Here is a 72,089-nt window from a genome sequence, read left to right as displayed (position 1 = left end):
GGAATCCGTGCACTTCTTCGTGAAGGCGTAGCAGGAACTGGCAATCTGTCGTGCTTGGCTTCCGGAGAAATTCGTCGGTGAAGGCTGCCCGGAAGCCTTTGCAGAATTGGAGCAAGCACATTCTCCCAGTGCTGTCTCCAATGTGGAGGTATTCGTCGAACACATCCGCCGTTTGTCCAGTCGCAAGCTGACGGACTGCTGCAGTACATTTCTGCAGCGTCGTGTGGCTGGGACAGCCAACGGCGTCGAACCTTTCTTGGAAGAACTCTTCCCGGGCCGCCAATGTATTTGCGATGTGGAGAAATAGCGGTCGCCGCATGCGGAAACGGCGACGGAAGTAGGTATCTCGCCACACCGGGTTATCAAAGAAGTAGTCGCGGACTAACCTTGCGGCGGCTTCCTCCCGGTTACGATGGATGTAAGTCCGGGAGCATCTTTGGGGCGGCGCGGCTTCCTCCGCCTCCCGGCGTCGATCTTCTTCAAGTGATTCTTCCATTATTCGACGCATTTGCTCATACGGATCTATGAGATCGATTAAATTTGGGAGAAGAATAAAAGAGAGATGATTTGAGATGAAAGTTGGAGAGGAAATGTAGATGATTTGGGAAGAATAGATGTGTAGTTGTGTGTGAAATGAGGATGAATTATGAGTATTTATAGAGTAAAAAAATATAAAAAAAAATAAAAAATTGAAACGGCTATAAAAACGGTAACATAACCGTTTGCCAATTTTTTATTTTTTATTTATTTTTAATTTTAATTCAAATTTAAAAAAAGATTTATTGCGTCAGCTTGACGAATCCCACTCGCGGGCCGGCGAGTGGGTGTCACGCATGTCCTGGGAGTGCGCCACGTCGCCTCGGTGCGTGGCGAGCCGTCCCGTGTTTCGTCACGGCGGAAAGGGACTGGTGACGGGCTGAGGGCGGGCTGGTGACGGGCTGGGGCGCTGCCGCGTCCCGCCCCGGTTCCGTCACGCAGGAACGAAATACGGGCCACTCGCGTAACGCGTTGCGAGTGGCCTTACCAGGTTTGTTATTGTATGTGTTTCTTAGGCTTTGTAGTTGGCTGAGGCCTCTTCTTCTTTTCCGTTTTGTTGGAATGTTGTTGGGTTGTTATTGTTTTTTTGTTTTGGTTGTTTGCGGTATAGCTTTTGACCGCTTGTCTCGAATCTTTGCTCGCCTCCTATCGGCTCGAGCCTTTTCGATTAATAAAAAAACAAAACTTTGTAAAAATGAATTTCGCTAGAGATTTTTGGACAAAGATTTTCATTTGATGTGTTTTTCACTTTTTGTGACTATTTCTTTTTTGTTTTACGATAAGAACACATTTTTATCTCTTTTCTTAATTCTCATTTCTCTTTCTTAATTACTTACTACCTTATTCTATGCCAAAAAGTAAACTTATGTTTTTCATTGAATTAATATTTTATGTTTAATTTCACGCTTAAACTGATTTTAAAATACTAAATGTATTTCTTTATTTTATTAATCTTTAAAGAACATATAAACTTAATCATTTAATTAATTATTTTGTTATTTTTCATTTTGTAATTTTACACACATATATTTTAGTTTTAATTATATATATATATATTGATTCTATAATCTAACATTGTACAGTATTCCCTCCGTCCCAATGTAGTTGAGTCGTTTCTTTTTTGCATTCGTTTTTAAAAAATGAGGAGTAATAAATAGTTAAGGTGAAGAGAGAATAATGTAATGGGCTGAATAATGTAGAGAAGAGTTATATAATTAAAGTTATATAAAATATGTATATAGAAATATTTTTGAGACTATATCTCTAAAGAAGTTCTAAGATTTTTTTAATACACATTAACCGAGAGAGATAAAAAGATAAGAGAGCAAAGAAGAGATAGAGAAAGAGAAAATTCTTTTTTTGTTCTACGGAACTTTAATCATTCCATAAAATGGGTAGTTTTTTTTTAATTCACACAAAGGGAGTGACGCATGTCCATGATCAGTCTCTATAATACGCATGTGACTTATGCGTCGCTTAAAATAACATGTTTTTTTTAAAAGACGCATGAGTCTCATGCGTTTTTATGAGAGACGCATGTAGCTCATGCGTCTCTTGACGAAATAAATCACCCCCAACACAGAACTGAATAGATAGCACAAGAGAGAGATACATAAAAACGCATGAGCTACAAGCTTTTTTCAAGAAAAACGTATTTTTTAAGCGATGCATAAGTCACATCCGTCTTATAGCGACGCATCACGGACATGCTTCACTCCCTTTGTGGGAATTATAAAAAAATATTCCTTTTATAGAATGATTAAAGTTTCCTAGAAAAAAAAAAGAATTTTCTCGATAGAGAAATGATAATAAATAGAAATAGTCAAATTTACCTTTAGGCTCTAAGGCTTAAACGAGTAAAATGTGAAAGACATAGTCCGAAAAATGAAAAAAATATCATAAATAAGTTAAAATCTTAGTCAAGAGATATCTGGTGTTATTTACTTTCATGAAGTACTACAAATATGAATATTGCATTCACCAAATTGTTCTCTCTCTCCTAAAAATAAAACCTTTTTCTTTTAATGTTCGTCCCTAAAAATGAAAATTTTCTATTTTAAAAAATATATTTTTTTATAGTGAAGTGGGGTCCATTTTCCACTAACACATTTTTTTCTTTCCATCTCTCTTATTTTACAAAATTTTGTATTAAAACCTAAAAGTTTCTATTTTTAGGGACGGATGGAGTACCGAGTAATAAATTTGTAGTTCATGATAAAAATGTCTAATCAAAGAATGTAGCTATAAAACATTTCACATGAGTATATTATTTTTATAAAAATAATACTACAAAAAATAATTGACCAAATATTGTAATTTCTATCACCCAACATTAAAAATTTGAACTATATAAAATATGTTTAAATTAATATTTTGAGATTATATCTCGGAAGTAGGTCCAAGATTATTTTTATTTCAAAACATATGTTAAGAAAGAGAAATAGTATGAAAATAAGAGAGCTTATTTCAAAACATATGCTAAGAAAGAGAGAGTATGAGAATAAGAGGGAAACGAGAGAAGAGAGAAATAAAATAGTCAAATTTACCCTTAAAACTTACAGTGATAGGATAAGAAAGTCAAAAAAGTGAAAACAATATCTTAATAAATAAAATCATAGCCTAGAGAACATAAAAAAATGAAATATCTATTTTCATGAATATTCATAAAGTATTCATAAATACCAAATTTGCAGTTCTTTATAAAACGTGAGTCAAAGAATGCAGCTCAAAGACATGATAGTAATATTTTTGTAAAAATATAAAAATTATTTTAACAAATATTATAATCTCTGCAGTAATATCAAACGATCCAAACCCTTTAAACTTCAATTATCAATCGGGTGCGGGTTCTAGTATGACAACATCTTCACTTTCAGGTATTGGGTATTACCCGATTAGCAATCGGCTATATCCAATTAAAGCTAATTGTCCTATCAACACCTGATTAGTAATTATCCTTTTAAGAGCATCCACGACTATGCTCTTGTCAATAAGCACGGTTGTGGGCCCGACCCCACTTTTTCTACCTGCTCAGGCAAGAGTACAACACCCACATCCGTGCTCTTCCGCAAGGACGAGCACAATGGTCCCACCATTCCATTATTCAATTTAAATAAAAACATTTCCACAAAATTAAAATACATTAAAAATACCAGGAATAATACTATAAAATACATTAAAAATTAAAAATTATATAATTAAAATCCTAAAAATTAAAAATTACATAATTAAACTCCTACAAATAAAAAATTACATAATTAAACTCCTAAAAATTAAAAATTACATAATTAAAGGCTAAAAATACTCCCGTGGAAGAATATTCATCCGGCAGCACTACCCCCAATTATTTTTGGAGGCCCAATATCATGGTCTCATGCGATCGAAGTTGCGCGGGGATCATAGTTGACCTATCGGCCATATTGAGTTGGGCCAAAATCCCCACAACGAGTTGGTGGGGGGTGGAGGTGGCGCATAAGGAACGGATGCGGGAGCGGGTTCGGGAGCATCGCCGGATGGAGTCGCGGCGCGACGGCGGTTGGCCGCCGCCTTCTTGCTTCCTTGCGGTCGGCGTTGGGAACCGCTCGGGCCGGCGTCGGGGCTACCCAAGTTAGCTCCGGCAAGTTGGCTAGCCACGTCTTCGGAGCCGGCGTCGGATAGGGATACTGACCTTGACCGTTTGGAGGAGCCGCTAGAGGAGGATGTTACGCCTCCCCTATACTTCGGATGCGACCGCGTCTCCTGCCAAATGTTGAGGTACTTGAACGGCTTGTAGTTCATGGATTGGTAGGTCGACAAGGCAGAACTGATGATGTAGACCTCGCTCCGGCCGCTCCCCGCCGACCACTCTTCCAGGATGTAATACCCCTGGAACTTTTGGATTTCTTCATTGGCTCTGTATATGGCGTTGCGCACCATACTCTCGTTGCGCTCGATTGTTCCCGTCGGCCGGTTTTCATTGTACCGGCGACAGATGCGCCACCAATAATGATCGTCGGATTGGTTCGTGCCAACCTCCGGATCTTCGGAGATTGACAAGAACGCCTTGAACAATTGCTCCATCTCCGTCGGAGTGTACGGTGTGCGGACACCGCGAGTAGGAGGTGTCGGAGTTTAGGAGGGGCCGCTCGACCTCGCTCTAGGCTCCACATTTCTTCTTACTTAATTTACTTTTTCTTACTTCATTATATTTTCATTTCTCTACTTTTTTCATTTTATATGAACACATTTAACACATTTTTTGTTAATCTCCGTGCCAAAAAAAAGGCTCCACTACTATGGAACGGAGGGAGTATTAGAATTCGTAATGTACACAAATGATATTATTTTCTGTGAAGGGAGGGAGTATATAATCACAATTTGGAAATTGTGAATTTGTGTAATGATACACAAAATACCATGAAATATTCTTCCCCTAATATTAAATTGCTCAAATATCAAAATCTACTTACATCTGGCCTGATATGCTTAAATATCGAAAAAAAACCAATCCACTTTAATATAAAAAATTAATAAGGGCAATCATCTTGTCAGGCTATTAACAATAAAAAAATTCGTAATCAACTAATGACAATAAAACCCGTAAATCACAAAATTAAAGATTATTCCTTCCGACACTCCTAGAACTTGTTTAGTTGATTTTGGTATAGATTCCAATATTTGTCAGACGTATATACCGTGCCCGTAACAAATTATTAGTTTGTTTATGCTAATTTGCATAATTCATTTTACTTAATTTAGTAAAAAATTAAAAAAAAAACTATTTCCGCTCCCATAAAATTATGAGCATTTGAAATAGTACGAGAATTAATGCACAATTGGTAAAATAAAAAGAAGAAGAGAAGAGTAGATAAAAAAATGTTAGTGGATATTGAAACCTACAGTAGTGTTTAATGAATTGTAATAATGAATCATAGTGATATATGTTGTAAATAAATTAATGCATATAAGTAATGAGTTGGAGACAAATAAAATACCCATATTTTTATGGATGGAACGAAAATAAAAGTACACACGAAGACAGTAGGAGTAAGAGTGTGGGTATTCACAAGTTTACGGTGTGGGTACCCGCATCCGGTAACCACCACAAGCTGTCACTGATCGGGTTCGGCCCGATTAGCAAGGATGCAATATCATTGGCCGTTAAAAATAAAATAAATTAATAATGTGGGAAATATTTTAGACTTTAGTCCGTGAAGGTGAGAAGTTTAGGTAGGTGAAAAATTGTGTCATGTGCTGATGAAATTCATCTGACGGTTAGGATATCGACCAAATCGATGCACGATCCTCATTTCTAAATACTACCGTTGGATTTAACTCTTCCAACAAGAAAATCACCAATAAAAAAAAAAATAGAAAATAAGAAGCCAGAGCAGAGCAATCATCTTCTACTACAATGGACATTTTAGATCTCACCACTCCTTGCTATAAATACCCCTCCCAATCCACTCTTCTTCTCCATCCTACATCTCCCTTCCTCATCATCACCATCTCATTCATTTTTATTTACCGTTTTATTGTTAATTTCAAGGTACGCATGTTCTGTTACGTAGTTGGAATGAGTTGAATCTGAGCTTGTGCTGATTAATTTCTGATTTGATTTTGCAGTAAACGATGACGATCACGCCGGCGGTTCGGATCGCCGAGAGGAAGCTGGTGGTGAAGGATCGCACGATCCTGACCGACGTTCCGGAGAATGTGGTGGCGACATCGAGCGCCGCGGCGGAGGGAGTTTTTTTGGGGGCGGTTTTCGACCAGGCGAGCAGCCGCCACGTCATCTCGCTGGGGACGATCCGCGAGGTTCGGTTCCTAGCCTGCTTCCGTTTCAAGCTCTGGTGGATGGCGCAGCGGATGGGCAGCCGCGGCCGCGACATCCCCCTCGAGACTCAATTCCTCCTCGTCGAGTCCAACGACGGTTCCCACCTCGAGTCCGACCTCGACGGCGACGACGCGAACAAGCTCGTCTACACCGTCTTCCTCCCCCTCATCGAAGGCTCCTTCAAGGCCTGCCTCCAGGGCGGCCCCCCCGACGACCTCGAGCTCTGCATCGAGAGCGGCGATGCCGCCGCCACCGCCTCCTCCTTCACCCACTCCGTCTACATCGGCTCCGGCACCGACCCCTTCGCCACCATCCACGAGGCCATCAACGCGGTGAAGCTTCAGCTCGGGACGTTTAAGCTCCGTACCGAGAAGAAGCTCCCCGGCATCGTGGACTACTTCGGCTGGTGCACCTGGGACGCCTTCTACCAAGAGGTCACCCAGGAGGGCGTGGAGGGCGGCCTCGAGAGCCTCAAGGCCGGCGGGGCGCCCCCCAAATTCGTCATCATCGACGACGGCTGGCAGTCGACCGAATCAGACCAGCCAGGTAACGATAAGGAGAAGGAGAAGGAGAATGAGCTGGGAGCGCCAAGGCTGCAGAGGCTCACCGGGATCAAGGAAAACGCGAAGTTCCAAAAGCAGGATCCGGTGGCGGGGATCAAGAGCATCGTGAAGATCGCTAAGGAGAAGCACGATCTGAAATACGTGTACGTGTGGCACGCGATCACGGGGTACTGGGGCGGGGTGAGGCCCGGGGTGAAGGAGATGGAGCACTACGATCCCGCGATGCAGTACCCTGAGCTTTGCAAGGGTGTGATGGAGAACGAGCCAGGGTGGAAAACCGATGCCATCAAAATTGAAGGCTTAGGGCTGGTTAATCCCAAAAATGTGTACAGGTTCTACAACGAGCTCCATAGCTACTTGAGCGCTGCGGGGATTGATGGAGTCAAGGTCGATGCGCAGTGCATTCTTGAGACCCTCGGGGCCGGCCTCGGGGGCAGGGTCGAGATCACCAAGCAGTATCATCAGGCTCTTGATGCATCCGTTGCCCGGAACTTCCCTGATAACGGATGCATTGCCTGCATGAGCCACAACCTCGAATCGCTCTACTGGTATTCCTCGTGACTTATTTCTAGTACTCCATATGTATTTTTATTAATATATGATCTGAATCGCTCATGTTATGTTATTGCAGTTCGAAACAGACTGCTATAGTTAGAGCCTCCGATGATTTCTACCCGCGAGATCCGATTTCGCACACGATCCACATCGCGGCGGTGGCCTACAACAGTGTTTTCCTTGGGGAAGTGATGCTCACTGACTGGGATATGTTCCATTCTCTCCACCCAGCGGCGGAGTACCACGGCTCCGCCAGAGCTATAAGCGGCGGACCTGTCTATGTCAGGTAATATCTTTTTATTTTATTAAAAATAGTAAAAGTGAAATATGACTATCCAATATGTGACATTTAATTTGACGGAACTTATGTTTTAACCAATCACTTAATATGTGACATTTAATTTGACGGAACGTATGTTTTAACCAATCACTTCTTGCACAACCATTTCTTCAACCAATAGTTATAACATGCTGAATTGTAACAGTGATGCGCCTGGGAAGCACAACTTTGATCTACTGAGGAAGCTCGTTTTGCCCGACGGCTCCATCCTCCGTGCCCGCCTCCCCGGACGCCCCACCAAAGACTGCCTCTTCTCCGACCCCGCCCGCGATGGCGTCAGGTTCATATTTCAACCAACTCTGTTTTGGATTGTAGAAATTGTGAAAAAAAAACAGTGGATAATGTGTTGAGGGTGTTTGATTTGGATGACAGTTTGTTGAAGATATGGAACATGAACAAATACAGCGGAGTGGTGGGAGTGTACAACTGCCAAGGCGCGGCGTGGAACAGCGAGGAGAGGAAGAACACCTTCCACCAAACCAACTCGGAGGCGATCACAGGGTACGTGAGAGGCCGCGACGTCCACCTCATAGCTGAGGCCGCGGTCGACCCCCACTGGGACGGCAACGTGGCCGTCTACGCTCAGCGCAGCGCCACTCTCCTCACGCTGCAGTACAACGTGGCCCTGCCCGTCTCACTCAAGGTGCTCGACCACGAGGTCTTCACGGTCACCCCGGTCAAGACGCTCTCCTCTGCCTCCTCCTTCGCCCCGTTAGGCCTCATCGATATGTTCAACGGAGGTGGGGCGCTGGAGGGGTTGAAATACGAGGCGTCCGCCGTCTCCATGGAGGTCAAGGGCTGTGGCCGATTCGGCGCCTATTCTTCGGTGAAGCCTAGCAAGTGCACGGTGGGATCGGCTGCGGTGGAGTTTGAGTACGAGGCTGCGTCGGGGTTGCTCACGTTCGACTTGGCGGACATGCCTTTTGACAAATTTCACTGTGTTGAGATTCAGTTATGAACTTGTAAGTCTAGGCTTTGAATTGAGACGGGGGAATGGTGCATTTTTATTAGTAGCTTTTTTCTTCAATGTTTGCTTCAATTGGTTGTACCTTTGGTTGCAATTCATTCATGCTAGTAACGTTGTAGAATTGGATAATGATCGATGTACTAATAGGAAATGGTTACTGCCTAATAAAATAAATTGTCTCGCCCACCAACAAAACCTCATCATTTTTTTCCCTGTTGGAATCTTGAAATAATGCTTTGAAATAGACCTATATTTCTTGTCATGTTGATGGACATAAGTGGATGTTATGGTCACCAGTGAAGCCTCATGTAAACTGTGTATAAACACTATAGAGGTTTATCCTGAAGTTATAGTTACACTGATTATAGTAAAGAAGTGAGTTGTGTATGTGACTAATAATGGGGTCTATTAGGAGAGGGGTGGCCTAGTAAAGAAGTCGGTCTTGACTAATGATTACATTGGCTTTAAAGAAGGTTGATTGTTAAGGACTCTAGTGTCATTTAACATTAATTATGTAAAGCAATGGATAATGATGTTTATAAACTAAATAAGCACTCTTTTTATATTAATTCTCTACAATGATAGACTATTCTTTTGATATGAATTCTCATCTTTAGTCAACCATGACCATCTTCATTGACCCATCCACGTAAATAGATACTATAGCTAATTTGAGGCAATAATTTGTTGATTGTAGATGCTATTTATGTACTACAAAAACTTCAGTTCAGTTCATTGAGCTTTGTGTATACTTTTAATAATCGACTATAAATCATGTTTTTTTTATGTAATGGTCAAATATCTTGGGCGATTTTAACGTTATGACAAGAAGCTATGGATGAATCTCTCACTCACTCTTGCACATGTACATACATCTACACCTTAATGACATAATTTGCTAAAGAAAAAACAAGGAATATTGAGAGGTCTTTCCATAATGCCTGAAGGCTCATCCCAGTTAATACTTCCATAGTATTTCCTATGTTCCATTAAAAATTATAGATTTTATTTTTAAATTGTTTTAATAAAAATAAAACATTCTTCAAATGAAAATAAACATTATTTCTACTTTTTTTCACTCTTTTACCATAAAAGTAATGATTCACATTTATTGGGATATAAGAAGTATTTTTTTTCCATTAAAGACAAAGATATACCAGAAACCTGGGATGCACTGAGATTGGAAGCACTTAATAATACTCCCTCCGGTTCTACAAGAGTATGCACTCTTTATTTTTTTAGTCTGTTTTACAAAAGTATGCTATTTCTAATTTTGAAAACTCTTTTCTCTCTATTATGATGAGACCCATTCCTCCACTAATATTTTAATTACTTTTTTTTCTCTCTTACTTTTACCAATTGTGCATTAAAACCTGTGGCCAACCAAAAATGCATATTCTTGTGGGACGGAATAAAAATAGAGGCATTTAGAACGACACGTGAATTAATGTATAATTAATAAAGCAAAAGAGAGAATGCGGGGAGAAAATTGTTAATGAAAAAGTAGAGAGAAAATTAGAGAGAGAATGCAAATGTTGAGAGTTTGGTGTGAATTTTTTGTATGAATGAGATATCTATAGATGATTTATGGATAAATTGGAGGATAAAAAAAATGAAATATGGGAGAAAACAGTTATAAACGCTAAAGAGTCTTTTGGTTATGCATATGGATTTGGGGCAGTTAAAACAAATGTTGTCATTGCAGATGGGTAATTGGGCCTAGATGGGTTAACAAATCTTGTGTTTGGTTATTACACTATCGTGGCAAAACATAAGCCCATCTCATGTTTGGTTATCACACAACTTTGGCACCGTCGGAAGAGAAAAAACTACTACAATTCACCGTCGTTTGCTCTAGGTATTGAATATTTTTTTGTGTATCATCAATTTATGTTTCTATCGTTCCAAAGTTTTGTACACATTTCATTTTTGGTGTGGATGTGTTACTGTCAAATTGTGTGGGATATACTCCCTCTGTCCCATAGATATATGCCATATTACATTTTTCGTTCGTCCCATAGAAATAGTCCATATCCATTTATGGTAACTTTTTTTCTTCTTCTCTTTTACATTATCATTTATGGTCTCACTACACAATTTCAACTATTTTTTCTCTCTCTTACTTTACCAATATTACATATTAAAACATATGCCAACCCTAAAAGGCCTATTTCTATGGGATGGAGGGATAATGTAATTTTGGTGTCGCAGAAATAAGCCCGACACAAGATTTGAATATGCGATGGATTACATATTCGTTTTTTCCGTATGTTACTGTCAAAATGTTACCTAATTGTTTCGTAATTTACATCTTCTTTACCTTCATAGACACCATGTCTGAACATACTCAATTTGTACCGGGAATGAATTTGAGCCAAGGCACACAAAGTCCGTGAGTTGTATTAATTCAATTCTTCCTATGTTCACCCTCATTCCCAACAACGTTGGTATCAGTCTCAGTAGAAATAAAACGTATTGCATTATATATATATATTGCTTCTGTTATGTAGGGACCAACCAACTTCCATGAACCAATTACCAGAAGTGCGACCGGGCAAGACTAAGTTGGTCTGATCGCGAAGATGTTGCTCTCATTATTGCACTAAAGGATATGTGGAAATCGGATAATGGATTCTGGTCAGGTTATTATGAGAAGCACGAGGCCTGTCTGAAGAGAGAATTTCCCAACACCGATGTGAAAGTTAGAGCACCTACATCGGTGCTTGATGCATCGAGTAGGTGCCGTGCCGACGGAATGGCCCTTGCTTGATGCATCTAGCACCGCCGTGCCGATGAGCAGGGTGACGTGGCGGCTTCTGATTGGCCAACGGCAATTCCGTTGGATATTTTATTTTATTTTTTTAAATAAAAAATAATACCAAAAATAAAAAAAATTATATTTTCGGATTTCCAAAAATATAGCCGTTTTATTACCATTTCTTTGAAATTTTTTTGAATTTTTTTAATCCCAAAATCATCTACAAATACACTCATTCATCATCCGTCTTCACATCAAATTATCTCTCACTCATATTTTTTCATACAAGCCACCTACGTCTTCCTCTCTCACTCAAACACTCTCTAAATTCAAAAATGGCTATGAACGATATCATTGCGGAAGCGGAGTGCGAAGAATAAGAATACTATCAACAATATCGTGCCGCCTATGAAGCCTATGTCGCCGCTGCTGCCTCCGCCCCTCCTCCTCGACCAACGAGATCAAATCCCCGCTACATCCCTTGTGACCGGGAGAGAGCCCACGAAAGGCTCATTGCCGACTATTTTTTCGATGAGCCACGGTTTCTTGCAGATTACTTCCGGCACCGTTTCCGCATGTCAAAACGGTTGTTTATGCGTATTGTCAACATATTGTTCACCCGTGTTGAATAATTCCAATCACGTAGAGACACGCAACTGGTCGGCAAAGTCTCTCGGCGTTGCAGAAGAGTACTTGTGCCATCCGACAACTTGCTACCGGGTAAAAGACTGACCTCTTCATTGAGTATTTGCATGTGGGTGAGTCAACTAGAATCCTTATGCCTCAAAATTTTTTGCGTCGGCGTTCGTTCTGCTTTCGGAAGGAATTCCTTCGGGCACCCACCACCGAAACAGTCCACGGATTTCCCGGTATACTTGGCAGCATTGACTGCATGCATTGGAGGTGGAAGAATTTTCCGAATGTTTGGAGGGGGCAACACTTAAGCAGCCACAAAGGCGGCGGCCCAATGCTTATTCTTTTAGCGGTTGCCTACTACCGCTTATGGATTTAGCATGCATATTTTGGTGTTGCCGGATCCAACAACGACTTGAACGTGCTCTATTCTCCCCCCTCTTCAATGATGTTTTGAATGGTGTAGCACCGGTGATCGACTTCACCGTCAACGGAAATCCATACCACATGAGGTACTATCTCGCTGATGGTATCTACCTTAGGTGGCCGACTTTCATGAAGACGCTCAACAATCCGCAAGACCCGAAACGGGTTCTTTATGCGCAGCGTTAAGAGGCTGCTCCGAAAGACGTCGAAAGAGCTTTTGGGGTCCTTCAAGCCCGATTCAACATTGTGAAGACTCCGGCTCGGCTGTGGTACACAAAGAATATTGTCGACATCATGTACACGTGTATTTTCTTGCACAACATGATTATAGCTGAAGAAGGACCGAGGGCGGCTAACTTTTACGATGAGGATGAAGTCGGAAGCTCAACTGCAAGGTCTCCCTCATGCCGATGTGTGCATACGACAGTGCGCGAGAGGATCGAAACAAGACACACAATGCGCGATACCAAAACCCACATTGAGCTACAAAAAGACCTAATCCAACACATTTGGGCGAAATTTGGCCAAGAGCAGTGGGGTTTTTTTTTAATTTTATGAATTTAATTTTGTAATTTTTAGGATTTTAAATATGTAATTTTTAATTTTTTAGTAATTTGTAATAGTATTTCAGGTATTTTTAATGCATTTTAATATTGTGGAAATATTTTTATTTAAATTGAATAATAGAATGGTGGGACTCTTGAGCATGCTCTTGCGGAAGAGCATGGATATGAGTGTTGTGCTCTTGCGGAAGAGCATGGAGTAAAAGTGGATCTGGGCGCACTTCCATGCTTTTGCCAAAGAGCACGGATGTGGATGCTCCCTCACATTGTTTCAGAGATAATGACATGGAAGAAAAACTACTACTCACTTGCTGGAGTACTCGAAAGGAGCGGTGTTGGCTTCAACAATCACGGAGAATAATTGATTGTGATGATCAGTGGGATTTGATTGTTAAGGTAACATTCTCTTCCCTTAATCATTGGCAAATGAATTATCTCTAAATTATTAACTGTCATGTACTTGTTTGCACAATCTACACTATATTGTACTCATATTACCTCACAAATTACCTCATATAGCATGACAACAATGCTCGGGGTATGTGTGGAATATCCTGGCCATATTGGAATGATTGGAAATTTATATTCGGAAAGGACAGAGCCTCGGGTGTAGGTTCTGAATCAGTGACTACAGTGCAGTAGAGAAGAATGTCCAAGAGGAAGGCATTACTGCTGATGTTGACAATTCCAGTGATTACCATGTCTTCATGGACGACATATTTGCTGAAGGACCTTTCCAATTTGGCAGAGGTGCTGAGCCTGACGAACAATACCTCTACTAACCAAAAGGAGCCCTCTACTGAAAATAAAGTAGCCGTAAGAGTATACGGTGTTAGGGTTTATATACTAGAAATCACCTTTCGAGTGATTGGATACTTTAAAACTCTACTTGTTATTTTTCAATGAATAAAACAGATTATTTTTGTCATAATGTTGTTATGTTTTACATTTAATGGTTGTTTATCGCATATTTAAATGTATAAGAACGTAACAAAGTCTAAGTCTTTGTTCTAGTAGACGAGTTGTGGGCGTCGTCCACTTTAAGGTAATTTCACAACCCAGATAGGCCTAGACTACCTATCGTGAAAGGTTGCAATGTCAGTCCGATTATTTCTAAGCCTTATTGAAATAAGATGACGTTGGTGTGGTATAGCACTGAATGGATCTAACAGCAAGACGAGTCTTTATGCTATCTACTGAAAGACGAGGTCTTGATAATAATTTCTTAATCAATGTACATTAGCATTAAGCATACGATATTGAGTATCTACTACTTTGACTTACCAAAGGTGCGGGTTTTTCGTAACCCAACGATCCAGGTATATTGGGTAGTGGTGATCATTATCTAGCGGTGCTAGGATTGCTATTACGTTGAATCGTGCGCGAGGAGAGTCTGGTTTGATAACATCCACAAGAGGAGCTCGAAACAAGGTTTTATTGTACAGAACCTAGCTAGTTGGAGTTTGATTACTCTATGAATAATAAATAAGAGTTTCTTGCTAAGTCCACTCTTGGAGATTAAATATGTTGATTAATTAAGTCCATAGCAGACATTAATTAATTAATGGATGTTTCAATCTTAAGCGTGGAAAATGAATTGAACACAAATAAAGGAAACCCGTAATACTTGTAATTTCGGATTTGGAAAGGCAGTGCAATATTACTCCTGTAGTGGCTGCTTGTAATATTCCAATATAAGCTTATATTAAATTGTGGGTTCAATTTAATTAGTAAAAAGCTAATTGGGTGAGACCTGATCCAATTCTTCCTTAGATCCCAGACTGGGCCCAATTTGTGACTTAATGAAAATAGGAGAATAAAGGAGACAGAAAATACTTTTTTCTACATAAAAATTTCTTCCCCCTCTAGAGAGAGAGAGAGTTCGAAATTTATGCCTCCTCCGTGAGCAGTTTCTGTCTTCCATTATTCGAGTCCTAGTACGTTGGTGAGATTTGCCCACACAAATATCAGCGTATAGTCCGGGACACCAGTCAGAAGATCCGAGGTCTTGTATTGAAGATCTTCACGTGGAGACGGAGCAAGCCATCATCGATTCTTGATTGAATCAACGAGGTAAATTGGCTAATTCCGTAGTAAGCATGTTTTAGGGATTTTATATGCTAAAGCATGTTTTAATTCAAGTTATGAGCATGATACTTGTGATAATTGCACGAATAGAATTTGTCTGAATAATCTGCTAAATAGATCAAATTCATGTGATCGGATATTTATGCACGCTTCCGCTGCCAAGCCCTTTAATTGGTATCAGAGCCAGTCTTTGGCTCTGATTATTTGGATTTAAATTTAGTGAAATTCATGTATGCATGTCCAATTTGATTGCGAAGAATGTTCTTTTGTTTTTGTTTAAATTTTTATGCATGTTGAACTCGAGAACTGTCGAATCAATGAACTTGAATTGCTCGAATGTACGAGACGTACGATCCGTCGGCACTCGCACCGAGACGGATCGTACCACGCGCGATCGAGGTATGGTTGTCAATTGAGTGGGAGCCGAGGGATCGCGGTCATAAGGCGACGCGCAGACGAGCGTGGGCTCGTGCACGTCGCCGGCTGAGACCGCAAACCCAGGCGGAACCCTAGGCACGATGGAGTGGCACGACAGTTCGACCGAGAACGTGCTGAGGTGCCGGGACGCCAGGCCGAACCCTAGGCGGAAGGTCCGGCGCCACCCGACGAACACCTGGCTGAGAGCGTCGCACCTGTTGGCGTGTCGCTGGTTGGGGCAGTGGGAAGAGCTAGAGTGAGATGGCCGAGAACAGCCGCGCCACCGTGCGCACTGCTGGCCGAGAGCTAGAGCCACCCGACGGAACACGGAGCCAAGACGGGCGCTCGCCGCTGGCCGAGAGGAGTCGCGCCTCCGAGCGCGGTCCTGGCCGAGACGGAGGCTATACCCGACGAGCCGCTGGCCGAGATGCTGGCGCGCCACCTGCGTGCCGGTGGCCGAGACGCTGCATGCGTCGTGGTCCGATGAAGAACTCGTCGGATTTTCGTCGTTCATCGTTCGTGCGAACCTCGTACGATGAGATAACGATGAAGGATTATTTTAATGAGTATTTAATTATTTTATTAAAAGATATCATTAAAATATTATTATTTAATAGAAATAAAATCTTCATGGAAGATTTGCCTAGATTTTAGGAATATTTTTATTATTATCTATATCTATGGAAATAAATAATATTATTTTGATTCCTAGATGATATGGATGAGAAAAATTTAATAGTTTCCTAATATTAATTTAGATTTAAGGAATATTTTTATTATTTTCCATATCTATGGAAATAAATAATATTATTTTGATTCCTAGATGATATGGATAAGAATAATTTAATAGTTTCGTAATATTTATATATCTAAGATCCTAATAAGGATAGATATGTATGAATACATTAAATAATGAAATATCTCTTCCTAATCTTGAACAATGAAATAATTTGAATTTATTTTTCATGTCTTATTATGGATTAAATAATTTGTTTATTTTAGATATACCTTATAGTAGACATGAATAAGAATTAAATTCTATAACAACAATTTCCTAAAGGAAGATAATAACATTAATCTAAAGATTTAATTATCCAGCAAATTAAATACCAACACAATTTAATCAAGCCTTTCTCTGCCCTAAGGCTAAGGATAATTAAAGAAAAACCATAACCCAAATATCTAAGCTATAATTACGAACTCAACGTTTGTATATGGTCTCCATCAATTGGTCTGCAATTTATGAAGCTTTTTTCTAATATTATCGCCACCTGCTCTGTGGGGACAATAATCCTAAGAAAATAGCAAGTTCATGAGGGCGGACTTCTCAAATATAAATAGTATGAACTAGAATGTAGTTTCCAATATTATCGCCACCTGCTCTGTGGGGACAATAATCCTAAGGAACTACGAGATTAAGAAGTTCACACAGGATTTATGAGATAGCTTGATCTTGTTAGCAGCACATGAACATTGTTATGGGAGTGTGTTGTAGAAATGAGACTCTGTAATGCTAAAGAGATGGTCTTGCTTAGGCAACATTAGGAGGCCATGCCACTCTGTGGTCTCTGGACTATTCGTCGGTATTTTGACCAGTAAAATTGTAAGATTTTAATGCGTATTGACTTCCTCTGGAGGGTACAAAATTTTAATTTTACAGTTGTAAGATTTTGAAAAGTTTTATGGTTAATCTAATCAAACTTCTTACATAATTTTATGACAATAGTAGAATACTCTGTTTTGCAGTGCAAATCAAATCGTTAATATGTCGTTCAATCCTCTTTCTGCAATACTCAAGAAAACAAACTCGAGGGCCAAAATTACATTGAATGGAAACAAAATTTGGACATCGTTCTTACGGCTGAAGAGTACAACTTTGTACTCACAACCCCGCGACCTCCAGTGGCAGCAGCTACCGCTGCGGCAGGAGTCAGAGATGCACACAGACGGTGGCATAAGGCGAATGAGATGGCTAAGTGCTACATGTTGGAATCTATGTCATCAGTACTCAAGCATCAGCATTCTGCTATGGAAACTGCCACCGAGATTATGCAGAATCTCAAGAATCTTTTTGGTACTCAGAATCGAACGGCTAAGTCTCAAGCCTTTCGGAGGGACGATCGATCAAAGACAATGAAGGAAGGCTCGTCTGTGAGGGACCATGTCCACGAGATGATGGGCCACCTCAACCAGATTGAGGTGTTGGGAGGGACGATCGATCCCGAGTCCCAGGTAACAATCATCCTTCAAAGTCTTCCCCCTAGCTTCCAGCAGTTCAAGCTCAACTTCGAGATGAACAAAAGGAATTACACATTGGCAGAACTGTTGACTGAACTTCAGTCAGCAGAGGACCTTATGGTTCAGGCTAAGGCTGCCATGATGACTTCGGCACCTTGTCCCTCTGGCTTCAAGCCTAGCAAAGGAAAAAGGCAGGCACCGAACTCAGAATCGGGCAAAGTAGCTAAGGGAAAGAAGAAGAAGAGGGCAAACAAGAAGCCTACGGGGAAGTGTTTCAAGTGCGAAGAAAAGGGGCATTGGAAGCCAGACCGTCTTAAAAGGGGCAAGGCTACTGGTATGCACCAAGCTTTAGTAGTTGAGTCATGTTTGACTTTGACATCTACTTGCACTTGGGTTATTGACACAGGAGCCACTGATCATATTTGTTTTGATCCTGACTTAATGCAGGTGACAAGACTGTTACATGATAGTGAGATCGAAGTCCAGCTGGGCAACACTACCAAAGTGGCGGCCGTTGCAGTGGGAGACATTTATTTGAGTTTTAGTAGTGATAGATTTTTTATTTTGAAGAATGTTTTGTTGATACCTTCTTTTAGAAGAAATTTAATTTCAGTTTCTAAATTAGTTTTTGATGGATATTCGATTTCTTTTAATGACAATTGTGTTATTAAGAAAGATGGTTCTTATATCTGTCGTGGTATCATGAAAAACAATCTGTACACAATCACTTCTACACAGTTCAATAATCGCAAATCAGAACTCAATACAACATCGAAAATTTCATAGAAACGAAAGGAACCTTCAAGTTCAATGAATGAAACGTACTTATGGCACCTTAGACTTGGTCATGCCAATGAAAGGAGGATCCATTCTCTTATTCAACAAGATCTTATTAAAGGTCTAGAGGAGGAAACTTTTCATAAGTGTGAGTTATGCTTAGAAGGCAAGATAACCAAGAGGCCTTTTAAGGCTAAGGGCAATAGGGCCAAGGAAGTACTTGAGCTCGTTCATTCCGATGTATGTGGACCAATGTCTACAGAGGTAAGGGGTGGTTTTCGATACTTCATCACTTTTATTGATGACTTCTCGAAAATTGGATATGTCTATTTGATGCGTCACAAGTCAGAGTCTTTTGACAAGTTTAAAGACTTTAAGACTCTCGTGGAGAAGTATCATGGAAAGAATATCAAATGCCTACAATCTGATCGTGGAGGCTCAGTGCCGAATTTTTGGACTACTTATCGGAGTCGGGAATTGAATCCCAACTGACTGCGCCGGGCACGCCCCAGCAAAACGGCGTGGCTGAAAGAAGAAACATGACCTTGTTAAACATGGTTCGATCGATGATGAGTTATGCACGTCTGCCTATTTCGTTTTGGGGACATGCCTTGCTTTCTGCAAGCCATATTTTAGACAATTTACCATCAAAATCCGTACCTATTACTTCTTATGAGTTGTGGACTGGGCGTAAGCCCAATCTAGCACATCTCATGATTTGGGGTTGCCCGGCTCATGTATTGGAAAAGGATCCAACAAAGCTAGGATCAAGGACGGAGGTACGTTTGTTTATAAGATACCCCAAAGGCACGAAATGTTATGAATTCTTTAGTCTCCGAGACAAGAAAGTCATTGTGAGTACTCACGCGACATTCTTGGAGGAAGACTATGTAATGAATCATAAACCCAGCAGTGAAGTGGCTCTCGATGAGCTGACTTCTGTCACAAGTTCCATTAACCAAGAACAAGTACCAAGTGTACAATCAATTCCCGAAACTTCAACTTCTACTCAAAATATTGTAGTGCCGCGCCGCAGTGGGAGGGTCTTGCATGAGCCCGACAGATACATTGGTTTGGGGAATCTATGGATCACTCCTCGGACAGCAATGTATTAGATCCCTGGAACTTTGCGGTGGCGCTGGCAGATGTCGATCATTGCGAATGGGTGAAAGCAATGGATTCGGAACTACAATCTATGATAGACAAAGACGTCTACGATTTGTCCGTCTTACCCGAAGGCTGTACTGCTATTGGGAGCAAGTGGATATATAAACGTAAACGTGGACCCGATGGACGAGTTAAAGTCTTTAAGGCAAGACTAGTGGCCAAGGGGTATACCCAAAAGGAAGGCGTCGATTATGACGAGACCTTCTCCCCAGTGGCCATGCTCAAATCGATCCGAATACTATTGTCTATTGTAGCTTATATGGATTGGGATGTATGACAGATGGACGTTAAAACTGCGTTTCTAAACGGCGGTCTTGAGGAGACCATCTATATGGAAGGATATGCCATAAAGGGCAAAGAACACATGGTTTGGAAGCTTAAGAAGGCCATTTATGGCCTCAAGCAAGCATCTAGATTGTGGAACCAATGTTTCGATCAAACTGTTCGCAAGTTTGGATTCGAAAAGTGCACAAGTGAAAGCTGTGTGTATAAGAAAGTTGATAAGGGGAATGTGGTGTTCTTAGTTTTATATGTAGATGACATTCTTCTAATTGGAAACAATAAAAAGATGTTGTGCTTATCTCAACAACCTTACATCGACACAGTACTTAGTCGTTTTAGCATGCAGGGCGCCAAGAAAGGTTTCTTACCTTTTAGACATGGCATCTATTTATCTCAAAAGATGTGCCCTAAAACGCCATCTGAGATACAGGAAATGAGAAGGATTCCATATGCTTTGTACTAGACCTGATATTTGTTTTGTTGTTGGCATGATGGCAAGATATCAGTCGAATCCGGGCCAAGGACATTGGACTGCCGTATAGAACATACTCAAGTACCTTAAACGGACTAAGGACTATGCTCTAGTTTACAATGCAGTCAAGCTCTGTCCTTTGGGATATACTGACTCAGACTTTCAAGCTGATCAGGACTCGAGAAAATCTACTTCAGGATATGTGTTCATCTTAGGAGGTGGAGCCGTAATTTGGAAGAGTGTGAAGTAGAAATGCATCGCAGACTCAACCATGGAAGCCGAGTATGTGGCCGCTTCGGAGGCTGCAAAAGAGGCAGTATGGTTCAAGAACTTCCTTATGGAATTAGGGGTGGTTTCGAATCTGCCCAAGAGCATCACCATTTATTGTGACAATTCTGGTGCTGTGGCAAACTCGAAAGAACCAAGAGCTCACAAAGCGAGCCAACACATAGAGCGGAAGTATCATATCATTAGAGATATAGTGTAGAGAGGAGACATACAAGTGGTCAAGATTGCGTCAGAGAACAACCTGGAAGATCCTTTTACAAAGGCTTTGGCGGTGAAACCGTTCGAATGCCACGTTGAAGGGATGGGAGTTCGACTCATTTAAGACCTCAACTCGCTTTCAGTATAAGTGGGAGAAATTTAGACGTGTGCACTATTTTTTTTGTATACTCGAAAGCTGTTTTGAGTATAAGTGGGAGATTGTTAGGGTTTTGTATACTAGAAATCACCTTTCGAGTGATTGGATATTGTAAAACTCTACTTGTTATTTTCCAATGAATAAAACAGATTATTTTTGTCATAATGTTGTTATGTTTTACATTTAATGGTTGTTTATCGCATATTTAAATGTATAAGAACGTAACAAAGTCTAAGTCTTTGTTCTAGTAGACCGGTTGTGGGCGTCGTCCACTTTAAGGTAACACGGTCAGTTCTGAACAAAGAAAAAGAAGAATTTCACAACCCAGATAGGCCAAGACTACCTATCGTGAAAGGTTGCAATGTCAGTCCGATTATTTCTAAGCCTTATTGAAATAAGATGACGTTGGTGTGGTATAGCACTGAATGGATCTAACAGCAAGACGAGTCTTTATGCTATCTACTGAAAGACGAGGTCTTGATAATAATTTCTTAATCAATGTACGTTAGCATTGAGCATACGATATTGAGTATCTACTACTTTGACTTACCAAAGGTGCGGGTTTTTCGTAACCCAACGATCCATGTATATTGGGTAGTGGTGATCATTATCTAGCGGTGCTAGGATTGCTATTACGTTGAATCGTGCGCGAGGAGAGTTTCGTTTGATAACATCCACAAGAGGAGCTCGAAACAAGGTTTTATTGTTCGGAACTTAGCTAGTTGGAGTTTGATTACCCTATGAATAATAAATAAGAGTTTCTTGCTAAGTCTACTATTGGAGATTAAATATGTTGATTAATTAAGTCCATAGCAGACATTAATTAATTAATGGATGTTTCTATCTTAAGCGCGGGAAATGAATTGAACGCAAATAAAGGAAACCCGGAATACTTGTAATTTCGGATTTGGAAAGGCAGTGCAATATTACTTCTGTAGTGGCTGCTTGTAATATTCCAATATAAGCTTATATTAAATTGTGGGTTCAATTTAATTAGTAAAAAGCTAATTGGGTGAGGCCTGATCCAATTCTTCCTTAGATCCCTGACTGGGCCCAATTTATGACTTAATATAAATAGGAGAATAAATGAGACAAAAAATACTTTTTTCTACATAAAAATTTCGTCCCCCTCTAGAGAGAGAGAGAGAGAGTTCGAAATTTGTGCCTCCTCCGTGAGCAGTTTCTGTCCTCCATTATTCGAGTCCTAGTACGTTGGTGATATTTGCCACACAAATATCAGCGTATAGTCCGGGACACCAGTCAGAAGATCCGAGGTCTTGTATTGGAGACGGAGCCAGCCATCATCGATTCTTGATTGAATCAACGAGGTAAATTGGCTAATTCGGTATTAAGCATGTTTTAGGGATTTTATATGCTAAAGCATGTTTTAATTCAAGTTATGAGCATGATACATGTGATAATTGCGCGAATAGAATTTGTCTGAATAATCTGCTAAATAGATCAAATTCATGTGATCGGATATTTATGCACGCTTCCGCTGCCAACCCCTTTATACGGACAGATGAGGGAGATGGCCTGCTGAAACTACATGGAAAATTGCATGCCGAGACCAATTCACGGTTGGATACTCTATCAACACGCATCGGATACGACATGGACCTCGGCAAAGCTAGGCAAGATATATTTCGCCATCTGGATAAGATGCCAAATTGTCTGATGCACACAAGGTATGATCTTTGACATCATTGGGAAAGAAAACTCCCGATTAGAGATCTCCATGGGGCTGCCCGATGTGAAAAAACCTGACTATGTCATCTGAGTCATGGAGAAGGAGCACCTCATTTGATGTTGGTCATGCTGGTCATGCTTTGGTGTTATAAAGAAATCGCTATGGCTTCTATTCGACAGACGTGAAGCCCATTTTTGTTAATATCTTTTTGTGTATTGTGCCTATATTATAAAAACTTAAATTCCTTGTTTTATTTGTGCTTGTTGGTTCGACGATTCAGCTTTTGGTATGTTTTTTAAAGCTAAATTCTACTTCACCGTGAGTATGTATTGTTGTGCATCCATATGTTTGGAATGATAAGTTTGTAGGTGTATGTATTTTTGGTGTAATATATTATGGCTCTATAAATAATTGATAAACACACATTCTACTAGTCATTCATATGCTTAGTAGTTAATAACAACATACAAATTAGTTTGACATAGTCCCAACTATGGATCAGTAGGCTACAACATATAATACATACTTGAATATATTCAAGTAGCAAAATGATAACTATGCATATAATAGGTTATACGACACACACAAAACACCTTGGTGACTAGATGGTGACCTACTATCACACATCTCACATCAGTGGCTTGCGGAGCATCCTCCACCACATTATGGGGCTTGAAGAGTCACATGTGTACATTGGGACCTTTGGCGGAACGCGTGGACGAGATTCCGAGGCCTTTCTGAGTTCAGTGTCCATTTTCTTAGATATTTTCCCATCTTTGCCCGGTACATAATAAACATGGCCCTTGTTGTTAGTTGATTCCATGTCAGGTGGGTTTACATCTTGGAACAGAAGCTTGCGGCGAACATGGTCACCTCACCTGGTTTGGAGTCAGTAGCTGCGCCATGGTCGAACCCTTGTCCATTCCAGTTCTCCTTTTGGAAAAGAAAGTCATTATTGCATGACTCCGGCTAGTTTGAGATGACGATCATGGTTTTCTCACGCTCGACCCTCATATCAGTATGTGGAAATAAGAGGGCCAAAAAGAAAATAAAATATTAAGCCATACTTTACGCACACGACTAGATACGTCAAAGTGTATGTATGTATATCTACTTTGATTTGTTTTCAAAATTATGTGAGTCTATTTTGTTGATGTTACTAAATCCCTTATTGTCTCTAAATTTCCATATTATAAAATATTTGATTGCTTTATTGTTTTTATTAATTTTCATGTTTAATTTTCTCATCCGTAGAGCTGAAGTTTCTCTCCGTAGAGCTGAAGCTAGTAGTAATTTTCATTCATAATTGTTCTATGTTTTGAATTTTTTTATTTATTTTCGTTTTTGTACAAATGAAAAAATATTTTTTTTAAATTTCTTTTAACTTTCCCACGCTGATGTCGACATTCCCACGCTGCAACAACAAGCAAAGGAAGTTCATAATACATACATCGAATAATAAACCAAAATAACTTCAATACCAACTGAAAACAGGAACCACATTGTCAATTCAATATAGCAACACTTATTTGTCCTTATTACTAAGACAACACATTTAACCACATGGAATTTTCCAAGTCTTCCCGCATTAGAGTCCAATCAGTTGTAGCTTCAACTTGGACAATGTATTCCATGTCAGTATAGTCATCGTGTTCACAACATCTTATGTCCAATATCAATTGCTTCCTCAACTGGATTGTTTGTTATTTCACCCCGGATAAAATTGTGCAGCAAAATGCATGTTATGATCAACCTAATTTGAGTTTTTATGGGATAGAAGCTGACACTCCGGAGAACACCCCATCGCATCTTTAACACAACGAAAGCACGCTCAATTATGTTCGTGCTTTACTGTGTCGTAGGTTGGACAACTCATGGGCATTTTGTGGTCTTCGGTTGCCTACTCCTCATTTTTTTAAATGATAATGGACACCTTTGAAGGGTGTAAAAAATCCTTCAGCGTTTGCATATCCGTTATCATATAAAAAGTAATTACCTAGATGAAGAAGTACGTGTATAATTTAGTCATATTACAGCCAGAAAATATCATTTGCAATAAGCTACATACTAGTTCTACATACAATTTTACACATCACAACCTTTAGGAACCTTAAGCCATCTTCCCTTCTGACGGCATCTCGGAGCACTTGAGAATCACCGGCTGACCCTTCCCAGCCCGATAAAAAATACATGAACCTCATTTTGCAGTCACAAACCGCGAGGGTCGGTTGCGATAACATGGTTTGTCCGTGTTGCTAACTAGGACATTGATATACGTCACGTCTAACGTTCCAATATATCCCTACACATAATTTTAAATAAAAAAGGCTGATGGTACGATAGTAAACAACACCCCATTGCAAGGTTTCAGTTGGTCATACCTAAATTAACTTTAAAGTGAACAAAATACCTTAAAATATTTCCACCTTGGGTCCAAATTATCCTCCGTGACGGGATCTGGTGTAGGCAACAAAACTATGTGCAACTTGATAACAGCTAAGAGAACACGGTGCACATAATGGGAAATAGTTTCACCTGACCGTTTGAAGTTGAAACCTATAATTTGATTTTTTTGTGTGATGACATTGCAACCTGGTCCTCAACGAACACATACCTACCATGTAAACCCCCTACTTCCTTTAGAAGAACACACAATCTCCCAAATGTATTCCTGTCCATACGAAAATTGACTAAGCAATCGGTATCGCTAACAGAGACAAGCAGACTCATATGATGGACTTGTAGCAGGAATCCGACCTATTAGAGAGTAGTGTTATCAAGTGCCGCCTACGACGTCCACACAAACATCTACAGTGCCTCAAATAAAGATACAAGATTATGGTAGTTTGCAAATGTAAACGATTCATTATGTCTTCTAACATAACGTAAAGGGTTGTAGACATAGGCAAAGGAGGTGCCATCAATGAAGTAAAATACAAAATCGACAGGTTCAATTTTTTGCACTGAAAAATAAACTTTTCATTCATATGAACAAATCTGAGATAGAATATGTTGTACCGAGAAGCAAGTTTGTAGACTACCATGACCTTGTGTAAATAAAATATGGTAAGCTAAACAAGATACTTAATTTTTGAGAAACTGAGACAAAATGGTGTAACAGCAGCAAGTAGTTCAAGCTTCAGACCAAAACAACAACCACATAATTTGACAATAAACGTCATCACATAGCAAGGAATAAATTTGGTTCATACACCCACAAGTCGGACATTGATGAATCCCTGCATTAGAAAGCGCATACCCTTTCAAAATATGTTCATTTTTTCCATTTAACAATCAATCAACAGGTTGGAGATGAGTAAACTATAAGGGACTGGTACGTGTACCAATCCAATTTTAACTGTCGGAGCACATTAGAGCGGCACATCACTCAATCGGCGGCAAATGAAAAGTATAAAAAATCAACCTTAAACAAATGAAAGATTACCGTCCAATTTTCCGAACTTACTGGGTTGTTGTTCTTGCCGAGGCTATGGGTTATTCCTTGCACTCCGATAATTTAGATTGTGGAAAGGCGGTGCACTACAGATCTCTTCAAGGCAGCCGACTTGAATCTGCTTCACATTTTAAAAAAATGGAAGATGTGAGAGGGGGAAAATAGGGAGTAATTGAATCATTGGACATCTGACATCGAGCGATGTAAACTCCACCAACGGTGTTGAGCCAGCTACGAAATCAGAACATCAATTGAACAAATCTACCAAGAAAATACAAAACATAATCTTATCGTTTTCTGCTTGATGAATCCGCGAATTTTTGATGATGATAAATGCTCGTAAAAATAAATTACGACACAGAGATTTACGTGGTTCGATTTACTGAGGTAAATCTACGTCCACGGGAAGAAAAGAGGGCAGAGTTGTATTGCTTGATCTGTTTTCTACAGCTTACAAATACAAGCTTGCTATATGATATTCTCTCTCTTAGAGTTGGTGTCTCCTCTATCGGATCTAAGTTCCGTTTATATATAGAACTGAGATCGTGGCTTGCATCACCACCCTAAGTCGTGGAGGTCACGGAGGTCATGAGATCCTGCATGGCCACTAATTAGGCGGTGGCTTACATCATCAGTAATTATGTCGTGGATGTCGTGGAGGTCATGAGAGCCTGCATGGGTCCACCACTAGATAGATCGTGTCTCCCAGTCCGGTATTGCCGAGCAGCTTTTGCCGATGCTGAGACCGAACTGCTGAACTATTGCCGAGCAGCTTTTGCCGATCTGAGAGTAGAGCTTGATGCCGACCTGAGGGCAGAGCTTGATTGGTTGGTTTTTACTGAGCTGTAGGCTGAGGCCGAACTCTTTGGTCATGCCGAACTGATACTCTTTCTGGGGCTTTGTGCTGGCTTGTTTAGTACGTACTCCATCACTACCCCCCCCCCGAAAAGCGAAGTGAATCACTTCGGCATCCTGGATAATGGTACGGGGTAAGTTGATGTTTGTCCTCGGTCTTATGAAGTGAACTCTTCTTTGACCAGACTTGGTCCTTGGTCTTGATGAAATAAACATCTTTGACCGGACTCGTCTTTGGCCTGATGAAATAAACATCTTTGACCGGACTCGTCTTTGGTCTGATGAAATAAACATCTTTGACCGGACTAAGCTTGTGTCCTAATTTGGCGAGTTTTATCGCTCGGATCGGACTTTCCGTTGTCCTAATTTGGGGATCGGACTTTCCCTTGTCCTAATTCGGCGAGTTTTATCGCGTGGATCGGACTTTCCCTTGTCCTAATTCAGGCAAGTTTTATCGCGAGAATCGGACTTTCGTTGCAGTTCGTTTCAGACGAAGTGCTTGATTTTTAAGCCGAATTGTGGTCTTGTATCCTCTTTAGAAGCTTGGACTTCACAATCGTTGGCTTATTGCAGCTCGTTTCAGACGAACTGCTTGTTTAAGCTGAATTGTGGTCTTGTATCCTCTTTAGAAGCTTTGACTTCACAATCGTTGGCTTATTGCAGCTCGTTTCAGACGAACTGCTTGTTTAAGCTGAATTGTGGTCTTGTATCCTCTTTAGAAGCTTTGACTCACAATCGTTGGCTTGTACACGTTCTAAGAAGGGGATCAGCCTTCGAAGAACAAGATACCTCAGTTACATTTGTAAGAGACGACACTCACATAGACAGACACAACGCACGTAAGACAAACAAAAACGCACATAGGCAAAGAGAGCAAAATAAAAAACAAGGAAAGCACATAAGACTGACTGACCGACCGGACTGTCTCTTACAAATGGAACTTCTTGAGGTTGGAAATGTGCCATGTTCGGGGTACCTGTTCTCCTGACATGTGAGCCAATCTGTAAGACCCTTTGCCGAGGACTTCTGACACCCGATACGGACCTTCCCATGTGGGTTCGAGCTTGCCCAGCTTTTCTGCTCGGCTTACTTCGTTGTTTCTCAAGACGAGATCTCCCACTTGAAATTGCAGCTTCTTCACCCGTTGGTTGTAATACCGGGCTACTTGCTCCTTGTACTTGGCTGCTTTTATGCACGCCAATTCTCTTCTTTCTTCGGCCAGATCTAACTCGGCTCGCAGTCCGTCATCATTCATTTCTGAGGAGAAATGTAGAGTTCGTGGACTGGGTACGCCGATCTCAACCGGAATCACGGCTTCAGTGCCGTACACCAGACTGTACGGAGTTTCACCGCTGGAGGTTGTGGGAGTAGTTCGGTAGGACCATAGGACTTGAGGGAGATTTTCTACCCATTGTCCTTTGGCTTGTTCTAACCGAGCTTTTAACCCTTTCACCAGGATACGATTTGTTACCTCCGTTTGTCCGTTTGCTTGTGGATGAGAGACCGAAGTGAACCGCTGTTGAATATTCAGCTCTTGGCACCAATTCTTGAACGTCTTGTCGGTGAACTGAGTCCCGTTATCCGAGATGAGGATGTGGGATATGCCAAATCGGCACACTATGTTCTTCCAGACGAAATCCAATGCCTTCGAGCTCGTTATCGTAGCTAATGGTTCAGCTTCCACCCACTTCGTAAAGTAGTCCACGGCAACGATTAGGAATTTCATTTGCCGAGGAGCTTGAGGAAGTGGTCCCACTATGTCTATGCCCCATTGCATGAAAGGCCAAGGGCTCTGCATAGTGGATAGATCGGTCTGCGGCATCTTTGGGATATTTGCATGGATTTGGCACTTCGGGCAGGTCTTGACGAGCTGCACTGCTTCTTGTACCAAGGTTGGCCAATAATATCCCCATCTCAGAACTTTTTTAGCTAAAGCTCTGGCTCCGATGTGGCTACCGCACGATCCTTCATGAACTTCTCTGAGGATGTAGTCCGTCTCTCCTGGTCCTACGCACCGCAATAATGGCTGGAGGTAAGACTTTCTAAAGAGGACTCCTTCATGAAGTTCGTACCGAAGTGCTCGGCACGTGATCTTCCGAGCTTCTCTCCTATCCTCGGGCAATTGTCCTTGATCCAGATACTGCAAGATCGGCGTCATCCAGTTCGGCGAGCTGGATACCGAATGTACCTCGGCTTCATCAATGCTTCGATGCATTAATTCTTCCGCCTTTGAGCTCGAATCTGAGGCCAACTTGCTTAAGGTATCTGCTCGGCTATTTTCCGCTCTAGGAACGCGGATTATCCGAAAATAGGAGAAACTTCGGCTGATGCTTTGCGCTTTGTCCAAATACTTCTTCATTCTCTCGTCACGAGCTTCACTTGTACCCAACATGTGATTTACTATGACTTGTGAATCACAATGGACTTTGAGAGATTTGGCGAGCAGACTTTGCGCTAACTGGAGTCCGGCAAGAAGGGCTTCGTACTCGGCTTCATTATTAGTAGTGGGGAATAGGAAACGAAGTGAGTAGGTTACCTCGTGTCCGTCGGGAGCGACAAGTAAAATACCAGCTCCACTTCCCATCTTGTTTGAAGCTCCATCTACGAATCCGCTCCAGCAGTCCGGCGGCTCTACTTCGGATTCCAAGGGCTGTGCTAGTTCGGCATTGGCAGACTTTTTCTGTTCGGCAATGACAGGGATTGCTTGATCGAACTTGGCCTCTGTAAGAAAATCTGCCAAGGCTTGTCCCTTGATGGCTTTCCGAGGTAGGTACTCGATTGAGTGTTCTCCCAGCTCTATGGCCCATTTGGCGATTCTGCCTGATGCTTCTGGCTTGGTCAAAACTTGCCGAAGAGGCAGATCGGTTAAGACGCATACCTTGTGAGCATAGAAATATGGCCGCAGTCTCCTTGCTGCATTTACTAATGCCAGAGCAATTTTTTCCAGAGGTTGATACCTTGTTTCTGGACCTCTTAATGCTCGGCTTGTAAAGTAGATGGGAAACTGCTTTAGGCCTTCTTCTCGTACAAGCACCGCACTGATGGTTTGATCTGATGCCGCTAAGTATAAGAATATTACTTCGGCTCCGGTTGGAGCAGAGAGAATAGGAAGCTCGGCTAGATAACTTTTGAGCTCGTCAAAGGCCTTTTTCTGCTCGGCTCCCCACTCGAACTTTGGTGCCTTTTTCAACACCTTGAAGAACGGCAGTTGCTTTTCGGCTGCTTGGGAAAGGAATCGATTCAGTGCGGCTAGACATCCAGTTAGCCTTTGCACGTCATGTATGGACTTCGGCATTGTCATGTTCTGAACGACTTGAACTTTGGAGGGGTTTGCCTTGAGTCCGTCCTTTGAAACCCAACAACCCAGAAACTTTCCCGAATCTACCAAAAAGGTACACTTTTGGGGATTAAGTTTGAGGTTGGCTTTCTTGAGCACGTTGAGAGTGGACTTGAGGTTGTCTTCGTACTCCGAAGTGCTTTTGCTTTTGACAACTATGTCGTCGACATACACTTCAACCTGCTTTCCGATTAGGTGCCGAAAAAGCTTGTCTACCATCCTTTGATAAGTGGCTCCGGCATTCTTTAAACCGAATGGCATCTTTTTATAAGCGAAAATGCCGACATCGGTAATGAAAGCTGTTTTCGGAGCGTCACTCTCATCCATCAACACTTGGTGATATCCTTTGTATAAATCAAGAAAACAGAAAATTTCGAAGCCGATCAAAGCTTCTACTTTTTTATCTATATTCGGAAGGGGATAGCAATCTTTAGGACAGTGCTTGTTTAGATCGGTAAAATCTATGCACATCCGCCATCCTCCTCCTTTTTTCTTGATCATTACAGGATTGGCCACCCAGGAAGGATATTTTACCTCGAATAGTACATCCGCTTTTAGTAATTGGCGGACTTCGTCATGGATGACTTGGCTTCTTTCTGCCGCAAAGAGTCTTTGCTTCTGTTTTATCGGCCGGACCGAAGGATCAATATTTAACCGATGAGTGATTACCTCGGGGGGCACTCCGGTCATGTCCAACGGAGACCATGCAAAGACGTCTTTATACTCCTTGAGGAGCTGGATGGTTTTTTCCCGGAGTAGAGGCGTTCCTGCGAAGCCGATCTTGACCACTCTGGATGGATCATCTTCGTATAACTGAACGGTCATTGAGTTCGGCTCTGAAGTGACTTCGGTCATCTCGCTTGCCTCTGACTCCGGTTGCTGTGATTGCTATGCTTGATGGTGCCGAACTGGTTGCTCGGCACTTTTAAGCGCAATCTGCAGACATTCTTTTGCTCTCTTTTGATCACCTCGGATGACCGCTATCCCACCTTTAGTGGGGATCTTGATGGTGAGGTGATAAGTAGAGCAAACGGCCCGAACTGTGTTGAGCCAGTCTCTCCCCAGGATGATGTTGTACGGGGACCGAGCTTTTACCACAAAGAACTCGATCATCGTATTGGAGCTTGTAGGCGCTTTTCCCACCGTGATCGGAAGGCTGATAATACCTTCAGGGCGGGTGTCTTCCTGGGCGAAACTTTTCAGAGGAAGTGGAGCCGGACTGAGCCGAGCTGGATCCACTTCCATTTTATCAAAACATTCTTTAAAAAGAACGCTGACTGACGCTCCTGTATCCACAAATACTCTGTGGATCAGTTTGTTTGCCACTCCGGCTTGAATGACAATAGCGTCTTGGTGAGGAGAGATGGCTGGGACGGGATCGGCATCTGAAAATGTAATCACTTCGTCTTTCTTCAGCCTTTTATGTGTCGGCTCCTCTTGATTGGAACCTCTGCGTTCTGCTTTTAGGGACGACTTAGTTTTCCCGGCAGGGAGAGCATCAATAGTCTGGATTACTCCATCATATTGCGGCTCGTCGTCGTCTTCGGGATCTTCATGCCTTTTCGGATCCTGAGGATTACAGTTCGCACCTCTCTGCTTTTTGTTCTTTTTCGGCTGCTTGCTTTGGTATTTTTTTAACGTTCCTGTTTTCACAAGAACATCAATACCTGCAGCCAAATTTCGGCACTCCTCGGTATCATGACCGTGGGCTTGATGGAAGGAGCAATATTGATCCTGAGGTCGCCGCGCGGCTGATTTCGTCATCCGCTTTGGTTTTTCGAACATATCGGAATGTAGTTCGAAAATTTCCGTTCTTGACTTGTTTAATGGTACGAACTGAGCGGGCGGCTTCCCAGGATTGAGCCGTGGCCCCAATCTGCCTTGTACCGGTGCCCTTTGAATTCTTTCAAAAGGAGTTCGGCGAGGAAGCACCTGGCCGCTTTGATCGGGCTTCTTTTTCTCTTCTTGGGATGAGCTGTCTAAAGACCGTTTTCGACGGTCTGCCTCATCCGCACGGGAAAACTGGTCCGCAATGTCCCACATTTCTTGAGCTGTTTGCGGGCCGCACTCCACGAGCTTTCTGTAGAGAGCTCCGGGCAGGATTCCATTTTGGAATGCCGAAATGACAAGTAGATCGTTAAGATCATTTACTTGTAGGCATTCCTTGTGGAATCTCGTCAGGAAGTCGCTGATCTTTTCGTCGCGACCTTGACGTATAGAAAGCAGCTGAGCCGAAGTAATTCGGGCTTCCGCTTTCTGAAAGAACCTCCTGTGGAAAGCATCCATTAGATCTCGGTAGGATCTAATGCTGCCTTGAGGAAGGCTGTCGAACCACCTTCTGGCGTTCCCGATGAGCAGCTCGGGGAACAGCTTGCACATGTGGACCTCATTGAGACCCTGGTTCGCCATATTATACTGATAGCGTCCCAAGAAGTCATGAGGATCCACGAGTCCGTCATAGGTTATCGACGGAGTTCGGTAGTTCCGCGGCAAAGGAGTTCGGATGATATCGTCCGAGAACGGAGTCTTTAACGCTCCGTACATGGCGAACCCGACATCTCTTCGGTACGGAGGAGAAGGAGTTCTCCTGTGATTCCGGTGCCGAGGAGAAATAGGAACATGTCGGGGTTGAGGATTCTCTCTCCTGGAAGACACGTCACTACTGCGGTAGTGACTTTCATGCTTAGACGAGGAGGGAGAATCCGTCGTTGTCTTCTCCGGCTGTTGGCTCTTCTGCAGGAAGGTTAAGAACTCCTCCTGCTTCTCAGCCAAGAACAGCTTGACAGCCTCATTCAAATCAGGCTGCTGGGAAGACTCGGTGTGTGGACCTTTTGAGCGGCTTGTTCCTTCACCGTGAGAACTGGATACAGACTTCTCACGAGGCTGCTTTCCAGGCCTATGGGCTGCTGGGTTAGTTTCCTCATGGTCATTACGGATGGAGGCACGGGAGTTGTGCGGTCTGGCATGCATTTTTTTTTTTTGTTTTTGTAGTGGAAAAAGGGTCAAAAATTCGCTTTATCACAGATTTGGTTCTCTGTTTCCCACAGACGGCGCCAGTGATGAATCCGCGAATTTTTGATGATGATAAATGCTCGTAAAAATAAATTACGACACAGAGATTTACGTGGTTCGATTTACTGAGGTAAATCTACGTCCACGGGAAGAAAAGAGGGCAGAGTTGTATTGCTTGATCTGTTTTCTACAGCTTACAAATACAAGCTTGCTATATGATATTCTCTCTCTTAGAGTTGGTGTCTCCTCTATCGGATCTAAGTTCCGTTTATATATAGAACTGAGATCGTGGCTTGCATCACCACCCTAAGTCGTGGAGGTCACGGAGGTCATGAGATCCTGCATGGCCACTAATTAGGCGGTGGCTTACATCATCAGTAATTATGTCGTGGATGTCGTGGAGGTCATGAGAGCCTGCATGGGTCCACCACTAGATAGATCGTGTCTCCCAGTCCGGTATTGCCGAGCAGCTTTTGCCGATGCTGAGACCGAACTGCTGAACTATTGCCGAGCAGCTTTTGCCGATCTGAGAGTAGAGCTTGATGCCGACCTGAGGGCAGAGCTTGATTGGTTGGTTTTTACTGAGCTGTAGGCTGAGGCCGAACTCTTTGGTCATGCCGAACTGATACTCTTTCTGGGGCTTTGTGCTGGCTTGTTTAGTACGTACTCCATCACTGCTATTGCTCCTTCTTCCTCTTCGATTTCTTCGTGCACCTCACAAATCGCCTGGTTTGTAGGGTTCCAGTTTTGGGTATTGAGGTTGGTAAAAAAGGAGTAAATGATGTTGACGATTTGAAAATAAAAGAATGATGGAAGGACAATTAGGAAGAAAATGCGTTATCGGACACATTTTTATCGAAGCAAGATAACTCTATCGCAACTAGACGTCACCACGGTTCGTGAACCGCCGGTTTACGGTTCGGAACCGGCGGTTCCGGTTCAAGATTTGTTGGAACCGGAACCGGCCCGTCGAAGACCGCACGGTTCCGGTTTATGAACCGTGAACCGCCGGTTCACTTGAACCGGCCTAACCGTCGGTTGTTACCCGGTTCCGGGCCGGTTCGGCGGTTTATCCGAATTTTTTTTTTTTTTTTTTTTTGCATTTTGTAAATTGTAATTCAAGTTTAAAATGTAAAAAAACTTGCGTAAATAACATTAGAATGAAGCGATGTACAAATGTAATTTTATTGATACAAATTACAACTTCAAAATTACAAATTACAACTTTAAAATTACAAATTACAAGTTAAAATTTACAAATTACAACATAAAAATTAGAAATTACAACTTCAAAATTATAAATTACAAAAGACTTAAAGTCTTCATTACAATTTACAAAATTACATATTCGAAATAAAGGGGAGAAAAAAGAAATAAAGGAAAAGGACTTGAGCTCAACTTAAATTTAAACTTAAATTTAAAATTTAAGTTGAAATATAAGTTGAGATGCCTACGTATCCTCAATGCTCAATTGCATTTTGGAATCAAAGTCCACGTAGTTCTCTTACCTTGCTTACCTATTTGGCTTGATCGGAAGTATTGGCGCCTACTCTTCTTCGTCGGGGAAGTAGTCTTGGTCGGGTTGTACTACTAGTTTGTCCCAATCCGGTTCTTGGTCTCTAATTTCGGCGGAGCACCAATCATCAAGTAACATGGTGGCTTCCATGTTTTGTCCGGTGAGCCTACTTCTTCGGTCGTCCAAGACGTTGCCTCCAACACTAAAGGCGGACTCGACGGCGACAGTGGAAGCCGGAACCGAAAAGATCTCCTTGGCCATTGATGCAAGGATGGGAAAATCTTTCTCGTGTGAAGACCACCAATCTAGGACGTCGATTTGTTGGGGAACGGGACCTCCTTCTTCCTCATTGAATGAAAAGTGTGAGTCTAAATATAAATCTAACTCACTTACCGAATGTGCCGTCCTTCCTCCGCTGCTGAAGGCGTATAGGTCCGCCAATTGGGATTGGGTGTCGGGGTCATCAACTTGGAAGAAGCCAAAGTTCTGTGTTTGACGGGGGGGTCTAGGTCGAACTTGGTGGGTAGTGTTGTACTTGACTTCGTAATCGTGAAAGAGAGCCCGCAAGTCGAACTCAAAATTTCTTTGGAGGCTTGTAATCGAAGAGCGGCTCGCCTTCCCACCTCCTCCGCAACTTGTGCTCTAGAAGGGGCACGACGACGTCGAGAGTCACTTTGATCTTGAGCAATGCCCTTGCCCCGATCACCACCACGACGAGATGAAGACATGATATTATGGAAATTGGAAGTAGAGAATAGATAGTAGTGTTTATGTGAATATGACTATATGATAACGTGAACAAGAACAACGTGAGTAAATTATGAGCGCAAACAACGTACACAACTTGAGAGAATGAGGATGGAGAATAGAGAAATTGAGATTGAGAGAGAAATTCTTATTAACACAAGAATGGGGTGAGTAGAAATGGAAGAGGAGGGGGGTATTTATAGGGGAAAATTGTGATTAAAAATTTTAAAAAAAAATCAAATTTTGAAAAATAACGCCGAAACCGCCGGTTCGCCGCCGAAACCGCCGGTTTTCGGTGGAACCGGCGGTTTACGGACCGTTTGAATTTTCAAAATTTGAAAATTGCGGTGGGAAACCGCCGGTTTAGGCCCGGAACCGCCGGTTTAACCCTGAAATTGTGAAAAGGCTAGGGAGTAGGCCTGAAATTGTGTCGGAAACCGCCGAACCGCCGGTTCGGAACCGCCGGTTTCGCCGGAACCGGCGGTTCCGACCCGCCGGTTACGGTTTGCATAAAATGTGGAACCGGAACCGGCCCGGCGGTTCCGGCGGTTCCGGTGCCGGTTCGAACCGCAGGTGACGGTTCCGGTTCCGGTTCGGAACCGCCGGCGACGGTTCCGGGCCGGTTCATCCGGGCCGGTTCGGTTTGGAGACGTCTAATCGCAACTTCATTAGGGGTGTGTTTGATAGGCCCCAATACTCTAGAAAAGGCAATGTTTTGGTCAAAATATGGTGTTTGATACCAAATGAAAATTTTTCTGGCGGCCCATGTAAATAAGTAAGGCCCGGTCAAGCCCATGAATCTATACTAAAATATGGCAGATAACTTTTCAGAGGTAAAGGGGCCGATTATATTCTATCCTGTGTCAAGAAAAAGATTGTCATTTCCAATGCTACCTTCCTCTCATTTCAATCCTTCTTCCACAACATAAGCCACTCAAACTCCATCGAGGACGGCGGGTAATCGGCGGAAAAACCATAGAAGCTGGCGAGGATTTTCCGGCGCCGTGTGTGGGAACCAAAAATTACCCATCCCCATCCAATTGCAGATCCATAATCATTTTCCAGGTTGGTTAATTTGAACTTGAAAAAAACAAAGAAGGAAAGAAGTAAAAATTTACTGCTTCATGCATAAAATTGGAAGAATAAATGAGTAGGTGACTGAGATTAGAAAAAAAGAAGAGATAATAGCGTAGTTCTTCAAATTCTGTGCTAACTTGTGTGTTTTTTGGCAAAATTCAGTCTTCCTTGGCTGGATGACCTTTTATGTTGAATTGATAGGGCTATTCTCCATGAGGGTTATTTTTGTTAATTTTTTTTTGTTTCTGGTCATAATCATCTACAATTCCTTTGATGTATTTTCTTCTCATGCCCTAAGTACTGATTCAAGTTGAACTACTTTATAAGCCCATTCCCAAGCTGCTTTGATGGTCTCTGCTAATACTTGAAATTCACACAAAATTAGACTTCTTCGTTTATAACCTTTTTCTCACAACTTCTTGTTGAACTGCCTCACTTTGTGGTGATACCTCATTTGTCTGAGGCACGTCTTGTATGCAATTTCGCTGCAAATAATTAAACATTTTTATAGCTAAAAAAATCAGAGATTGATTTATACTACGTTTATATAAATTAGTGAGCTGATGAATGTCTCCTACAAATGTGATAGGAAGAGCAACTTCTCTATTGGATTATCTTTCAAAAACAGTTAAAATAGAACATATACTTAAACAAAGTCATCTAATATTTGAATGCATCATTTATTTATGTAGTATAATCCTCTAACATGTGTTGTTCAATTTGGACAGACAAGTTGCACCAGTAGGGGTCGTGTTACCATGGATAATGGTGGGTTGTCAAACGAAGCTAGCGTTGATGATCTTTGACATTATTCGCGTGCATCAACTACGGATTATATGTTGTCTTCAAGCCAATGGAATGCTAGCAGATGTTGAGCAAGGTGAGGACGGGAGGAGGGTTAGGCGTAAATTTTCTCGTTTAGAGAGAATCCCTGCCCAAGTTCATCACCTCACACGACTGGTCGGTTTGAACGACAAGGAGTGCATTGATAATCTTCGAATGGATCGTAATTACTTCGGGAGATTATGTTTATTGCTGCGTGAACAAGCTGGCTTAGTCGATGGGAAGTATGTATATGTTGAAGAACAAATTGCAATGTTCTTAGGTGTGCTCGCTCATCATGATAAAAATCGAAGGGTGGGATTTCATTTCTGGAGATCCGGGCAAACTATATCACACTATGTTAATGTCGTCCTTAAAGCCGTTATTATGTTACATGAATTATTTCTGGCAAAACCCCTTCCTGTGGATGACCAATGTCAGGATTCAAGATGGAAGTGGTTTCCGGTGAGAGTGTAAATTTCAAAGTCATTCAAAAAATTTAGATTGTTATGTTCTTTGTTAGCTATTGAAACTCAGCTTTATTGTGAATGCTAAATTTCAAAGTCATTCAAAAAACTTACTGCGAAATGCAGCAGAATGGAAAAATTGGAAGAATAAATGAGTAGGAGATTAGAAGAAAAGAAGAGAGATAATAGTGAAGCTCTTCAAATTTCAGATTTCCCCGCAAAATCTCTGTGAGAAACGCAGGAGATGAAAGAGGGAAAATAGATTTCAGTGATTTCCAAAATATTTTAGGGTTACAAGTAAATAAAATTCAAAACTTCCACCAATGTATCAAACATCTGTTTCTAATCGTGGCCCATATACTACTACCCATCAAACATAAGATAAAAGGATTCTGTAATCATATTCTCAATCAAACACTTGAGAATATTGTAATGGGCTTTATTCATGTGATTATTATCAAACACACCCTAGGTAGATATGAATAGGGTTTAGGGGTTAAAACACGGGCTTTGCTTGGACACCAATTTGACAAGCAAACGCTCAGTTTCGCGTAGTTTTAAATCCTTATATTTGTGAAACATAGTATCCAAACAACTCGCATCAAACATGCTTATATAAGATGCTCACATAAAATGTCCTATCATATACTCCCTCCGTCCCGCACTACTTGCACTTATTTCCTTTCTGGGCGTCCCAAGTTATTTGCACTCTTTCCATTTTTAATAAAAATTATCACCTACAGCCGCAATTGTTGACTTTGCTACACACTCATTCCTTAATCTCCGTGCCGAAAATGAAATGTGCGAGTAGTCCGGGACGGAGGGAGTATCATTTATCCACCGGTGCATACTCAATAAAATACTCCACAACCAAAGGATTGTAGCATAATTGATCGGACAAAGTTGTGGTCACGAGTTCAAATCCGGTCAGCTAATTCCGTAAGTTGAGAACATCTATGATTAACCCCTAAAAAAATACTCCACATATATACATACACCATACAAACTCAATAAAATTATATACGTACGTGTACCAGGGCGGATCTCCTACTCCATCATTTCCTACCCCACACTCAACTTAATAAAATAATAATACCATCATCACTTACATGTTATAAGATGATTAGGAATGATGGAGTAGGAGATATGCTATGCGTACATGGTTGTTTATGTATATCTTCATCTTTCATAGCTTCCTGAAGCCTTCATTTATCGTTAGGGTTTAGTCATTTCTAACTCCGATTCATTTCGTGTTGAAATTCGAATTCGCATGCGAGTTCTACAGTAGCTGACACTGAGGGTTAGGGTTTCGTTCATCGATCTGCGTGCCAATGGATTCCCCCTCTTCGTCAGTGACATTGAATACTAGAGACGGATCACCGTCCACAGAGGGTCTTGCTAAGGAGGCTGCCGTGCTCTTTCAGAGTGGGATGTTCGCGGACTGTTTGAGAGTTTTGAATCAGTTACTGCAGAAGGAGGATGATCCAAAGGTCAATTACATTCTCCTGAATTGTTCCAAGTTGTAGTTTTTAGAGCATTTTCAATTATTTTCTTGTGTTATGGAATTTTTAATTTCGTTTTTTCATTTTAGATGCGTCATAATATTGCCATTGCTGAGAGCTTACAAGGTGGATGTTCAGATCCTAGAAGGCTTATTAAAGCACTGGAAAAAATCAAGGTTTGTGTTTAAATGGCACTCTCTGCCTTCTTCCTCATAGTGCATGGAATCACTTCAACTTTAGGTCTTTTGTTAAATTAAGTGTGATTTGTGAATGAAATGGATGCTATTTAATTGGATGAAAATCACAGTTTCACGAATATTCTCTTTGCCAATAAATTTGATAGACATCAGTTAAAAACAGTAGAAACCAACTTCAGTTTTGCTGGTAAGGTGGGTTTGATATTCACTCCTACCAGATTATATATGGTGTGGAAATTTCATATAGTGACTTGTACAATGAAAGGTTAGTTAGTATGGTGGGATGTCAACACACATAAGAAACATGAGAATAAGATTTGAAAGAGCAAAATGACTACAACACCACGCGATGTAGGGTTTCAAGGACTTATTCAAGAGTTACAGACTTAGATGAAATGATTAGCCTGCATGAGTAAAATGCTCCAGTGATGTGCCTTGCAGTTTCTGGTTTTTCACCTTGTAAAAATCTTTTACTACAGTGGTAGTGCTACAGAGAAATCAGATGTTTGCCTAGTTGCTGTACTGTTTCTTGACCTGTGATAAATGCTCTCACCACACCACTTCTCCCCAACCTCGTAGAAGTTTGGTTAGGCATGCTTCTCACTACACTTCAAATTGGACAAGCTGACTTCCTATGCTGGATGTGTGGGGCATGTCTTTGTTGATCTTTTACCTCCGGGATAATATATAGTGGTTTGCAATACAGTTGTTCATGTTATGTGCTTGAGTATGTGGTATATATACTGGTGTTCAAGTTCATGCATGCTATATTCTGAGTGATTTTGCTAGTGTTTCACTTGTCTATATATGATAAATATATATGCTTTGTATTAAGTGCAAATATGCATGTGAAAACAAATGTTTGCAGTGTAACCGGTGTTTAGGTTGTCAGCTTTTGCACGAAGAAGCATATCATGTCAGTTTATGATAGTCTTTGTATGTATGCTTAATTTAACCAAAATCACTTGTTACAACTTCTATATGAAACCCTGTGGTGCATACTGTGCATTTTGCCTCACTGGAAATAGTTCCTCATCTTCTTCTTAAACTTTTTACATGCTATCTTCTTATATTACTAGAGACTATTTGGTCCACTCTATATAGTGTTTTGTGTAGATATATAAATTACCTAACATATTTGAGTTTTTATGTTTTACTTCTTTTATCTCCAATTGATTTTGTTTTTCCCTTAATTTAGGAACAAAGTGAAGAACTTGCATGTGCATCTGGAGAACACTTAGAGGTTTCCAGCAACAATGGAGGCGAACAGACTTCCAGCATCAAGGGAAATAGTGCTCCCCGACATCTTATTTCATCTATTGTGCGCAGTTATGAATTTGATATCTCAGTGGCAACTTACAACATAGTATGTCTATGTTCATCTTGGCATTTTCTTGATCCTGAAGTTCAGGTTGTCTTTAACTTCACATATCCATTCATGGATCTGACTGCAGGCAGTCATCTGGTACCATCTTCATGAATTTGCAAGATCATTCTCATATTTGGACACTTTGTATCAGACCATTGAACCTATTCGTGAGGTAGAACCTGTAATTTATTGAGAATCTCATATCTTGATACCTTTTTTTCTTCTGGTTGAGTTCTATGCTATCACATGCAGGGGACAGCTCTGTGTATATGCCTTTTGCTGCTAGACGTCGCATTACTTTCTCATAATGCATCAAGATCTGCCGTAAGTTCATTCTATGTTAAATTAAATGTGTATTCTTTTCAAATGGTACAAAAGTATTGAGGGGATTAAGCAACAGGTTTTGTTCTATACTTTTATGGCTGAGGGTTCTTTGATTTAAACAAGGTATAAATACAAAGAAAGAGCACAAATAAAGATTTCTCTTCATCAATTAATTTTTCCTCATAATTTGGATTTTGGGGTGTATATAACTGTACTCATGTAAAAATGATTAGGCATTTCATTGATCTCAATCTGAATCTTGGCTTACCTAACCTTTCATAGAAAAGATTAACGTTAAAGGAATTTGCAAGGTTGCATAAACTAAAGTCTCTTAAATAGGGTTGTTGTTGCCCACCCAAGCAACCCTAATATGCCTTTGAAGTAAAATAGTTTCTATTAGCGAGTTCTTCCTCTATTAAAACAAAAGTTACTGTTGGAATATATGCTCTCTGCATTTGATAAGCTGCGCTTTTCCTATAAAAGTTGGTCTATCTGTGTTGTGCATGTATATTTTTATTTGTTTCTTTCACCATGAAATAACTTTAGGATTTGTTTTATACCATCTTTTTCCAGGATATTGTTCCTTGAGACTGTATATTGTGGTAGAGCGATCAGAGAAGTGGTTGTGAATGATTCTACATGTATTGTTGGCAAATCTGAAATGATATATTTTTAGGATAAATTTTCTCTGAAGATGGCATGAAATTGTTTAGATGTCTCTAAAGTCGCAATATGACTGAAATGGAAAGATGCTTGTCTTTTTTCTTACAGCTGTCATTTAGCAATTTGGATCTCTTATAATATCATGTTTCTAGCTTTGAAGTTTCTTGCAGTAATTCTTCAGTTGTTTTGAAACTTCTAATCATGGATCAAAGACACTAAACAAATTGTACTGCATTTAAGAGAGAAGCTTTAATCAATTGATTGTTGTAGGTAGAGTTAGGTGGCCGAATGTAAATTTGTAGTTCTCTGGTGACGAGGTTGTCCATTCCCTTTCTGTGCATTTTGTATTCTTTCACCCTTCCCTGATGTTTGGGAATACTTACATTCTGATTGGAGATGGTGCTTAATGGAAAAGGAACATCTTATAAGCTACTAGCTTTATTACCAGTTGGAGATTCTTTATACTCCCTCCGTCCCAAGATAAGCGAAGCGCTTCTTTTGGGCACGGGATTTAATGAATTGGTATTTAAATAGTTAAAGTGGAGAGAGTAAAGTATGAGAAAGAGAAAATTAGAGGAGTGAAGAGGGAATAAAGTAGGTGGAGAATAAAGTGAGAGAGAATTTTTTTGCCAAAAAGGGAAATGGCTCACTTATAGTGGGACATCCCAAAAAGGAATATGACTCGCTTATCTTGGGATGGAGGGAGTATTAATATTTGACAAGTTGAAACTGCATGGTTTGATCATTTTTATTTGGTTAAGCTGCTACTTCGTAGTGTATGGAGATAAGCCTCTAATTTAAGTTACATTTTTGTGTTAGATATATATTATCAGTGTGCTGTAAGCCCTGTTATCTGCCTCTTGATTTGTCAGTTCCCAGCAGAATATTACTCACTCCGTCCGAGCTAAGATGACAAACTTTTCTTTTCAATTTATCCCAAATAAGATCACACATTTTCTATTTTTGGAAACAATAAAGCAACATTCTTTCTCCAATTAATTAACCCAACCACTTTTTCTCTCTCCAATTAAAATACTCAACTCTCTTTTTATCTCCATTTAATTCTTACACCCACCTTTTCTCTTCAATCAAACACATTAACCAACAACATCTAAAATCACATCTAAAATCTTGTGCTGACTAAGAAATGTGTCATCTTAGCCGGGACGGACGGAGTAATTCTTTTGGCATTGATATCAGTATCTACCGTTGCTCAATTATGCCACTTGATAGTGAGTAAGTATGATTTTTTTTTGTTTGTTTCAGGATGTGATAAGCTACATGGAGAAGGTTTATGTTAGCAGTGTGGGCAATCAAGTAGATAATGGATCCTTGGCACACCAACAACCTCTATTAGTTTCAAAATCTACATCATTTTCCAACAATTCGACCCTTCAAGATGGTTCTCACCCTGATTCTACTTCAGATAATTCCTTAACTAGAACATTATCGGAGGAAGCACTTGAAGATGAACATTTGCGGTTACTATCTTCTCTTGACATAAGTGGACAAAATCTTCAAAGACCTGGCATTGTCTCTGCTAATGATCTTCAAAGAATCCAACCAGAGGGTTTGATATCAACTGCTGATTTAAAGCTTAAGTTACATCTTTACAAGGTTCGCTTTCTGCTTCTCACCAGGAACCTGAAAGCAGCCAAGCGTGAGGTGAAGATAGCTATGAATCTGATTCGTGGCAAAGATTATCCCCTGGCTCTCTACCTAAAGTCACAACTTGAATATGTTTGTGGAAACCACCGCAAAGCAATTAAGCTTTTGATGGCATCAACTAACAGCATTGAGATGGAATTCTCTAGCATGTACTACAATGATCTTGGCTGCATCTATTATCGGCTTGGTAAGCATCATACATCAGGAGTATTTTTTTCCAAAGCCTTAAGTAGTAGCTCAGCTGCACGGAAAGAGAAGCCTCCAAAACTTTTAACTTTGTCTCAGGATAAATCCCTCCTGATTATGTATAATTGTGGTGTTCAATCATTAGCCCGTGGCAGACCCTTTCATGCAGCTCGCTGCTTTCAAAAGGCCAGCCTTATCTTTTATAACAGACCTCTTCTATGGTTAAGAATGGCTGAGTGCTGTTTGATGGCCCTAGATAAGGGATTAATAAAATCATCAGCAGCATTTGCGGTTTCTGAGATCGAAGCCAATGTCATTGGCAGGGGGAAATGGAGACAGCTTGCTCTAAGATATGGTTCATCCAATGGTCAGGGAAGATATGTTGGAATGGAAAGTTCAATTACATTTGATGGAAAACATCCTGATATCTCGATGTCTCTTGCCCGGCAGGCCCTTGTAAATGCTTTGTTCTTATTAGACTCTGACACAAACTATTTCAGGGCTGCCAAGGCCCCCGGTTCTGAGGAAAATGAGTCGGGAGAAGCACCACTATTGCCGAGTTCAAATGTCAAGAATGCCACTGGTGGTGATCCCAAAGCACCTACTGTAGCTTCTAGCTCAAGTCCAGCTAATGCCAATGGTAAAGTAAAAGAACACACGGGCGGAAAAATTCTGGGTGGCACGTTGGATAACTCCATTCTTGATTACGAACGTATTCTCTTGAAGGAGAACCTGATGATAAGACAAGCCGTGCTTGCTGATTTAGCATTTGTTGAGTTGGCACTAGGAGATCCCTCAAAAGCTCTTTCAACAGCAAGGTCCCTACTAAAACTTCCTGACTGCTCAAAGATGTACATATTTTTAGGCACAGTGTATGCTGCAGAGGCGTTATGCCTGTTAAATAGGCCAAAGGAAGCTGCTGAGCATTTGGCGATGTACATGCCCGACAGTAACAATATTAAGCTTCCATACTCCCAAGACGACTGTGAGAAGTGGACAGTGGAAAAAGTGGCTGACACTGATGAGTCACATGGTGGCACAATAGGAGATGAATCCCTAGCCTTAGTGTTTTCCAGCCCTGAGGAAGCTAGGGGGCTGTTCTGTGCAAATTTTGCTGCCCACTTTGCACTGCAGGGAGACTTAGAGCAGGCTGAACGATTTCTAACCAACGCATTTTCTGATATACCGAATAGTTCCCAAGCTATTCTTACTGCTATTTATGTTGATATAAAGCATGGTAAAACTCAAGACGCTCTTGCCAAGTTGAGACATCACAGAGGAATCAGATTTCATAACTGACGTTGAACGGAAGCTGTTGATTGGTTGTTGAAGCCCCCCGCCTTCCTCCTCCTCAGGGTTAATTAGCAGGTAGGTTTGACAATCCTTGGAAAAGGGATTTGTAACATATATATACAATCCTATAACTAATCTTAAGTGTATAACTAGAGAACAAATCTCAGCCACACATCTTAATGGAACAAATATTATTTATTTTAATAATACAAAATAGGCCAAGGGTATTTTTGGAAGGTACATTATCAAATTTAAATCAGCGATCAAATTACGTGATTTGATCCCAACGGAGAGGAGTGGGGATTCCGGCGGTCAGCTCTGCCCCAGCGGTCACAGATTAGAGAGCGGAGGTGGTGGAGCGAGACGGCGTTAGCAGAGTGGACGTAGCTGTCGCAATTGAGGCACAGGGCGGCGCCGTCGGACTTGCAGTAAACCATCGCCATGAGTCGAGGCTGAAGGAGAGTATTTCGAATCTGGAGAAGGCGTTGGCTGAGGAGAGGGCTGCTAGCATGGAGGTGCAATTGAAGTCGTTGGCAGATATGGCAAAGGCAGAGCATGAGTTGAACGAATTGAGGGAGCGACTGAGCCAAGCTTCTCATCGCAACTGGGAGCTTCAAGAACAGATCAATCGTTCAATCAACACTGGAGGATGGACCTTAAATGAATTGAATTATTGCTGTTCAATTCAATGTAACATGTAAAATCGAGAAACATTGAAAGATTGGTTGTTGAGAATATATCAGTAGTTGGGTACTTGGGTTTATTGACATATTAGGTTAAACACAACATTTTGATGATAGTAATTAATAAGTATAAACCTTTCCAATGTGTTTTTGGATTATTTTGTTTTCTAGGATCAGAAATATAAATCCAATTATGGATTTTTGCTTTGCCACATGAATGAGTATAAAAATTTTTACTTCACTCTTGTTTACAAAACACATCACTCTTATTGTGATTTTACTTCACTCTTGTTTACAAAACACATCACTCTTATTGTGATTTTGTTAACAAAACACATCACTATTATTCTGATTTTACTTCACTATTATTAACAAAACACATCACTCTTATTCTGATTTTACTTCACTCTTGTTTATAAAACACATCACTCTTATTCTGATTTTACTTCACTCTTGTTAACAAAACACATCACTCTTAGCATGATTTTACTTCACTCTTGTTAACAAAACACATCACTCTTAGCATGATTTTACTTCACTTTTGTTTACAAAACACATCACTATTCGAATGATTTTACTTCACTCTTGTTTACAAAACACATCACTCTTATTGTGATTTACTTCACTCTTGTTAACAAAACACATCACTCTTATTCTGATTTTACTTCCCTCTTGTTAAAAAACACATCACTCTTATTCTGATTTTAGTTTACTCTTGTTTACAAAACACATCACTCTATTCTGATTTTACTTCACTCTTGTTAACAAAACACATCACTCTTATTATGATTTTACTTCACTCTTGTTTACAAAAACATCACTCTTAGCATGATTTTACTTCACTTTTGTTTACAAAACACATCACTCTTATTGTGATTTTACTTCACTCTTGTTACAAAACACATCACTCTTATTCTGATTTTACTTCACTCTTGTTAACAAAACACATCACTCTTATTCTGATTTTACTTCACTCTTGTTAACAAAACACATCACTCTTATTCTGATTTTACTTCACTCTTGTTTACAAAACACATCACTCTTATTGTGATTTTACTTCACTCTTGTTTACAAAACACATCACTCTTATTGTGATTTTACTTCACTCTTGTTTACAAAAGTGATTGTTGGAATGAATTTGATATTCCTTCTTCTTCTTGGCAGATTTTCGCTTCTTCGCACCTGGTGTTTTTTTATGTTTTTCATGTTTTTTTATGAATAGCTAAAGTGACTTCAATTACAATATGGTTACGCGTATCAACAATACTATTACGATATTAATTAAAAACTAATTTGTACACAGCTTTCGCAGAAACCAAAATCAAATGGATCAGCTGAAGCCAAGTCCGCTCAATTCAAGGCCGCTGACGCCGATCAGCTTCATCGAGCGAGCCGCCACCGTCTACACCGACTGCACCTCCATCGTCTACGGCTCCACCACCTACAGCTCGAACCGCCACTCAATCGCGGCGGATCTCGACGGAATGCTCCTGATCTCCCGCTCCTCCTTCCCTTACTTCATGCTCGTGGCGATCGAGGTCAGCAGCCTCCTCCGCAGCCTCATCCTCCTACTCGCCTTCCCTCTCATCGCCGTTTCTCAATGAATTTCTCAATGAATTCAATTTTGCACCTAACATGATTTTGGATTTAATTCGATCCGCAATGACAATAATACCCCTGACTTGTTATTATGGAGTAAATTTGTGATTGAGGGAGCTAATATCTCATTAAATTCGAAAATTAATATTAACTCTTGATTTTTTTAATCTTGTGGCTATTATTTGTTCTCTAGTTATATGGTTAAGAGGTGTTTGCCATAGATCATGACCCTATATATATATATATATATATAGTTCAAATTCAGCAAATAAGAGTTGGAAGTTTTAGTTTTGGTTCATAGTGATGTGATTGATGTGTGTTTAGAGGTAGATTTGGGTGCCACACAGAGAAATTACTTAGCTCTTTTGGAATGAATATGCGCTAACAAGCTACCAATTTTTACAGAGATGCATGCTTCACCTTCCATTTGCAGTCTGCTTTATTTTTTAATCCTACTGACATGTTTTTATACTGAAAAACTTTTGATACAAATGGAGAAGTATAGTTTTTTTTACATTTAATCACCTAAAAGATTAAGCAGATATGATTCAATAACAATCAAGTTTAGAATGTTTTAGAGTTTTGAACTCCAAAAAGATTAAACAAATGTAGTGACGAATATTTTTAATGAATCACAACACAAGTTAATAAGGAAATGACATTAAGAAATACAATCCCAAAAATGTTTGTTTTGCGATGTAACAATGATGATTGTTGAAACATGGTTGGTGGCAGTTGGCAGTTGCTGCTTTGAATTTCTCTCCTCATTATTTCCATTTGAAAGATCTACATTCTACAGCACTTCAAATTTCATATCCAGATTTGGCTTTTTCAGAGACAGCTCCAATCAGGACAAAGGTCAGATTATAACATTACTTGGGGTTTAAATTTTCATTTCAGGGGAGACTTTATTCATTTATTACTATTATATTAACTTTTCCCATTTCAATTCTATTGATCCTTGTGGTTTATCTAGCTGCTTCTTGCAGGAGTCCTGTGTGTATACCCTTTCCAAGTAGTTGTTTTTTTAGCTCAATCCTTGTTCTTACTCGGTTTTGTGTTTTGCTAGCTGTTTACGAGTACTTAGGTCCTTTTTGATATGACGAAATGGAATAAGATGGAAATGGAATGAAGATAGGAATGAAATGACATTTTCTTTGCATTTTCATTCCATTTCATCCTTCATTCCGTTGTATCAAGCAAATGAATAGAATGGAAGTACGAATCACATTCCATTCCATCATACCAAGAAGGGCCTTAGTAGTCGTGTCCTGACTTATTTTGTGGAAAATTTATGGTGAAAAGTGACTTGAGAGTTTAAATTCTGGTCTTCCATGTAGCAGGGGATGGCTGCAGCTTCTAAGGACGATGTTAAAGAGCCTACCGCATCGACTGAGATCAAAACGAAAACAGTGAAGAAGAGAAAAGGGTTGTTATCAAGACTATGGGGTGCGATATTTAGATTACATGGGGATGATTTTGAAAAGAGGTTGCAATACATATATCCAAAGAAGAGGCCACTATTCTTTCAAGGATCACGAGACGTTCGAATAGCTGGCGGAGAATGAGTAGGCACCTGATGCTATTCTCACTTCTTCTCGAGGTAAATTGTTTGCTAGTTGATGGCTATGTCTTTTGATATGCTCGTCACTGCGGCAACAAATGGGGGTTAGTTGGAATTTGATATGACTCTGTTAGTATTTATAACTTCTCAGGCGATGGCATTAGGGTATGCTATCATGACCACAAGAGCTTTAGTCTCGGACTGGAAAATGAGAGCGCTGCTAGTCTTCCCAGTGTTTCTGCTGCCGGCATTATCTTACATTACTTACTTCACCTTCACAAGGATGTGTAAGCATTTTACTGCTCTTTCTCTTGCTCTCGCTCTCTGTGTTTGCTTGCGTGCATACATGCTTTGTTAGAAGGAAAATGGAAGTATTCTAATCCAGATATCTGTAAATGTGTCATGATCTGATAGATTCCTGTCATTATAGTCTAGCTCTTTGCCAGAATTGGCTTACAGCTTTACCATTTATCTGAATTATTCTTGCAACTCTGCCCCTGCGGAAACTGTACTGAATTATCGATACATCTTGCAGTTGATCAGAAAGACAAGAAGATGCTTGAAAAGCTTCGAGCGGAGAGGCAAGCAAAAGTAGATGAACTGAAAGAGAGAACAAATTATTATACTACTCAACAGCTGATACAGGTAGGGGTGACAGTATAATTACTCATATTCCCTTACTATCTCATCACAAATGTGTATAAATTATTCGATGCAGAGGTACGACACTGATCCGGCTGCCAAGGCAGCTGCTGCCACAGTGCTGGCGGCCAAGTTGGGTGCAGATTCTGGTCTGAAACTATACATGGAAGATGATTCTAAACAGAATGTTTCTACTGGAAAGAGCAATGGCATGAAAGTTGAAAGAACTAATGGGCTACGAAATAGGAAACCATCCCGTACAAATACCAGTACAAAAAATGCAATTACACATCAGATGATTGTAGAGCATCACACCCAAACAGGTCCAACAAACGATGGGGGATGGATAGCTCGATTTGCTGCTTTACTCGTGGGAGACGATCCAACACAGTCGTACGCACTAATATGTGGAAACTGCCACATGCACAATGGTAAACAGTGACTACTTCTCTCGTTTCACGTACCTAGCGTCTAGATTGAATTTATGGTGTGTGATTAAACGATGCACATTCTCTTGCTTTACATATTTTCAGGTCTGGCAAGGAAAGAAGAGTATCCATATGTTACTTACTACTGCCCACATTGCCATGCCTTGAGCCAACCAAAGCTCTCTGGTTTGACCACACAGTCGACCTCACCTACCGGGGCATCCTCAGTCGATACTGTACCAAATGCAGGTGGCTCAATAGGGGATAAGGTTTCCGCTGTAGCTGCAGCGGATGCAACTTCTGGAAGCTGAACTTGTGCTATTTGGACGAGTGAAAGCTCTCGTTCAAGTAGACGACCGCATATGTGGATTTATGCGAAGGCTGTTCAGGAATCATTCAACCAAAAAAAAGAGAGAGAACCTTTTACTCTCTTATACAGCTAATTGTGTTGTGTTGTAAACCTAACTTGAGATGCATGATTGTATACAATTTTGTCACTGAGGCTGTGAATCTCAACTTGAGACAACTATGTCTGCAAATGAGCAATCTAGATACAAATTTCTGTGTTTATTTTGTTTGTGCTTAATCTATATCTATGCCTAAAGAGGCTTATGTTACTACTGTATTAAAATAATGTGATTTTTTACAAATTGATTTATCTCTATGTTAATTTATTTAATTTTAAGATGATTGCATATTGAACTATAAAACTTTGGAAATTATTGTGAAATTGAGTGACAAATATATGTTTGGGTCTATTTACAAGAAATTTCAGTATTTTCTAGTATTTTTTAAATCCAAACACATAAGTTTTGTTTTCTTTTGATTTCTCTCCCGATGAGCATATCTGATCAATTTAAAATTGATTTTTTTTACACATTATAGTCCCATAAAAATATGTATATTTTTATTTTCACCTATCCTATAAAAATATGGGAATGTCCATTTATGAAAAATTATCCTTAACCCACTACCCATATACATTTATTTATTTACAACTTATATCATTATGATCCACCATTACAACTCATTAAACACTTATAATAATGTGGTCCAACTATCCACTAATACTACTTTAATTAACATTCACCTTATCTCTCTTACTTTACCAATTATTCATTAATTCTCATGTCATTTAAAAAACCTATATTTTAATGGGATGGATGGAATACTATTTACTAATTTTATACTATAGTTGATATAGGATAAATATTTTTTTTATAACTTTGTGATAAAATTTATCAAATACAGGGATATAGTATGAATCAAAAATAAAACCAAGTCTTATATCAAAACTAAGGTACAATGCCTTTAGATTAGGGTGATTACCCGTATTATTTACGTCATTTTATTCATTAAGGATATACTATTAGGGAATCAATCTATTTGTAGTTATGAAATATCGATAATGGCCAATGATCAAATCTCACTATTGTCGTGTAGTTACAGTACCTCTTATGAACAAGTGTGAGGCCTTGAAAGATGGACTTCTAGTAGGCAGTGGGTTAGGTCATTCCCCTTACCAGGTTAATGCATACCTGGATTTAACACCCCTCACAATACTGTCGGATCGGGATGTGTGGAGCCCTTAGGGTTGGGGTTTCAACCTTTTGTAAGACGAAATATCGATAATGTTGTGGATACAATTGAATAATGTTGTAGTGTAATGTGGATAATTAAACCAATGGGTTGTATAATGTCACATAATTAAACCGATGTGTTGTATAATGTTGTAGATTTTTCAAATCTTTAGTGTCATATATGACTTCCAATAACAATTGATGATTTAAATTTTATACTTCCTTTGTTCTAATTAAGTTGGGTCAAAATTTTTAGACACATAGATAAGAAATTGTGCAAAATGAATTAAATGAAAAAGAAATAAAATAAAATAGGAGACAAGAGAGAGTAAGGTATGTGCTGAATAAAATAAGAAATTGTGCAAAATGAATTAAATGAAAATGAAATAAAATAAAATATGAGACAAGAGAGAGTAAAGTATGTGCTGAATAAAATAAGAGTAATAGGTTGTTTTGTATTTTGTTAAAAAGGAAATAACTCAACTTTATTGAGACGTCCCAAAAAGGTATGTGATTTAAATTATTTTTTCATATATCATATACTCCCTTCGTCCCGCTATAAGCCATGCCACTTCTTTTGGTACAAGATTTAAGGAATTGATTTTTAAAGAGTTAAAGTGGAGAGAGTAAAAATACGAAAGAGAGAGAGAGAAAAATAGAGGAGCGAAAAGAATAAAGTAGGTGAAAAAATAAAGTAACAGAGATGATTTTTTGCTTAAAATTGAAATGACTCATTTATGGTGGAACATGCCAAAAAGAAAAGTGACTCGCTTATAATGGTCGGAAAGAGGATCAAATTAAAAGTAATTTTACAAGGATTATATCGAATTTCAATTGCATATGTTTGTACGAAGAAATTTGTATATTTCCTTGACGACCTGTGTTATAATGCTCTTACTACATTAATATGAGTAAGTCACTGTATATAATATACCGTGACATAAATTCAATGTATATAATGCCAAAAAAATGTACTAAAGTTTTTGAATTTGTAATTAGTTGTTGTTTAAAGAAGTCCGTTACAGTGATTTAATGACCAAAGTGCAATATAAAAAATGGCCTAAGTAAAATGTATATAATGATCTAAGTAAATGCTATGTATATAATAATGAATAATGGGTAGAGATAAAATGCAAACTCATATATTATACAAACTCCAAACTTTTCAACACAATGTCAAGTGTAAAATTTTAAGATTTTGATGTCAACACAATTTCAATACAATGCCAATACAATATCAACACATTGTCAGTGATGTCAACCATTGACACTGTGTTGATATTTTCTGTTGCTATTGTTTTGTAAAATTTTTAATAGTCTAAATCATAGTTTAGAGTTTGCATTTGACCATGTCACTGTATACTTTCAAATTACATAGCTACATATAATACAATTGTTAGATATATAGACCATTTTATCCCGCAATATCCTATTAATGTGTAGATAATAATTACTAGAAAATAATTAAATCTCCACCATCTATTTTTAATTTAATCAACAACATTTGAGTTTAATTTTAATATAAAATTTATTTTCACTTTATCGTTACCACCAAAGTACAATTTTGGTAATTGAGAAAATATATAAATTAGAAAGATAAAAGAGAACAAATAAAAAGGGTAATTTTAGGCACCACAAATTGTTGAAGGGGCAACGACAAAGTAAGTTCATGTGGTAATCGCCCCCACACTGTCATGCATCCATGATCCATCTAATCTAATCTATTCCATTTCCAATTCCACGTGTCGGGTTGTGATTGACAGCTGCTTTAATGAAAAATCCAATTACGATAACTCAGCCAAACAATTCACGTTGACCCAATAAAATATTTCAGAGCTTCATCACTAAAGATTTTTTTCAAAAAATCAATACACAAATAAATTTACAAATTCTAAAAGTTGTATGAATATACTGTTATTATAGTTTAGTAATAATAATCTTAAATCAAATGGGACAATCTAGAAATATGAATTAGTTTAATTAGGAAGATTGTAAATAATTAACCGAGACCATTTTTTATGCATGTCTCTCAAGCACAATACATTAATCTCATTCCCGAGAAATAATAAATAATTACAATTGAAAAGATTAAAACATCAATCTTCAATAATTGTTTCCTCGCCGTGGAACTAGTTTTACATAATGAAATGATGATGAACAATTGCAAATTAAATAATTTAACAAGGAAAAAGCTAGAAATTGAAGAAATGGAATTGTGAAATGTGACATCCTCTCATGTCCGCTAATTGAATATTCCACAAATCTGCATCGCAAACAATACAATACAAACACCAATAGAATAATAAGTATGAAACGTTTCATTTTTAATGGGACTGGTTGATTAATTGAATTAATCTTCTTACGTTTAGAGAGAGCAAGTGTAGCCGGGTGGCGGGGTCTTGCCGCAGGTGACGAGGAGCTCGAGAGCTAAGGGAACGAAGACTTTGAGGTTGAGGGCCTTGATTTTGAGGGTGGTGCAGAGGCAGGCAGCGGCTTCGATCTCGGCGAGGCCGGAGATGATGGGGCAGCACTCGTTCACGGCGGGGTCTCCCACCACCACGTGCACAAGCCCTCCTAGAAGGTCCACGCATGCACCTAGCTTCAGTGTGTCGATGGGGCAGGTCTCTTCCTTGCCTTTTTTCGGCGGCGGCGGGCATCCACTCTTGCCCTTTGGTGTCTCCGCTACCGGAGGCAGGGGCAGTTTGGGCACTGCTACTGGCGGTAGGGGCAGTTTGGGGACCGCTACTGGTGGCAAGGGCAGTTTAGGGACTGCTACTGGTGGCAAGGGCAGCTTGGGGACTGTGACAGGTGGCACAGGGAGCTTGGGCACTGCTACTGGTGGCAAGGGCAGTTTAGGGACTGCCACTGGTGGCAAAGGCAGTTTGGGAACTGCTACTGGTGGCACAGGGAGCTTGGGGACTGTGACAGGTGGCACAGGGAGCTTGGGCACTGCTACTGGTGGCAAGGGCAGTTTAGGGACTGCCACTGGTGGCAAAGGCAGTTTGGGAACTGCTACTGGTGGCACAGGGAGCTTGGGGACTGTGACAGGTGGCACAGGGAGCTTGGGCACTGCTACTGGTGGCAAGGGCAGTTTAGGGACTGCCACTGGTGGCAAAGGCAGTTTGGGAACTGCTACTGGTGGCACAGGGAGCTTGGGGACTGTGACAGGTGGCACAGGGAGCTTGGGCACTGCTACTGGTGGCAAGGGCAGTTTAGGGACTGCCACTGGTGGCAAAGGCAGTTTGGGAACTGCTACTGGTGGCACAGGGAGCTTGGGGACTGTGACAGGTGGCACAGGGAGCTTGGGCACTGCTACTGGTGGCACGGGCAGCTTAGGGACTGTGACAGGTGGCACGGGCAGCTTGGGGACGTCGACGGGGGGTTTGGGGTCGACGGCGGGGGTGGGTTGGGAGCAGGAACCGCAGTCGGGTTGGAGGATGTCTGCGGAGGAAATGGAGAGGATGGAGAGGAGGAGGAGAGGTAAGAGCTTGAAGGAAGCCATGATTGGAGATGGGATGGAGATGGAGAGGCGTGGTGTGGTGTAGTGTGTTATATAGCAAACAGTGAGTGTTGGAAGAGTACAAACATGTGAAGGCATAACCAACTGCCAAAATATGCTAGTTGTCAACTACCATGCAAAATTGTGGGAATATCTTATATTACTCGAATTCATAAAATGTACTTACTATAATATGATTTGTTTATTTACCTATAGTTAAATACTATAGTTATAACTGTTTCATGGATCACCCGATCTTGCCCTAAAGTGATCGTGTTTGTGTTAACTAGGCTAAATGTTTAAGGTTTGTGATACAGACCAGACCAGGAGAACTCAACCTAAACGACTAGTATGTTAGGAGAGATAATTTATTTAATATATATACTCCAAACCAGATGTTCTCATAACCGATGAGGGACATTGAGTCCGTGATAGGTGAGGTTTGAATCTCATTACCGATGAGGGACATTGAGTCCGTGATAGGTGAGGTTTGAATCTCATTACCGATTTTGCATTTGTATAGGTTTAAGCCAGTCACACTAAGTTATATGTAATGCCACTATTGATGTAGATGTGCTCAATTCAATATATGAGTAGAGGTTGGGAATCCTAGCTACAACTTGATCAAATTAATATTTAGTGCTTTGTACAATCCCTCTTAAAGAAAGAAACAGTAAAAGAAAAGGAAATTGTGCAAGACAATGTAGTAGTGCGATTACGTTGCTAGTATATGATATACATGTAGTTAACATTACATTGCTAGGAGGACCATTTCAACAAGCACTTAATCATATGAATTTTACTCATTTGAAACAGACATGATTCTTATTATCGAATGATAATTGTTTGAGGTTTATACAGTTTACATATCATTTTCACAAACGTCCTACTTAATTGAGGCGTAAATAAAATGATTCCAGCATTTTATTTCTGCGCTTCTTAGTTCTTAGTAACTATTTTTGTGTACCATATATATATATATATATATATATATATATATATATATGGTAGTGATCAAGATATAACTAATCTTAAGTGTATAACTAGAGAACAAATCTCAGCCACACAAATAAATGGAACAAATATTATTTATTTTAATAATACAAAATAGACCAAGGGCATTTTCGGAAATTACTTTATGAAATTCATAAGCTGGAATTGAGAAATTCATCCAATTTCACCGGATCTTCTTCCTCCTCTATCTGCGCCACCGCCACCTCCGCCACCGTAGTCTCCGATTTTGGTGGTGCACGCACTGCTCCGAAGATCCGTCCGGAAATTTCTCCCGCGTGATCGGCGACTACGGATCTGGAAATGTCGAATGCGCCGACGCCGTCATGGCGGCGATTCCATTTCAGTTTACTCATTGCTATTGTTATGTGTGACATGTTTTCTGAAGCCATGGTTAGAGGTTGAGAGTTGAAACTTCTCCAGCAAATAGCAGAATGAAATTTCTTATTTTCGTATTATGCATTTGATTGTTAGTCTTTCGGCTTCAGGATGAAGTGGATACATGCCTTACTATGTTGTATCAGTAAAGTTGAAGGAAAGCTCTTACTACATAGCCTGAATATCTGTTTAGGAAATCGACCCAAAATTTATTAGTTTATACATATTATTCTAATATACATAAGGCTTGAATGGTAGGGCTGAAAGTTCCTGAACGGGCATTGTTCACCACCACTTTCCCATGATTGGTAGCTATGATTTTACTTCACTCTTGTTTATAAACACATCACTCTTATAATAAGATTTTACTTCACTCTTGTTTACAAAACACATCACTCTTCTTCTGATTTTACTTCACTCTTGTTTACAAAACACATCACTCTTATTATGATTTTACTTCACTCTTGTTCAGAAAACACTTCACTCTTATTCACAAAACACATCAATCTTATTCTGATTTTACTTCACTCTTGTTCACAAAACACTTCACTCTTGTTCAGAAAACACTTCACTCTTGTTCACAAAACACATCACTCTTATTCTGATTTTACTTCTCTCTTGTTCACAAAACACATCACTCTTATTCTGATTTTACTTCACTCTTGTTCACAAAACACTTCACTCTTGTTCAGAAAACACTTCACACTTGTTCAGAAAACACTTCACTCTTGTTCACAAAACACATCACTCTTATTCTGATTTTACTTCACTCTTGTTCACAAAACACATCACTCTTATTCTGATTTTACTTCACTCTTGTTCACAAAACACTTCACTCTTGTTCAGAAAACACTTCACTCTTGTTCACAAAACACATCACTCTTATTCTGATTTTACTCCACTCTTGTTTACAAAACACGTCACTCTTATTCTGATTTTACTTCACTCTTGTTCACAAAACACATCACTCTTATTCTGATTTTACTTCACTCTTGTTCACAAAACACTTCACTCTTGTTTACAAAACACATCACTCTTATTCTAATTTTACTTCACTCTTGTTTACAAAACACATCACTCTTATTCCGATTTTACTTCACTCTTGTTTACAAAACAAATCACTCTTTTACTTCACTCTTGTTTACAAAACACAACACTCTTATTGTTAAGTTACTTCACTCTTGTTTACAAAACACGTCACTCTTATTGTGATTTTACTTCACTCTTGTTTACAAAACACATCACTCTTATTCTGATTTTACTTCACTCTTGTTTACAAAACACATCACTATTATTCTGATTTTACTTCACTCTTGTTTACAAATTACATCACTCTTATTCTTATTTTACTTCACTCTTGTTTACAAAACACAAAGAACAACACATAAATATGAAGTGATCTAATTCCAAACTCAAGCACCATCAAGATTCAAGAAATCAAATTCTCATAATAGTAGTGATAAAAAATATATGCCAGTGCAGCAAACACAAAATTGAAGCAAATTAAGTGCATTATTTAGCAACAATTATCCAAAACTGAAACTCTAATCAACAAAAATCAATGATTTCTGTGAGCATGGAAGTAGAATATGACAGCAGCAGCAGTGGCAATGGCTGTGACCATCCACCTCCTTCCACCGCCGATCTCTCTAATCACCATCTCATTCTCATCAAAGCACATCTGCATTTCCTACTCCGCCAAATCTTCCGATTCTACTTTCTCCACAATCCTTTCCAAAACCTGGATTCGCTCATCTCTAGCATCCAATTCCGCCATCAGCGACGCATTTTTCCTCCAATTCAGCGTCCGATTCCTGCAGAACGTGACGACGGCGACGCCAACATTGACGAGAAGGTTGAATCGCGCGAATTTTGCAGAAGAGATAAGAAAAGGTTGAATCGCACAATGAGGTTGAATCTCCTGCCGCCGCTGCGACAACGGCAGGTACAAGGCGGTGATGAGGATGGAGAAGAGAAGAAGAGGAGATGAATTCTAATTTGCCGACGTATCCTATTTTTGGATATGCAATGACCATTATACCCCTGCCTTGTTATTGTAGAGTAAATTTGTGATTGAGGGAACTAATTTCTCCTTAAATTCAAAAATTAATACTAGCCCTTGATTTTTTTGATCTTGTGGCTATTATTTGTTCTCTAGTTATATGGTTAAGAGGTGTTTGCCATAGATCATGACCCTATATATATATATATATATATATATATATATATATATATAGGGTAGTGATCAAGATATAACTAATCTTAAGTGTATAACTAGAGAACAAATCTCAGCCACACATCTTAATACTTCAAATTAATCTTATGGCTTAAATAATCTTGTAGATTTTTATAAAAAATAATAGCCAAAGGGCATTTTTGGAATTCAATATCTCAAATGTATCAACGTGAATTGTGTTATGCGCATTTGTAGAATCTGAATCTGAATTGTCTCCGGCCACCGCCATGGCCGGCCTCTCCGCCGCCGCCGCCGCACATGCGCCGGTTCTTCCCCTGAAGGCGTCCTCCGCCAGGCAGTTCGCGGCGATGACGGCTGCGGTGAACACCATTTTAGATGATGGCAATAACTTGATAATTACTTAGTTATTGCATTTGGATTGGGTGACTTCATTATTCTAGATAAAGAAATGAAAATAAAAGTTGAGATTAAGATTCTAAGTGATGACATGCCATCGCAATTTTTGAAATTCTCTTGACCCGAAAGTCGGGAATTCCATTTTGCATTATATATTTTCTAAGTGGAGATAACATTTTTTCTTTCCGCTTTCGCTCAGCTTTAGCTCGAAAATGATTTAAGTAAAAAAAATTAATTAGTAATTTCTACCGAAATGGATTGGGATTGAAAATTATTCAAGGGTTCTAATATCAGTTTTAGGATTTTCTTCCTATGTACTAGTTGAATTAGGTATATGGCTGGTGTAATTCTCCAAAAATAATTATAACCTGATCAGAAATTAGATGCTTAGATGTATGTCTGAGTTGATGAATCCATAACCTTGATAAGAGAAGTGCATGCTAAAAGAGCCGTGGTGTTTCTCAATGGAGAAATTGTCAAATTGAAGTGGATTTTGAATACTTCACTCTTGTTTACAAAACACATCACTCTTACTCAGATTTTACTTCACTCTTGTTCACAAAACACATCACTCTTACTCAGATTTTACTTCACTCTTGTTCACAAAACACATCACTCTTACTCAGATTTTACTTCACTCTTGTTCACAAAACACATCACTCTTACTCAAGTTTTACTTTACCCTTGTTCACAAAACACATCACTCTTACTCAGATTTTACTTCACTCTTGTTTACAAAACACATCACTCTTAGCATGATTTTTCTTCACTCTTGTTTACAAAACACATTACTCTTATTGTGATTTACTTCACTCTTGTTTACAAAACACATCACTCTTATTGTGATTTTACTTCACTCTTGTTTACAAAACACATCACTCTTAGCATGATTTCTACTTATAATGGAGTAGAAAAGATCCACTGGAAATTAATCCATATTTACTGACAAATTTGATTACATTAAACTCAATTTCCTATGCTAAAGTAAAAGTTCCCCCTAGGACTAAGCTACATCACTAGTCTCTTTACTCTGACTAAATGAACTCAATAATAAAGTTATAGTATTAATTGGCTGGGTCATTATTCACGGATTAATTAAACTGTTCATAAAGATAATACTAACAAAAGAAAAGACAAACGGCTGCTGAGTTGACTGTTGAATTATGGGCATTATTTGTGGGTCACCGCTGCCCAACTAGGCACTAGATGATTTCCACCTTAGCGTAATCGAAGAAACTCAATGAATTTTGCTTCTAAGAAACTCAATTCCCACCTGTATATTCTCTCTCCGAAAACAATTAAATCACAGCAAAGCTCAAAACATTGGGGAAAACATCGTGTGTACACATAAACGACTGATGCGTATCTAATCAAGCAAAAACCGCTCGAAATCGCAATTATTCGATACGATCGGAGAAAGCTAACACAGATTTCTGTTTACCATGGTTGAACACCATGAGCTCTTCTTCTTCTTCTTATTCAATGACGTAAATTGGCTGCAATGACAATTATACCCTCGCCTTATTATTGTGGAGTAAATTTGTGATTGAGAGAACTAATATCTCCTTAAATTCGAAAATTAATACTAGCCCTTGATTTTTTGATCTTGTGGCTATAATTTGTTCTCTAGTTATTTGGTTAAGGGGTGTTTGCCATAGATCACTACCCTATATATATATAGTCATGATAATCTACAAACCCTCTATAATACAAACTATACAAACTTTAGGCGTTGACATTCCCCCCTGTGACAGAATTTGTATTAGGCGTTGACATTGACATTCCCCCAGTGACAAAATTTGTATTAGGCTTTGACATTCCTCTCAGTAACAGAATTTGAATTAGGCGTTGACATTGACATATGAATCTCATTGCTAACCGTTGATTACTTACAAGGTGTGTGTAGGATTAAAGTTTGTAGTTTGTATTGTAGATAGGGGTTGTATTTGATCACACCTCTATATATATATATATATATATAAGCAATCATATTTGTCTGATATGGATATACGTACATTCCATTCACACACTTCCTTATAGGTGGACACAATGCTCGGTTATTTCTAATTGGTTTTCTCTCTAACTTCATCTTCTCACATAGTACAACACCTTTGAAATTGATTGATATCTCAATTGACTTACTTAAAGACAAATACTATATAAATATGATTAGACATGTACAAGACCTGGATTCTTTTAATTTTTGTAGATGAACTCTTCCTCGTCACTAGCTATATATGATTTCAAATGTGACTGGCATTCATATTGTACTCCCTTTGTCTCGTATTAGGAGTCCCGATTTACCATTTTAGTTTGTCCGCCATTAGAAGCCGCGGTTCACTTTTATTATAAATGGTAGTCATACCTTACTTTCCACTAACTCATTCTACTCACATTCTATTACTATAAAACTAATATATAAAAATAGCTCTCACATTCCACTCTCTTTTTTCACCCACTTTCCTTTATATTTCTTAAACTCGTGTCAAACTCAAATGGAACTCCTAATGGCGAACGGAAAGAGTACTAGTTACCAATAAATTTAGAGGACCCAAACCCGAAACCAAACCCGACCCATAATATAAAAGTTACACTTCTTATGAATTAGAGAAATAATTAAAGGCGCGGTTAATGGAACATATATTGTTACGGACTTAATGTCCAACTTCGGTTGTGAAAACAACTGGTGTGTGATATATAGACTAAATGGACTCCGATCTTTCTCCAAACAGACTAGTATTTTGAGCTAAGTTCTCGCTATTTGGTATGTATCACAACACACACACACACACACACACACACACACACACACATATATATATATATATATATATATATGGGAGCCTTAATCTCCTATTGCCCCCTTAGATTCAATATTCTTCTTAATCTTGAGCGTTATATTAGATAGATGGAAGGACCGGATGAAATCCTGAATTCTGGCCCCGTGTTACATTATAGGGTGTATTCTGTGCATTATAAGGGTAATCTAGTAAATCAACAAAATTGAAAACCGCCCAAAACGGAAGGAGCGAAAATCAAGCGAGATTTTGATACAACCTTCCGTCTACTCACTCTCTCTCTCACTCCAAATGTCTCACCCTCAATCCACGTCTCTGGAAATCGTCTCCCCAAATTCCACCCACTCTCCAAACCCTAGCCGCCCTGAGGAGCAACCGGAAATCTCCCAAAATTGTTCGATTTTCGTCGGTTTCACTATCCAAATCTCACTCCCGTAGTGCGCGACCATATTGTTCAAGGCGACGCAAAGGTAGGGTTGAAAAAGATTAATTTTTTGGTAATAGCAACCGTTAAACCGCGATATTCACCGCCTACTCGTCGATTCGTGAATTGTTCCTCACAAAAGTCACTGTTTTCAACCTCGCCTTGGTCGCGATTTTCTGTAATCACAAATGCGTTTTCGTTTTGGTTAGGGTTTTGTATATTATGGAATGTGTAATTATTTACTGGTTCACAATTGTGTATTGGGAAATTATTTAGATGAAATGTTATATGGTTTTGATTTGTGGTTTGTCTCACAGATTTATCATGACAAAAGGTGGCCGACCTTCAAGATCTCAACCCACCCAAGCTGCAGGTAACCAATCTATTTCATTTGAACGTAGAATTCCTTGAGTAGTTGTACATCAAGTAGTCTTCCTTTGTGGAGTCGTCGACGGTTCTTGTAAATGGGTAGATGGGTGAATGTAATATTCTTTTGTGCATTATTTGATTGCTTGGGTACATTAGTAATTAATGCTTACACATTATTTATCATATAGTATCTATTAATTGACTGGTTGTGTTCATGGGTGATTGGGTGAATGCAATATTCGTGTGCCCATTATTTGATTGAATCTGTTCATTATTTATCTAGTATTACACATTATTTAGCATATAGTATCCATTATTTGAATGCTTGTGTACATGGGTGATTGGGTAAATGCAATATTCTTGTGCGCATTATTTGATTGAATCTGTACATTATTTATCTAGTAGTATACATTATTTATCAATTATTAGGCATTATTTGACTGCTTTCTGAGGGGCGTGGGTTAGATGGTGAATGCAATATTCCTATGTGTATTATTTGATTGAATTTGTACATTATGTAGCTAGTAGTTGACATTATTTATCAGGTATTAGGCTTTATGGGACTGCTTGTGTACATAGGTGAAATGGTGAAAACCAGAACTCCAGAATATGCTTGTATTATATACCTTTGTGCATTATTTGAATGAATCTGTACATTATTTAACTAGTAGTATACATTATGTATCAAATATTACGCATTATTCCACTGCTTGTGTACATAGGTGAATGAGTGAAAGTTATATTCCTTTGTGCATTATTTGATTGCATCTACACACTGTTTAGCAAGTATTATACATTATTTACAAAGTATTATACATTAAATGAATTGTTGTGTGTATTGGTGAATGATGCATTATATAATGAAAATGTCACACAGTACTGAAAGCTTCCGTTATAATAATGTTCTGATGTTGTATGTTGGACAGCAGAGAAGCAGCTAAGACTGGACATCGACGAAGCGGTCGAAGATGTAATTCCGGTTGCACTTGCCCATAAATTCAGGGAAAGATTGGCCGAGGCCGGGACAAGTACAGCTCCAGAAGAGGGTGAGCAAAAAGAAACCGAGGGGGAGAAAGGTCGACCATCTATACTGTCAACGAACCCCATCGGACAATTGTTTGCTTAACTGTACTATATTATTAATGTACACTCCATTAAGTGCATGTCCATAATAATGTAAAACTTAAGGCCAACAATGTACATTATCAGTTTCGTAATGCAATGTATAATGTACATAATGTGACTAATAATGAACTGTCGAACAATTGTACAGATTAAGTGCAGTGCTAGTAACCAATATTGTACAACTTTAGTAATGATAATGAACGCAAAAAAGATTAATAATGCAATAATATTATGTACACTCCATTAAGTGCGTGTGAATAATAATGTAAAACTTCAAGGCCAACAATGTACATTATCAGTTTCGTAATGCAATGTTTAATGTACATAATGTGTCTAATAATGAACTGTAATCGAACAATTATATAGAGTAATTGAAGTGCTAGTATCCAATAATGTACAACTTCAGTAACGATAATGAACGAAACCAGATTAATAATGCAATAATATTATGTATTAAATGTTGACAGTGGTAATACTAATAATAATAACACAACCAATTGAAGCACAAGACTAATCCGAAAAACAAAACCAATAATGTTGTGTGGTACAAAATACATCAAGCTGGCCTCATGCCCTTCCACATCTTTTTTTCCATCGCCATCTCTTTAAGCATTGACTGACGACGGGCTTCAAATTAGGAGAACATTCAGGTACAACCATGACTGTATAAAATCGAAATAAAAACGGCTCAACAAACATATACATTACATGTCATAACTCGTCCAATACTGAAACTAAAACAACCATTATTGAGTAATATATGTACATTATGTAAATAAGTTAAAACTACTCCCTAGCTGAGATGATATCTAAACCCTCGTTGAATGACTTAAACTCGTGGACTTTGATAATGATTTTGTTACTTACTACATACTACACCCTAGCCCCAAGGATTACTAAACCCTTGGGGAAAACAACAAACGTGCGCCAAACAATCAAACATGACCAAATTTAAATTAAAATGGTCACCAAACATTTACATTACAGATCATAAATCGTCCACTACAGAAACTAAAACAACCATTACATAATAATATATGTTCATTATGTGTATCAATTAAAAACTACTACCTAGCCGATATGATTTCTAAACCCTAGATGAATGACTGAAACTCGTGGACTTTGAGGACGGTTTTGTTACTTACTACATACTACACCCTAGCCCCAACGACATACTACACCCTAGCCCCTAGGATTGCTAAACCCTTAGGGAAAACAAGAAACGTGCGCCGAACATGCAAACACGGTAAAACTTAAATTAAACTGGTCAGAAAAAATGTACATTATATATTACAAGTGATGCATTACAGAACCTAAACCAACCATTATATTACATAACATGTACATTATGTGTATCAGTTACAAAATACTACCTAGCCGCTATGCTTTTGCAACCCTAGATGAATGACTGCAGCTCTTGTACTTTGACGACGTCTTTAAGACTTAGAACATACTACACCCTAGCCTCAGGGATTGCTAAACCCTTTGGTAAGACAAGAAACATGCGTCGATATATCAAACACGGCCAAATTTAAATTCAACTGGTCAGTGAAAAGATGCATTACAGATCACAAATCATGCACTATATAACCTACAAACAACCATTATATCATAGAATATGTACATTACGTGTATCATTTAAGAACTACTACCTAGCCGATATGCTTTGTAAACCCTCGTTGAATGACTGATACCCGTCTACTTTGACGCCGGTTTTAAAACTTATTACATACTACACCCTAGCCTCAGGGATTGCTAAACCCTTTGGTAAAACAAGAAAAGTGCGACGAACAATCACACACGCCCACACTTGAATTAAACTAAACTGGTAAGTGAAAATATACATTATAGATCACAAATCATGCATTACATTACCTAAAACAACCATTACATACTAGAATATGCACATTACGTTTATTAATTAAGAACTACTACCTTGCCGCTATGTTCCCTAAACCCTAGATGAATGACTGAAACTCGTGGACTGCGACGGCGTTTTTAATTTGTACATAGTAAACCTGAACCGCGAAGATTGCTAACCCATTGGGGGAAACAAGAACGGTGTGTCGAACAGTGAAACTAGACGAATAATATATTACTCGTGACTTTGGGTAACAAAACAAAACATCACATACGATCGACTAATCCACCAAATCTGAATTTCAGATAACAAGTAGGAGTACATATTGTTGCAGGGAAAAAAATATGTACCTTCTTCCATTGTTCAGTAAAACAAAAGCAACGACCGAGCCCTCCGACAAATCGTCGATATTAGCGACAAATAAACACACGGTTTTCTTCAATAAACAAAAACAGAAGTGATCTTTAGACCTTAATGAGATCAATGGAGTATAGATGCATAACTTTTTGGGAGAGAAGAGAGATTGAATGTGATATCATTGCGAATAACCGCTGAGATTTTGGAAGATAAAATCATGGAAGTTACCATAACAAACACATTTGCATATACCAAATTTAGCATTTTCGAATTTTTAAATGATTTAATTTAAATTCATGTGGCATTATTTTGGGCCATTAGATCTTCAAATTGAATGGACGAGATTAAAAAGAACAATAGAACAAAAGATAGAAAAATGATATGAATACATCCCAATGGTATATATATATACAATCCTATATAGGGTTGCGTTAAAGATAGAACCATTCTTAAGTGTAGAACCTAGAACTCTACATATTTTATTCATTGGATGAGGAAAAAATGACGGTCAAGATTAAAAATCATACATATTAATTAGACTATGTTTACAAAAATGCAGAACCAAGCATACAAAAGTCATTATTAGGTCATTGTAAGCTTATTTTTACGTCATTATAGTAAGGATGACATGAAATGATCTTAACATGACCTCAAACCCAAAGTTTATAATATGACCTAAAACTACTTTACAATGACCCTCCGTGTTTTTGTTTAATTATTGACCATTGGATTGTCAAATCTCATGGTCAGGATTTGGTCTGGATTTTGTATTGAGATCAAGTTTTGTACTGATCATTTTCCTTATATATATATATATATATATATATATATATATATATATATATATATGTGTGGATGTATTTATTTTCTTTTTGTATCTTTTGTTCTTTGTTCTTTTTAATCTCAGCCCCACGATTTTGTCATCCGACGGTTAGATTGGTGTCACTGTCATTTAATAATGCAGATTTTCAGTTGAATAATGCACACCGACTAATAATACACCATTAGAGTGTAATAATGCAGATTTTCAATTGAATAATGCACACCGACTAATAATGCACCATTATAGTGTAATAATGCAGATCATCTGGACCATTGATGAATGAGATCTAACGGCCCATATTAAGAAGAATAAAGGATCTAAGGGATGAATAGGAGAATAACGGCCCATATATAGGATTGTATTCAATGTCGAACTAATTTTAATGACCGAACTAGAGACCAAATCTTGTCCACCTATTTTTATAATCTTGTGGTCATAATTAATGCAATCAAATATTATTAAATATTGCCTAATTATATTATAATATTTCAAAATATATAGCTGGGGGATTCTTTTGTAATTTTAACTTGAGCGGTTATCACCTTTTCCATAATTCAAGCCATGTGAATATGGCAAAGATTATACTGTTATTCCATTCCATCACGATTATTCTGCAATTCCATTCCATCAATTAAATCTCCAATTCCATTCCATCGTGATATTCAACAAGCTCTCCTTCAAATTGCAATCCCTGTCTCAATGAAAAAATCGAACAATCCTTCTCCCGCATCTTAATTTTGCCGGATGCAGCAAACGTCCGATCGAACAATCCTTCGCTCACTGCCTCGCTCTCTCTCGTGCCTCTGCCTTCGCCGGCGAGTGGCGGCAGGCCACCGGTCATCCCCCCTCTCTCTCGCTCAAAATGAACCAATGTAGTGTGCCACCACTGCCGCTTCTACACTGTCGTCGTTTCAATCACTTCATCTTATAATAACTGTATTTCATCTTATAATGAAATAACTTCACCCGAGAAATGGAAAACTTTCGATTAAAACCTCCCTCATCCATCTTCTACATCTCGCTCACTGCATCTCTCTCCAGTGCCTATCTATGCCTTCGCCGACGAGTGGCGGCTTCATTCCCCCTCTCACTCACGTGTGGCCTCTCTCTCTCAAGCCCCTAGCGAAATAGATGTCCATCCTCCCGACGTTGTCAAAACCAAGGGTTCAGGAAGACGGCCTCTTACAAGCCTTGAGCAAGCTATGAAGATGAAGGCAAAGCCTGGTCGTAAATGTGCCGAATGCGGCGAGGTTGGTAATCATGATGCAAGAAATTGCAAAAAGATTAAGGAGATGCAGAAGAAAAAGTAATACAAGATATCTTTCGTCACGATGTCTTGATGTATTGTCTCAGTTTTTTAACTTCTTTATATTTTTCTTAGATGAATATATTTTCGGTTTCAATAAATATAGTTTCATAATAAATGAAGTAGTTAGGCTATTCAAATTACGTTTTGGATGGATGAACTAATCTGATGGTTTGATGAATAAATATCTACATAGAATGAATAATTTTTAATATAGAGTGATCTCTTTATATTATCATTCATATTTTATCGAATTCATAAAATGTTTTTTCATACTATAGTACATTTACTTCATAGTAAAACCATGTTTCCGCAGCCCTCAGTATAAAAATTCCATAATATATTCTTTAATCTAATAAAAATCTCTAACAAGTGTATTACACAATATACCAGTTTTGGTTACTTTAAGTTAATAAAAAAGGAAGATTTAGACTATTCGGTTTACAGTTTACGTGGGAAAAATTGTTCCGATTTCAAATATCAAACCATCACTTCTTCTTAAGGTAACATGCTATCATTTTTTCAACATCAATGTCCTTGTTTTTGCTTTCCTCTACGTAGTAACTCGTTGTGATGCGCTTGTTGTTGAGGCATTCATGACTGATTATTGCATTCATCAAGGTTGAACAGTATTTGGACCACAATTAAAATTCCTGAATTGTGGATAGCTCGCCAGAACGGTTTTCCAATTGAATACAGTTGTACTAGAATCAGAAAACACAAAATCAGAAAACAAACCGAGAATTTGAAACACAAAATCAGGAAATATGAAGGATGAACTACATTACCATATGCACTGAACTTTAAAACGAGGATCAGAAAACATGAAGGATAAACTAAATTACCATATGCGCTGAACCTATTTGAAGAAATACGAGAATTTGAAAACACTTCATATATCACACACATAAATCATTCACAAACCACCTACTAACACCAATCAGAAGTAAAAACTCATCTAAAACTGAACACACTTCATATATCGCACACATAAATCATTCACAAACCACCAACTGACACCAATCAGAAAAGATTTCATTTTATAATTAAATAAAATCAGCTAAATCATTTTCATTTTCTTCCAATAAATACGTCTGCTTATGTTCAAAATACTTCATCGAACAATTTCATAACTTCAGTTACATCGGAACACTTTACTGAACTAAAATCAAACGACAAAATTTGGACCAAAATTAAAATTCCCGAATTGTTGATAGCTCACCAGAACGGTTTTCCAATTGAATACAATTGTACTAGAATCAGAAAACACAAAATCAGAAAACAAACCGAGAATTTGAAAACACAAAATCAGGAAATATGAAGGATGAACTAAATTACCATATGCACTGAAATTACCATAATGCATTACATATTTACGGAAAAAAAAACTATATTACCATATGCGCTGAACTTATTTGAAAAATACGAGAATTTGAAAACACAAAATCTAAACAAAATAAACAAATGCTTTGAACTCACTGACTCCAGATGAAGTTTTGGAGCGCAACATCCGCTCACCTAAAACCAAAATTTTCGAGTTAAGGTTGTAGGGTTTTCGTAGATTGAGAAAAATGCTTAAGCAAAAAAAAATACCGTTCAGTTTTGTAGATCTTGTCTCCACCATTGTTGAAATTCCACAGATAATCTATGATGGAGAATGCCGACGGAAGGAATTAATCGGTGAATAAGTTAAGAGAGTGGGAGTATGACACACCGCGTTGGGGGAGAAGAGTGTGGGAGGAAGATGAAGCGTTGAGCGGGAGACTGAAAGGGTGACTTTTGATTTACCCTAACACAATCTCCCTTGAATTATGCTACATTCAATCTTACCCAATTACAATAATTTACAGAATGACTAAGATGCCCTTTGGGCTGCATTTCTGCATTTAAATGCATTTTTATTTTGATCATCTCCATATATATATATATATATATATATATATATATATATATATATATATATATATATATATATATATATATATATAGGTGTGATCAAATACAAACTCTCTATAATACAAACTATACAAACTGATGTCAACGGAGTGTACAAATTCTGTCAACGGGGGCTGATGTCAACGGAGTGTATAAATTCTGTCAACGGGGGGGCTGATGTCAACGGAGTGTACAAATTCTGTCGACGGGGGCTGATGTCAACAGGGTGTACAAATTATGTCAACGGGGGTGTACAAATTCTGATTGTTCGATGTCAATGGAGTGTACAGATTTGTAGGAAATGTTGACATTAGAAAAACTCTTATATTAACCGTTGATTAATTGTATTAAGTGAGTAGGATTAAAGTTTGTATAGTTTGTATTATAAAGGGTTTGTAGTTTATCACACCCATATATATATATATATATATATATATATATATATATATGGATGTATTCATTTCCTTTTCCTATATTTCCTCCTTTTTCCTTCTTAATATCAGCCATTAGATTAGAGAAATGGACGGTCAAGATCAACATTGGGTAATTAATCTCATGTTGCATTATTTGTCCTATTTTGTGCATTATGAGGGTACAATAGTAATCTAACAATGGCTGGAAACCGCTACGAATAATGCACCACATGGTCACGAGTAATGCATATAATTGCCTATATAATGCACAATATGTGAACTGCAATGCATACGAACAAGATGTGCTGTGTTATGATGTTTGACACACGTTTCTTGTTTCCCTAAGGGTTTAATAAGCTTAGGGGCTAGGGTATAGTACGTAGACATGTATGTAATCTTCACATGGTAACGAGTAATGGATATAATTGACTATATAATGCACAATTTGTGAACTGCAATGCATCCGAACAAGATGTGCTATGTTATGATGTTGGACACACGTTTCTTGTTTCCCCTAAGGGTTTAATAAGCTTAGGGGCTAGGGTATAGTACGTACGCATTAATAACAAATTATAAAACGATACGAATAATTCACCAAATTGTCACGAGTAATGGATGTTATTAACTATATAATGCACAATATGTGAACTGCAATGCATACGAATAAGATGTACCATGTTATGATGTTTGACACACGTTTCTTGTTTCCTCTAAGGGTTTAATAAGCTTAGGGGCTAGGGTATAGTACGTAGACATTACTAAATGCACGTATGTAATCTTCAATCCGTTGATTAACCCATATACACAATACCTCTAATAATGCATAATATACTGAGATAATGACAATTAACAGCTACATAATGCACTACCTAAACCAAATAATGCACATACGTATATTCCAATAACAACAATTTGTTAGTAATGTCTACGTACTATACCCTAGCCCCTAAGCTTATTAAACCCTTAGGGGAAACAAGAAACGTGTGTCAAACATCATAACATGGTACATCTTATTCGTATGCATTGCAGTTCACATATTGTGCATTATATAGTTAATAACATCCATTACTCGTGACAATTTGGTGAATTATTCGTATCGTTTTATAATTTTTTATTAATGCGTACGTACTATACCCTAGCCCCTAAGCTTATTAAACCCTTAGGGGAAACAAGAAACATGTGTCAAACATCATAACATAGCACATCTTGTTCGTATGCATTGCAGTTCACAAATTGTGCATTATATAGTCAATTATATCCATTACTCGTTACCATGTGAAG

At 39.2% G+C, this 72,089-nt stretch overlaps 3 protein-coding genes, 1 long non-coding RNA gene and 1 pseudogene across 8 annotated transcripts; 3 read left to right on the top strand and 2 right to left on the bottom strand.

Moving 5' to 3' along the window:
- Window positions 1-5,904: 5,904 nt before the first annotated feature.
- LOC121748449 (probable galactinol--sucrose galactosyltransferase 6) lies at window positions 5,905-8,967 on the top strand. The gene is made up of 5 exons (XM_042142818.1): window positions 5,905-6,064; window positions 6,142-7,463; window positions 7,547-7,756; window positions 7,956-8,090; window positions 8,183-8,967. Exons 2-5 carry the CDS (start codon window positions 6,148-6,150, stop codon window positions 8,766-8,768), a joined length of 2,247 nt encoding a protein of 748 aa, XP_041998752.1. The 5' UTR covers window positions 5,905-6,064; window positions 6,142-6,147; the 3' UTR covers window positions 8,769-8,967.
- A 15,411-nt stretch (window positions 8,968-24,378) lies between these two features.
- Window positions 24,379-26,658, bottom strand: LOC121746690. 5 transcript variants are annotated; one of them, XR_006039063.1, is made up of 3 exons: window positions 26,398-26,648; window positions 25,342-26,170; window positions 24,379-25,233 (listed from the first exon to the last, which is right to left on the bottom strand). It is a non-coding gene; the product is annotated as an uncharacterized LOC121746690 (long non-coding RNA). The 5 variants fall into 5 exon arrangements; XR_006039061.1 differs by having other exon boundaries at window positions 24,379-24,927; window positions 25,031-25,233; window positions 25,342-26,646; XR_006039062.1 differs by having other exon boundaries at window positions 25,342-25,602; window positions 25,689-26,645.
- A 12,653-nt stretch (window positions 26,659-39,311) lies between these two features.
- Window positions 39,312-46,261, top strand: LOC121748530 (CCR4-NOT transcription complex subunit 10-like). Its single transcript, XM_042142945.1, has 6 exons — window positions 39,312-39,708; window positions 39,810-39,896; window positions 41,116-41,283; window positions 41,372-41,458; window positions 41,539-41,610; window positions 43,540-46,261. The coding sequence occupies exons 1-6, from the start codon at window positions 39,550-39,552 to the stop codon at window positions 45,424-45,426; spliced, it is 2,460 nt and encodes an 819-aa protein (XP_041998879.1). The 5' UTR covers window positions 39,312-39,549; the 3' UTR covers window positions 45,427-46,261.
- Window positions 46,262-48,614: 2,353 nt separating this feature from the next.
- On the top strand, window positions 48,615-50,906 carry LOC121747371 (annotated as a pseudogene).
- A 3,039-nt stretch (window positions 50,907-53,945) lies between these two features.
- LOC121749601 (36.4 kDa proline-rich protein-like) lies at window positions 53,946-55,418 on the bottom strand. Its single transcript, XM_042144173.1, has 2 exons — window positions 54,280-55,418; window positions 53,946-54,179 (listed from the first exon to the last, which is right to left on the bottom strand). The coding sequence occupies exon 1, from the start codon at window positions 55,416-55,418 to the stop codon at window positions 54,282-54,284; it is 1,137 nt and encodes a 378-aa protein (XP_042000107.1). The 3' UTR covers window positions 53,946-54,179; window positions 54,280-54,281.
- Window positions 55,419-72,089: the final 16,671 nt, after the last annotated feature.

Source organism: Salvia splendens, chromosome 9 (genome assembly GCF_004379255.2).
Source record: "Salvia splendens isolate huo1 chromosome 9, SspV2, whole genome shotgun sequence".
NCBI lineage: Eukaryota > Viridiplantae > Streptophyta > Magnoliopsida > Lamiales > Lamiaceae > Salvia > Salvia splendens.
This window is presented reverse-complemented; position numbering and strand designations above follow the sequence as displayed.

Bases quoted from the DNA above. Each gene is read 5' to 3' on its own strand.
- LOC121748449 (XM_042142818.1), top strand. From the start codon at position 6,148: ATGACGATCACGCCGGCGGTTCGGATCGCCGAGAGGAAGCTGGTGGTG. The intron at 7,464-7,546 runs GTATTCCTCGTG...ATGTTATTGCAG, and splicing joins AACCTCGAATCGCTCTACTG to TTCGAAACAGACTGCTATAG. The intron at 7,757-7,955 runs GTAATATCTTTT...GAATTGTAACAG, and splicing joins GGCGGACCTGTCTATGTCAG to TGATGCGCCTGGGAAGCACA.
- LOC121748530 (XM_042142945.1), top strand. From the start codon at position 39,550: ATGGATTCCCCCTCTTCGTCAGTGACATTGAATACTAGAGACGGATCA. The intron at 39,709-39,809 runs GTCAATTACATT...TTTTCATTTTAG, and splicing joins AGAAGGAGGATGATCCAAAG to ATGCGTCATAATATTGCCAT. The intron at 39,897-41,115 runs GTTTGTGTTTAA...CCCTTAATTTAG, and splicing joins AAGCACTGGAAAAAATCAAG to GAACAAAGTGAAGAACTTGC.
- LOC121749601 (XM_042144173.1), bottom strand. From the start codon at position 55,418: ATGGCTTCCTTCAAGCTCTTACCTCTCCTCCTCCTCTCCATCCTCTCC.